This window comes from Miscanthus floridulus, chromosome 7 (genome assembly GCF_019320115.1).
Source record: "Miscanthus floridulus cultivar M001 chromosome 7, ASM1932011v1, whole genome shotgun sequence".
NCBI lineage: Eukaryota > Viridiplantae > Streptophyta > Magnoliopsida > Poales > Poaceae > Miscanthus > Miscanthus floridulus.
The window spans coordinates 42449634-42521722 of NC_089586.1; the positions used below are offsets into that span (position 1 = coordinate 42449634).

At 43.5% G+C, this 72089-nt stretch overlaps 1 protein-coding gene and 2 pseudogenes across 1 annotated transcript; all 3 read left to right on the forward strand.

The window, feature by feature from the left end:
• Positions 1-16186: 16186 nt before the first annotated feature.
• LOC136466925 (uncharacterized) lies at positions 16187-20180 on the forward strand. Its single transcript, XM_066465447.1, has 7 exons — positions 16187-16383; positions 16469-16661; positions 16741-16781; positions 18211-18374; positions 18492-18594; positions 18668-18837; positions 19321-20180. Exons 2-7 carry the CDS (start codon positions 16495-16497, stop codon positions 19846-19848), a joined length of 1173 nt encoding a protein of 390 aa, XP_066321544.1. The 5' UTR covers positions 16187-16383; positions 16469-16494; the 3' UTR covers positions 19849-20180.
• Positions 20181-21772: 1592 nt separating this feature from the next.
• Positions 21773-34793, forward strand: LOC136465426 (separase-like; annotated as a pseudogene).
• Positions 34794-66485: 31692 nt separating this feature from the next.
• LOC136465427 (uncharacterized) lies at positions 66486-70337 on the forward strand (annotated as a pseudogene).
• The last annotated feature ends 1752 nt before the right edge of the window (positions 70338-72089 follow it).

Consider the following 72089-nt stretch of genomic DNA (forward strand, 5'->3'; position numbering starts at 1 on the left):
AATTGACAAGGAGAGAAAGTTCATTAGTAATTAAGGGTGGAACTTATCGGTGTTGCCAGACAGTCCCGAATGTACGGCCGTGAGAGCTGGTATGGAAGGAAATCGGCTAAATAGTCGATCCCAGTATATTCATGAGAATAAGTTAGTTAGAGCTCATGGGGTCGTGCGAAGAGAATCGGTTATCATTCAGGATAAATATCATTTAAACAAATATTAATCAATGGCAATAAGAATTCAATAATGATCGGTCCATACTGAGCCAATAATTACGAATAACTGAACTCCTTTTTATATAAAGAAACAATTCAACATCACCTAACCATTTCATAAAGATAAATCTAATGAACATGTTAGATCTCATCTATCGCCATGACCAGTGGGGCATGAGGTAGAATCATGCAGGCCGTAATACAATAACAAGATCATAGGGCTAACACATCTTTCAACTTATCTCTACTTCAATAATCTCGTGATGTGAACTATTCATGAAAGCATTCGATATCGGCTAAACAGCCAATTCAGGCATAGCACACAGTTAAGGTCATGTCTTCTCAGGAACGGGTCTACCAACCAACGATCCCCACTCCACGGTGCCAATAGTGGGGTGAGAGGCAGAATCCCATAGGCCGTGATGACGGGCCATGAAATGTTCTCACTAACCGATAGATCTACTCAAGATCGAACATGCCTTAACCGCACGCTATGCATGATTAAGATTGACGCAAAACAGCCGATAAAAACATAACTCATCGCTTAAGATGTGGATTAGATCAGTTTTAGATTAGCAAACGATGAGTTAAACAAGATATAAGGCCAATCCAGATCAATCTCAATTGGGCAGAGTGATATTGCTGTAATTAGATAAACAATAAAAGCAATAAGCAATATCGGTAACTTAATGAATCTACCAAAGACTGCCACTCTAAGATAGAGCCGATAACTTGACCTTGATCTAATTTAAGCAGTGGGGTGTGAGGTAGAATCACACAGACCATACTTGAATTAGACAAGAGTCGATAACTAGCTTATACCAGAGCCGCAGTGGGGGTTGACCGGATCGATGCAGCCATACGAATAGAGGTATAAACCATGATGGTACTTACAAGTAGTGGAGGTCGACCGAATCGATGCAGCTGTACTTGCCAAAGAACTCGCTGAGATCTACTCTACTCCTACTCCTAAGGGGTGGCCAGAGCTGAAAAAGTAATTGACTTGTATTTGATTGATTATTGTCTTTTACAATAGCCAGGGTTTGGTATTTATACCCGGAGCCTAAACATGAATCCTACTCGAGCACGATTTGTTACAACCTTTGGCATAAAATGAAAACATTCCTAATTTAAGATAACTTGGACTCTAATTTTTCCCTTTTTGTAGAGTCTAACATGTAATTTCCTAGTGCCAACCGTAGTTTATCATTGCTGTCTGCTGACGTCACCCTAATATATCCGATTACAGAGTTGTATTTGAATCGGCTGACATCGATCTTTCTTGACTGGCACAACCTTGAAGGCCTACGAGTTCCCATGTTCTTTCTCCCAAATTTTGGTGTAAACACATGCCCCCCCAATTTTGGGATAAAATGGTTTTATCCCAAAATTCTGACTCATCGGTTTACCGTGCCGCAACCGTCCTTATCCGAGAAATACGCATAACTCCTGACTTTTTGGCCTGAGCTTCACATAACATCAATAGTGCCTCTTTTGACGCACTCGGCCTTTTCATTTTCCCCTCTTTTCTAGAGCCAACTTCAATAGTCATCGCCGCCGTTATCGGGGACCCAAACCCTAGCAAATCCGCCGCTCTATCAAACCGTTTATTCGAGCTATCTTTGTTAGATCTGAACTTGCTCTGGCTGTGATGGCGACCCATGATCATGTTCCTAAGCTATGTTTCTAGTTTTTGTTCTCTAGGTGTCGGCCGTTACCCCGTATTTCTGCTCCTTTTGAATTTATTTTATCCAATTTCTAGGAAATGAAGAACAAGATCGTGATTCCATCGACTGTTGTCCCTAATGCTTATTTCCTTGGGCCGATGGGAGACCCTGATCCATCTGATTTTATCTACCAAGAAACCCACCAGATCCCTTTTAAAAGGTCCATAGTGGACTTGTCTTCTTGGAACAAAACTCCCTTCAGAAACTGGCCTAAAGCGCATAAGGGATGGAGAGACTGGTTTTGTAGGGTATCCGCTAAAAAGGGTGGAGATTGGGAGCTTTATGATCTAAACCAGTGTCTGACACTTTCATTGTCCGAAATGGAGAGGAACGATTCACTCTTGATCTCTGCTTCTTATTTTTGGTCCAATGCTCTAAATGCTTTCATTTTTGGCCATGGCCCGATGACCATTACCCTGGCTGATGTATACATGTTGACCGGCCTTAGAACTACTGGATCAATGCAACCTTATGAGTACTTGAGTGCTGGTTCCAAAAGACTGACCAAGATAGCAGACTATACCGGATGGGCGAGTTACATTCTAGATCATATTGAGGATGGATCATCTGTTAGTGAACGAGAGTACGTGGCCTTTCTGAATATATGGCTGGAGAAATTTATCTTTTGTGAGTCATCTTGTGGCCTGACTTATAATTACAAACTTATGGCAGAACACCTGGCATTAGGTAAGGATATCCCTTTTGGAAAATATCTGCTGGGAGCTGCTTATCATCTGATGTACCAAGTGGCTGCCCAACTGCTGAAGAATGAACTAGTATAGACTATCAGTGGCCCTTGGTGGCTGATACAATTATGGCTCAATCTGTACATGCATAAGTCGATAAGGCCTGATCTCAGAGATCTAAGTTTTCCCTCCTCCAATTTTGATGAGGAATACAGAGGTGAAGAATGAAGAACCCGACAGTGTATGAATTATGGTGAGGCTGCATCGGCCATAACCATTGACTTTGATGTTGGCCACTTCTTCAAAAAGCTTTACAGAGGGTTTGATGTAGCCGTCCTGACTTGGCTACCTTACAAGGAGGATGATGAACTGATCTTTCCATTCAAGTTCCGATTCGAGTCCGGCTGCTCGGACGAGATAGTGGCCACGACCTTTAATACCTTTATCAAGCCATGTGTTTTTTGGCCGAATTTCGTCATGGTCATGGAAAAATGGTCAAAGGCTCTTCCACCCCAAGCAATCCTCCGACCTACGAGTTCTACAATCCTTCTTTTATGGCCCGTCAGTTCGACCTCGACCAACTCCCCCCCGCCTGTTCTTTGAGAACATCTTGAAGCTGAGGGAAGATGTTAGCGACGTGCTGGAAGCTTCCAGAATCTTTCAATTGAGCTCAGACCTTCCTTCTTTTTCCTTGCACGACTGGGTCATAGCCAGTTTCTCTTCCAGCCTCTTCGACACCTGGTGGCAATAATGGCATTCCCATCTTTTCTGTGGGCCAGTCCATCCTCTGTGTATAGCTCTGGACGAGGAATTTGCTTCTGGTAGTAAGGTAATCTTTTATTTCCCTTTTCAGATAGACTACTTGGCAAATCCTTTTGCCAATAATTCTAATTGATCCTTTTAGGACGTCGAATTCGACCCTCCAAGCCTAGACAGGAGACGGCGTCCCATAGATTACCAACCCTCATGCCTAGTTTCAAGGATGGGATCAGCCGCACCTTCCTTGAAGAGGTTGATGAGGACCCCTGCTGCTCCCACAATTGTGATACGTCACTCCCCAAAGCACAAGGCGTCTCTAGGGGTAACTCAGAAGGCTACTACTAGGAAGAGACTACGTAGAATGATACCATCAGCTGCTTAGGTAATCAATTCACCTTTTCCTTGGATTGGTGTTTAACTTTCTAATCTCGTTCCTTCATAGTTATCGAGCATTGCGTCATAGTCTACTTTGGGCACCGGATTGCTATCCTAGGCATTTGATTTAGCCCCAACTAAACCTTCATCGGCTGATCCATGAATGGAGCCAATCTCGACTAAAATAACCGATACTCCCATAACGATAGAAAATGTAAGTTCCATCTTTGAAATTTACTAGAGCATCCTTCTTGATTTCTTGATTCATTGTTATCCCCACCACTTATTTGGCTATTCCAGACATCTTTTGATGAAATATTCATGCAAGAATAGGAATCTAGTAGTTGACCTATTGGTAATGATCCAATTAACATTGGGAATAATCCTGTGGTCGGTGTTCAGACTGCCGATCCCCAAATCCGGCACACACCTGATGGTAAGGAACTATACGTCTTTTCCATCGCGATGATCGTGAACTGAAAATTTCCTCTGTCATTGCAGGTGCCAACGCTGGAAGTTTAGAGCCAACTCAGTTGGATGTTATTGGAGCATCATCAGCTGCCCCTTCCCCTTCGACAGAGGCCGCTATAGAGAAGGCGCCATATCTTCTTTGTTGTTCACTTTGCGATAAATCGAGCCAAACCTTCTAATCATTTTTCTCTTGTACACAGGCATCCAATCTTCCAGCCTAGAGCCATTCTCTTAATTTTGAGGAATATTTTGATGAGGATGAAATCGGATCATCAGCTACTTCTCCTAGTGAAGCCCTGTCAGAAGAGACCAGAAAGCGGCTAAGACATATATTATCAATGCTCGAGAAGGACGTAGCCGATCTGATCCAAGACACCGACTCGATGCAGAGAGTCTTCTTGGCTATAAAGGGTGACCCATCTCCAACCCTCTCTAGAGTCTTGTTAAATTTGTCTTCTTTTGAAGATCAAGCTCTGAAGGCGAAAAAGATTTAGAGAAACATGTCTAACCACGAAGCTTTGATGGCCCAGGATAGCTCCAACAAGCAAGAGGCTAAAGAGTTGATGCGGCTAATTGATGATCTGAAAAATTCCTCCTCCAGGACCGATCCGGAGCTTTCCCAGCTAGAAATCAAACGTGCTGAACTTGAGAAGGAACTAGAAAGTGTGAAAACTGCTATTGACCGTTGCAAGTTTACTTTGCCCCAAATCCTCGATGCCGTCAAACAGAAGAAACAGGAATTGATGGCCAAAGTAAAAAGAAGCAGAGCCATTCGTAGCAGTCTTGAGAACACTCCTGAAACAGCCGAAGAGTATGAGCAAAAGATTGTAGAAGTCGACGTCATCCGGCTAGAACTATTGAAAATTATCCAGGATGTCTTGAACTTGTAATTCGTAAGTTAATGCATGTATGACCATACTTTCCTGTTGTCTCGTTGTATCTTTGTTTCGGCTAAAGAGTCGATTTAAAACAACCGATCTTAGACTTCTGATCTTAATCCAGTTGAGTCTGAAAACATGGCTTCTATTAAGAGAATCCTTTGATTTCCCTCCTTCAGCTGCTTGGTATCTTTGCGTATGACTACTTTTTCTTTTGTCTTTGTTCTATAGGCGATACATATCGTATCGGCTTTTATTGCCTTTGAAGATTTTTATTTTTGAACTAGAGGTGATACCCTTACGGTACCGGCTATTAGAGCCGAGAATGAATCGGCTATCAAATGTTGCCCGGGTGTCAGGATAACGTACCATAGAAACTTTCACCTCAAAAGTCGAACAAGCAATCAACCCAGGTCAAACATCCTGTTAAGTGAAACATGACTTCTTCAAATCCATTAACTTCGAATTCGCCACCTTATGTAGCATTCATACATCGGCCTAAACCTCATAACTACCACTTGTTTTCCTTTATTCCAATGGTCGACATGAAGTCATAACCTTTTCTACTAAAATAAACTCCCAGAGCCGATCGCTTGCATCGGCTGTTGGCTTTCATTGCTGATCTTAATGAAGCCTCCTTCCCATGACTTGCTAGAAAAACACTTGAAATCTCCTAGTTCCCAAAAGACTGGATCGGCTGTTGCGATGCTTATGGACTCATCAGCACGAACCAGTTCGACATCATCTCCATGCCATTGAATCAAACACTGATGCATGGTCGACGGTATGCAGCAATTTGCATGAATCCAATCATGATCGAGGAGTAAACTATATGATCCTTTCCCATCAATGACAAAGAACGTGGTGAGCAGAGTTTTACTCCTAATTGTTAGTTCGATATTTATTGCCCCCCGGGTCTTGGATGTATTTCCTCCAAAGTCTCTAAGCATCATGTCGGTCTCAAGCAAATCTCCTGGTCCCTTGCCAAGCTTACGAAAAGTGGTGTATGGCATAAGATTGATAGAAGCACCTCCGTCCACCAACATCTTGTTCATCGGCTTTCCATCAACAAAACATTTCATGTATAAAGCCTTTAAGTGCCGATGCTTGATTGGCTTATCAAATATTGCTTGCTGCACAATAGTTAACTTGGCAACCATCTATTTATACTCTGACTCATCAAAGTTTGAATAAACTTCCTGATCTGCCGGAGCTCTGAATTCTGATGGTAATAGAAAAGCCATTTGGATATTAGCCGATGGTTGCCTCTTATCAGCTATCTGCTTGGTACGCCATACTTGAGTTTTACCGAGTGCATGAGCCTGTTCCATCTCTCTGTTCCTTAGGCGCTGCACCCTCCTCTTTTGGCTTCTCGTCAAATCTCCTAGGCACCACTAGCCCTCCTACCATGTGTATATTCTTTCAGTACCTTCCTCTTCATGATCAGCCTAGTTCTGTCCAATGACTCTTTTTCCCAACCGATCATGAACACTTTTGTTTTTTAAGCGCTGATCTATGTTGTTATAATGATATGCATCTTGAGCATGGATAGACTGGCGATTGGTTCGAAATTGCCTATACTCCCGATATTGATTGCTACATTCTAGACAGTCATGTCTGGTAGGTAACTTCAAACCTTCATTCTAGCAATGTCTAAAGAAGGGACAATTCCAATGTAATCCAACTTGTTCCCTTTCATACTTCTCTTATTCTAATTGATGTTGGTATGCTTGATCTTTTAACCAATGCTGATAATCCTTTTCCTTCTGCTGCTGCCATTTATTCAATAGAATCCGAGATGTGACCCACGGCTTTAACGTCTCTGCTTTTGACGTCTTCCCCTGCTCATATCGGCTCTTTTGTTTGGCATAACGTCTTCTAATCTCTCTATACTCATCAGCCAATATTTGCATTTTGAGATCGACTGTTCCAGCTTCTCTTGATTTGGTCGATGTTAGGACCTTGGTTTTTCCTTTGAACAGCCCAGCATTAACCATGTTCTGATCTCCTAGGAAAGGATTATCATCAACTTTCATCTTCCGAGGTGTATCAAATTTGAGCCTCCCTTGCTGAATAGCTCTCTGTATATGCTACCTAAAGATTCTGCATTCATTAGTGGAATGAGAAGTAGCGTTATAGAATTTGCAGAACTTCTTGTTCTTCAATTGATCAGGGGACAACAAGACATGACCATCGGACAACTTGATCTGCCCTTTCTCAAGCAAGAAATCAAAGAGCTTGTCCGATTTGGTAACATCAAAGTCATAACTCTCCTCAACTCCTCTTCCCTAAGGATTTGACACCATCACTGTCTTCTTGCCCTAATTTTATTCAGCTGCAGCAACCTCTTCTTCTTCATCTTCATAGCCGTCATCGACTGAATATGGTTCGTAAGCTTCGGCCACTAAGGTACTCTTTTGGAATTGGGTGTCTCTAAATATGCTCTACAATTGGCTATTAAGTGCTGGCACTCATTGAGCCAATTGACCCAAGTTGTCAAATTCCTATCCCAGTAGTTTCTCTTTCCACATCGATAGCATTCCTTGGATGACTAAAGCAGCTAACTGATCATTAGCCAAGCTCAATGAGAAACACAATTTCTTAGTCTCTCAAAATCTCTGAAGAAACTCAGTGCCTGATTCATTAGTCCTCAGTCTTATGGTTATCAAATCGGTTATTTTCTTCTCTCCAGTCCTAGTGTAAAAATATGTATGAAACTTCTTCTCCAGGTCAGCCCAATTAGCAATGGAGTTGACTGATAGTGATAAGAACCAAGTGAAGGCTGGCCCTAACAGGGACAAGGAGAAGAAATAAACTTGATGGGCATCCTCAACTGATGCTTCACCTAGTTGTGTAAGATACCGACTCACATGTTCTATTATGCTTGTACCGTCTTGACTAGTGAACTTGGTGAATTCTAGGAGCCTGTAATTTGTAGGGAGGACGACCAAATCATACCATTCTAGATATGGGCGTTTATATAAAAAAGTCATTCCTTTTGGCTTTAGACCGAACTGATTCTTCATCATCTCGGTCACCTTGAGCAACAACTCGTCAGCTTGCAGATTCGGATTTCTCGGTACTTGCTGACCTATCTGTGGATTGAAATCCCACGTGCCTTGATATCTTGGATTTGGTATCATATGGAGGGTGTTATAATCTGTGCTATAATGATAGCCTTGTGGAATCTCAATCTATTGGGTCCTTTGCTGGCTTGCTGCTTGAAGTCTCTGATTATAGACATAAGGATCTATATCTCTACGGATCCTCTGAACAGAAGGTGCTATCTTCTGAGCTGACAATGGTATGTAGCCTGATGTGCCAAAATTGATCATCTGGTTTTGACTTTGCCCCACCAGCTGCTGTACACGTTGTACTGACGGTCTAGGATTGTACTGTATCTGATTTATAGCAGTACCCGGAGTTTGCTCAGATGAACCTTGTAGTGTCTGGATGTCACCATTACTAGTTGGTGCTACTTCTTGATGGCTGGTACCAACTTGATTAGTCCCTTGGGTCGATGGATCTGGAATATTATAATAAGTCAATCCAACTTGACCAACTGGAATTCCATGAATCGCCTCTTTCATGGCGTTGTGAAATATGTCAACGAAAGCTTTATTGCGGCTTGGTAGAGCATCACGAACAGACTTGTCTATGGCTTCCATAAAGAAATGCCTTTCTTCAACTTCGACTGTATCTGTCTGTCCGTGTAGTAGAACTTTTGGTAGTGGAAATTTTTGAATAATTGTGCTGTCACGCGTTTTGGTGTAGGACAGCAAATACTTCTTCTGAAATTCTTCTGTAGCTTTGTTGATGGTATCTTTATCTTCATCAGGTAGGTCTTCATGATGTACCATAAGGATGCTGTCGTTGTTGTCAACCGCCATGATGATTGTGGTGTCCCACCAGGCGTGCCAGAAACGTATGTCGACACAGAATTTTGTCCCATGCCAAGGACACACGTAGCAAGACTGAAGGGTCCGCTTGATGGAGCAGATCCGCCTAGCTTTAGCGTAGGGGTGGTCGATCCTACGCAATCCTCCCGAGGCATGCCAGTTAATTTGACCCTGCAATTGATAAGGAGAGAAAGTTCATCAGTAATTAAGGGCGGAACTTGCCGGTGTTGCCAGATAGTCCCGAATGTACGACCGTGAGAGCCGATATGGAAGGAAATAGGCTAAATAGCCAATCCCAGTATATTCATGAGAATAAGTCAGTTAGAGCTCATAGGGTCATGTGAAGAGAATCGGTTATCATTTAGGATAAATATCATTTAAATAAATATTAATCAATGGTAATAAGATATCAATGATGATCGATCCATACTGAGCCAATGATTACGAATAACCGAACTCCTTTTTATATAAAAAACAATTCAACATCATTTAACCATTTAATAAAGATAAATCTAATGAACATGTTAGATCTCATCTATCGCCATGACCAGTGGGGCATAAGGCAAAATCATGCAGGCCGTAGAAACAACAATAGACTCGATGACCCTAACTCGTTACTAATATTAGTGGGGCATGAGGCAGAATCATGCAGGTCATAATACAATAACAAAATCATGGGGCTAACATATCTTTCAACTTATCTCTACTTCAACGATCTCGTGATGTGAACTATTCGTGAAAGCATTCGATATCGACTAAACAGTCGATTTAGGCATAGCGCACAGTTAAGGTCATGTCTTCTCAGAAACAGGTCTACCAACCAATGATCCCCACTCCACGGTGCCAACAGTGGGGTGAGAGACAGAATCCCATAGGCCGTGATGATAGACCATGAAACAGTTCTCACTAACCGATAGATCTACTTAAGATCGAACATGCCTTAACCGCACGCTATGCATGATTAAGATTGACGCAAAACAGCCGATAAAAACATAACTCATTGCTTAAGATGTGGATTAGATCAGTTTTAGATTAGCAAACGATGAGTTAAACAAGATATAAGGCCGATCTAGATCAATCTCAACCGGACAGAGTGATATTGTTGATAAACAATGAAAGCAATAAGCAATATCGATAACTTAATGAATCTATCAAAGACTATCACTCTAAGATAGAGCCGATAACTTGACCTTAATCTAATTCAAGCAGTGGGGTGTGAGGCAGAATCACACAGGCTATACTTAAATTAGGCAAGAGTCGATAACTAGCTTATACTAGAGCCGCAGTGGGGGTCGACCGGATCAATGCAGCCATACGAACAGAGGTATAAACCATGACGGTACTTACAATAAGCAGTGGAGGTTGACCGGATTGATGCAGCCGTACTTGCCGAAGAACTCGTCGAGATCTACTATACTCCTACTCCTAAGGGGTGGTCAGAGCCAAAAAAGTAATTGACATGTATTTGATTGATTGTTGTCTTTTACAATAGCGGGGTTTGGTATTTATACCCGGAGCCTAAACATGAATCTTACTCGAGCACGATTTGTTACAACCTTTGGCATAAAATGAAAACATTCCTAATTTAAGATAACTTGGACTCTAATTTTTTCCTTTTTGTAGAGTCCGACATGTAATTTTCCGGTGGCAACCGTAGTTCATCATTGTTGTCTGCTGACGTCACCCTAATATATTCGATTCCAGAGTTGTATTTGAATCGACTGACATCGATCTTTCTTGACTGGCACAACCTTGAAGGCCTGCAAGTTCCCGCGTTCTTTCTCCCAAATTTTGGTGTAAACAAGTATATATATTACTTAAAATTGTAGTTTATTAGTTTTTAAAACTCCACTCTAAATCTTTTCTAAACCATAGTTTTACACATCTTTTGCTTTTTTAAACTAATAAAGTTTCTTGAAAGCACGGCATCCAAACACAAGTGATTTGTAGAAATTTGTCCTAGGTCAGGACTTCTAGTCAACTTCGTCCAGAACCCAAACCCTCTCCGTGTCTCTAACCCACACTGTCACGCATGGCTCATATAGGTCGTGTTTGGTTGCCCGCATAAGGGCAAACCAGGCTCTCGGGATATAGCCTGCTCATGTTTGGTTCCCTGGCCACCCTCCCAAGCCAGGCTCCGCTCGTGCAAACCCCCCCTCCTGGCCTGGCTCGTGAGGAACGCCCAAATCGGCTATTTTTCTTCAGCCTGGCTCGCTCCGTGCTCCCGCGAGCTCGCGCGCCTAGTGATTTCGTGCGTGGGGAGATGGCGCGAAGATCCTAGGGTTACCTCCACCGTTCCCGCCATTCACCGCCTATATATCTTCCCTCCCACCGCCTCACTCTCTTCTTCTTCTTGTCGCTCCCTGTCTGCGCCGTCGGTAAGCTCCACCTCCTCTTCCTCCTTCCCCCGGTGTTCTTGATGGATTCGTGGCCTCCTAATTCCTACCCTCTCTCTTGATTTGTTGCAGGTGCCATGGATTTGCATCCTCTCGAAGCAAGTGAGTTTTTCCCCTTCTCTTTCTCCATTTTTTCTATGCGATTTGAAACCCTAGGTCACCATTGTTTGTTGATCTCGCTACAGGCACACCAGATCTGATTTCTTGGCTGTTATTGCGGTATGGATCCTTGTTCTTAGGTCTCAATTTTTTTCTTGTTTTTTTCAAGTAAAAATCCTATTTTGTGTATGCTAATCCTCTTTTCTTTGCTTGTGTGCTTGCAGATCTGAGCTCCCTCACCTGGTGGGTTGGGCTTTTACTGGTGCTGCTGCTTGTTGACGTGGGTATTTTGTATATCTACTCCCCCTCTCGCCTCCCCCTAATCTGTACCGTGCGATAGTGAGTCCTGCGTTCTTGGATTCGGATGCATGTCCTACTTTATGAGATTATGAGCAAGTATATGAAGTTGCCATTTTGTCTGAGCTATTGTCTAAGTCTGTGATGATTCCTTTTGTCCTGAGCTATTGCCTTAGTCTATGATGATGCCTTTTTCTGAGCTATTGCCCTAGTCTGTGATGATGAAAGTCTTATTTTTAGCATGTTCTAGTATATGATGAATCCTTGATCTGAGCTTTTGTCCAAGTCCATGATGATGACATTGTCATTCTGAGCATTTGTCCTTAAATTCCATTCATTTTTTCTAGATGGACTTGGAAGAGAAGAGACGCATTCTTTTTTACTCATGCTGCTGCTCTTATCACTGCTATGTATGCCCTGCTGTTTGCTAGACTTAGAATGCTTCAGAGTCAGTGACCTCAGATCAGTTATGGTCCAATGAGCATTAGGGATGAGGAGCGCCAAAGGAACTTGAACTTAATTTACAATTACAATGATATAGAGTGTGTGAACATGTTTAGAATAAGAAGGGCACCCTTTTTTAATTTGTGCAACTTGCTTAGGGACAAGAAGCTACTTGCTGACAACATAAATTCTTGTGTTGAAGAGCAAGTTGCAATGTTTCTCCATATTGTTGGTCATAACCAACGATTTAGAGTTGTAAAGTAAAACTGGAGAATGTCTATAGAGATAGTCCACCGCCATTTTAAAGATGTATTGTATGCTATTGGTGAACTTAGACAAGAGATGATTAGACCTCCAAGCAATAAGACACCAGTAAAGATTAGCAACAGCCATAGATGGTATCCTTACTTTAAGGTAAAAAAACCTATCATATAGCTGCTAGGATATTATTGCATTAGCTCATGTCAATTTACTATGCAATTTTGGATGCCATATAGGACTGCATTGGGGCCATTGATGGGACTCATGTATTTGCCAAAGTTCCAACCAAGATGCAAGCTGTATTTAGGGGTAGAAAGAATGCCCCACACAAAATGTGCTAGCAGCAGTTAGCTTTGACTTGAAATTTACCTATGTGCTGGCTGGTTGGGAGGGATCAGCTCATGATGCCACAATTCTTGCTGATACATTATAGAGAGAGGATGGGTTGAGGGTTCCACTAGGTAATTAAATCAACTATGATAATAAGAAGCAAATGTAACTGCAAAATGATGAATCTAATTGAACTCCACATTTGTTTTAGGCAAATTCTTCTTAGTAGATGCTGGATATGCTTGTTGGCCTAGATTTCTTCCTCCTTATCGAGGTTGTAGGTACCATCTTAAAGAATATAGGAATATGAACTACCCAACCAACCCAAAAGAGTTGTATAATTTGAGGCACTCTAGTTTGAGAGTAACTGTAGAAAGGGTATTTGGGGCTCTGAAGAACCATTTTCGCATCATTGACACCAACAAACCATTCCATCGCTTGAGGACACAAATCAAGCTTGTGCTTGCATGTTGTATAATACATAACTGTATCCTTAGTTTTTGGGTTGATGAGGTTATTCTAGAAGAGTTCTCTTGGGTACCAAATGACACAAATAGTCAGCCCCATCCTGCTCATATGGATGATAATGCTGCCTGGGCACTTCAAAGGGATGAATGGGCTAATCACATGTGGGCTAATAGGGGTCTTTCTAGAATCTAGAGTTCTATTATGTATTATTAAGTTGCCTGTAATTCATTTTATTCATGGACAAATATTGTTTTTTCTATGATTCTACACTTGATTTGAGACTTTGGGCAATAGCAATGATATTTTTTTCTGTGATACTACACTTGATCTGAGACTTTGGGCAATAGCAATGATGTTTTTTTTCTGTGATGCTACACTTGATCTGAGACTTTGGGCAATAGCAATGATATTTTTTTTCTGTGATACTACACTTGATCTGAGACTTTGGGCAATAGCAATGATGTTTTTTTCTGTGATACTATACTTGATCTGAGGCTTTGGGCATGTGCAATGATGATAAATTTTCTATGATACTACACTTATGCTGAGGCTTTGGGCATGTGTAATGATGTTTTTTTCTTGACATAATACACCTGTGTTGAGGCTCTGGGCATGTGCAATGATGTTTTTTTCTTGACATAATACATCTGTGCTGAGGCTCTGGGCATGTACAATGATGAATTAGGCTATGGCTAAGGAGATGATGCCTGCTGATGAGCTTGTGTTCCCTGGACTGGATGGTGGTCTTTTGGCTGGTGACAATGCGGTTGCTGGGGATGATGTGACTGGTTTCATACTAGCATCATAGGAACCTGCTTAGCAGAGGACCTCTCTGAGGTGGACTGAGCCCATGTCTGCCTTTGTGCTGAAGCAGATGTGCCAGCTCATTACCACTAGAGTGAGAACTGATAAGGGCTTCAAAGAAGTGCACCTAAACAAGGTGGCAAAGGCCCTGCAAGAGTTCTGTGGTCATAAAGTTAGTGGTACCTAGGTGTACAACCACCTGAGGAAGTGGAGGTAGAGGTGGGTGAAACTGTCCAAGCTAAGGGACCTTAGTGGAGCTCAGTGAGATGATGACAACTGCATGATTGTTCTTAAGAAGGAACACTACAATGGTCATACCAAGGTGAGCAAGAACCTGTGATACTACAACTTGATTTGTTATATGACTCTTTGAAACATTTTGTCATTATGACTAACAAGGGACAATTCATTATGCAGGACCACCCCAATGATGCTCCACTGCTCAACAAGCCCATACAACACTATAAGCAGATGATGGTCATCTTTGGCAATGGCCAAACAACAGGTAAGTGGGCTATGGGCTCCAATGAGACACTTGATACACCATCTGACTGTGCTGAGAGCTCACTGAAAACTGAGATCCTGAATAGTGGCAAGACTATGACTCCTGAGGATACCAAGAGTGAGGAAGGAGTTGGTAACAAGAGGAAGAGATCCATGCTGGCAGAAGAGGATGTTGTTCTGTTCACTGGCATAACAAAGGCAGTGAAGGATGTTGCTGATGCTATTAGGTCGACCAAGGTTGAGGATTCCCACCCTGAGCTGTATGGTGTTGTTATGTTTGTGCCAGGCTTTACTGAAGAAGCACTGATGTGTGCTTATGGCCATCTGCTGGACAACAAGGCCTTGGGTTCAGCTTTTGTCAAGATGTCTGACTTTCACCGTGAGCTGTGGCTAAGGACATACTTGGCCAAGCACTACTACATGTGAAGGCTTCACAGCTTGGGATTGATCCTTTTGTGCAGTGCCTGCATTATCATGGTGGTCTTCTGATGCAGTGCCTGTCCCTGTGTAGTGGTGGCCTCTTTTGTGCATACCTAACTACAGCTGGTGGATGTGTAGTGGGTTGATCTTCTCTTTTGTGCAGTTGATCTGATCTTGCATAGCTTACTTACTAACACTAACATATAATTAGTGTCTTAGATAACCCTGCACCTACAACCTAGATCAACCTAGTGCTGGCAATCTGACCATGAGTCCATTGTCAATGATGTGAACCTTGTGGTTCTGAACTTCATATGGGCACCAGCTTGTGCCTGTGATTTGCATAATTTCATTCTGAGCACTTGCCTTATTGTCTGTGATGTTTGTTTTCTTATATCTGAGCACATGTCTATTGCTTGTGATGCTTTATGACTGAACTGAGCACTTGTCCATTGCCTGTGATGTTTTTGATTGATCTGAGCACATATTCATTGCCTGTGATGTTTTTTGATTGATCTGAGCACATGCCCATTGTCTGTGATGTTATTCTGATTAATCTGAGCACATGTCCATTGCCTGTGATGTTTTTTGATTGATCTGAGAACATGTTCAGCTATGGCTTGGTATGTTGTTCATGTTGGGAAGGAGCCTAGGGTCTACTCTAGCTGGGGCGAAGCACATGCTCAAGTAGATGGTTTCAAGAGAAACTGCTATAAAAAATACAAAACAAGAAATGAAGCTTTGCTAGTTTTCTATGGTGATCAACCGGAAAATCCACCTCTCCTCCAACATATCAGTGCACCTCTACTAGAAAATGATGAAAATGACAACTTTCGTTTGTGCCACAGTTCATTTACACTTGTAATAGCAGTAGTTATTGCCTTGCTAGTAGGTTTTTTCATTTGGAAATTAATGTAATATCTGATGTCAACTAGTGGGTGGTAATGTTACCACTATATGCAAGAGGTGACTAGAACTTATTGTATGCAGCCAACCAAACAATGATACATGCATGAGCTTTTTAAATCTATAAATACATACATATAACCAAACACTATCTCAGTCTAGCCTAGTTCCACAGATACGTACAACCAAACAATCCTGTTATATACATTTGGTCTGAGCAAATACAGGCCAGCCTGGTTGGGCTGGGAAGGGTACCAAACACGCCCATAAATGACCGGAGCCGCCTGCGCGTTGGACTCAAACCGCACCTCGCCGCCGCCGCCTCCTCCGTCTCTCTCTCGTCTCCTTCCTCCTGCAATCCCACCTCGCCCTCTAAACCCGCACCCGCAGCAGCGCCGCTAGGGTTTGCTCAGGCCCCGAACCCCACCTTCTGATTACTGGGAATCCGAGGTAATCCGCCTTCCCCCGCGCCCTCTTCCAAGGCTCGAGCTAGGGTTTCTGCGTGCTTGCTCAGATTCCGTTGTTTCGATCTCAGGCGGCGGTTGCGCGGAAGTTTGCGGCATGGCGGGGTACCCGGAGGACAACCAGCACGCGTTGAACGGGTACGACGAGGAGGAGGTCGACGAGGAGGAGGGGCACCCCGGGAGGCGGGGAGGCCGGGATGGGGCCTCTGGGTACGGCGATGCTGGCGGAGAGGATGGGCGGGGGGCGGGCGGCGACTCGTCGGGGTGAGCGATCTGGGCCCTAGGGCTTCTGAATATTAAGGATGTGAGCCAGGAGGAGAGCTAATACTTTTGCCTTTTGCAGGAAGATTTTTGTCGGAGGCGTCGCTTGGGAGACAACTGAAGGTAAAATTTATATGTTATTTACTGGATTGGGTGCGCCTGGAATTTGATTTGTCTAGTTCGGTTCTTTAGATGTTTTGAATGCTAAAATAAAGGTGCTCCCCGAGTGCGATTTGTCTAGTTTGGTTCTATAGATGTTTTGAATGCTAAAATAAAAATGTGGAAACACGAACTATCTGCGCAGCAGGTTGTCATAAAGGGTTGATATGGCTTTTGTTGTTGCGGAAAGTAGTGTTTCTGTTATCATGTTTCCGTTACATGTCCGACGGGTTACTACGCTGAGGCTGTTTTCCCTGTTTGCCTGTGTTTTTTTTGCTATAATGGCTTAATGTTATTCATGTGAAAATGTGGAAACACGAACTATCTGCGCAGCAGGTTGTCATAAAGGGTTGATATGGCTTTTGTTGTTGTGGAAAGTAGTGTTTCTGTTAGCATGCTTCTGTTACATGTCCGACAGGTTACTACGCTGAGGCTGTTTTCCTTGTTTGCCTGTGTTTTTTTTTGCTATAATGGCTTAATGTTATTCATGTGTTTTCTTGCATATTTTTCTTGCCCGTGGCATTATTTGTTATTTGATTGGTTGACTTGCTGCCGTTATTGTCTCATGGATTCAACTATGTTCCCATGTTTTTAATCAAGTTTGTGAATTTTTGTAACTTCTAACTGGAATAGGACATATGAATGATATACCTGGGTGACTAGTCATAAAAAAATGTGCATGATTGATGATGCACTTTATAGATACATGTTTCTTTGCATGTTCTGTGCTGCTGAGCATATTTTTGGTGCTTAGCCTTTAAACATTTTTTCAATATATAAGTGGGATACAGTAAAAATTGTGAATTCCTGCATCATGCCCATATTTGCTTTTACTCACTGTACTGCATTTGTAGTTTGTATTGATTTATAACACACTTGATATTTGAGTAAAGGATACACCAGTAAGGAAAGCTGTTACATCTTTTCCAACGCCTGTTACTCGGTTTTTGTTCTATTAATGAGTCGTTTGTCCCACAGTGCATAGTAAATTGTAAAATTAATATTTCTGTTATGTATGTAGTTAAGTGCATAATGCTTAGATATGTTGCCTGAATTAACTAATCTAAGATACAAGTACTGACAAGTAATGAGATAGCTTGCACATAATCATGAGCTCCTTTCAAATTCATATGTTCTCTTGCCCCAATACATACAACAGTATGGGTTATGCAAGAAATTCCATAGGTTTCTGCTTAATAAAAGGGCACGTTATCTGTGATGTAGTTTACCTTTCGATTTGCATTTGTTGATTGGTTTCTCGAATGATGTTTCTAGGTTTGCTCTTATGTGAAATGTTTTTTTCGTCCATCTCCAATCTTGGTTTGCTACTTTTTGTGATTCTGTTCTTTTTTCCAAATTGACAAATCTGTATGGTTTATTTGTTTGTATGTAGAATCATTCTCCAAGCATTTTGAGAAGTATGGGGCAATAACTGATTCTGTAATTATGAAGGACAAGCATACTAAGATGCCTCGTGGATTTGGATTTGTTACATTTTCTGATCCATCTGTTATAGACAAGGTTTTGGAGGATGATCACGTTATAGATGGCAGAACGGTAGGACATCTAATTTAGATCGGCCGTAACAGGGACCTCAGTTTGCAGCTCTGCAAACCTCTGCAATTTAGTTGACATTTAGCTTCTCTCGACCCCTATCAACTTTGGTTTATGCAGGTTGAAGTCAAGAGGACAGTCCCGAGGGAAGAGATGACCACCAAAGACGGCCCTAAGACAAGAAAGATCTTCATCGGTGGGCTACCACCATCTCTTACTGAAGGTAGGTGTTTGCTATCAACAAAGAAATCTTGAACTCAATTTGTTTATGATACTGAGAAGGTACAAAATTTCAGATGAGTTGAAGGATCACTTTTCATCGTATGGTAAGGTGGCTGAACATCAGATAATGCTAGATCATAGCACTGGGCGTTCTAGAGGGTTTGGTTTTGTCACTTTTGAAAGTGAAGATTCTGTTGAAAGGGTCATATCAGAGGGGAGAATGCGTGATCTTGGTGGGAAGCAGGTTAGATTTTTAAATTCATTTTGTTGTAAACTTATGTTTCACTCAATAGTGAAGTAGAACAAAAAAACTAAATAGACTTAGAAATGTTCATAATTTCATATGCGGGTATTGAAATTATAGACTAGAATACGACTTAGGTCCTGATATGTGACCACTATTTTGGCTAATAGGTGCTTCGACATCCCGAATAGAACCCTATAGCTCTTCTATAGGGAAAAGGCATTGTTTTTCTTTCCCTTCTAAATTCACATTTATTGGTATTGCTCACACCTTGTGATCTTAACCTCCTTATTTTTGGTTATTTAATGTATGGTATTGCTCATTTTCTTGACGATTCATAGAGAATTGGAATTTGATCTAAGATGATTGTGCTGATTAACAGAGAAGAGTGTTTGCTGTTGTTTAATTTGAAATGGTTTTCCTGTTGTTTCAGTTAAATGTCTTAGTCATGTCAGTTAACTTTTTTATGGTTTCTGTTTGCAGGTTGAAATAAAGAAGGCTGAACCAAAGAAACATGGATCTGATCACAGCAGTAATGGGAGATCAAGCCACGGAGGTGGAGGTTACCGCAATTCTTACCGTAGTGGTGGTGGAGCTGGTAATGCCAGCAGTGGCAGCAGTGGGGGTGGCGGCGGTTATGGGTATGGTGGTGCTTATCGATCTGCTGCAGCGGGTTATGGATATGATAGTGGCGCAGGAGTAGGATATGGCTATGGTAGAGGGTATGGCTATGGAGGCAATGCTGGCTTTGGGTCTGGTTTTGGCGGTGGTTATGGTGGATCCATGTATGGAGGTGCATATGGCGCATATGGTGCCTACGGTGGTGGTGCCTATGGAGGGGGTGCCTATGGAGGCGGTGCATATGGAGGTGGCGCCTATGGTGGCGCCCCAGGTGGTTATGGCACTGGCGGGTATGGCAGTTATGGCGGAGCAGGTGGAGCTGCTGGTGGTACTGGTAGTGGGAGTACAGGTGCTCGGGGTTCTAGCAGGTATCATCCATATGGAAAATAAGCGACAAGTTTAATCAATTTTTCTGGGTCTCAGGAGTTCCTCTGGTCTCCTAGAAGTTCAGTTTTCATGCCTTGTCCACCTAAACAGCGGCATTGGAACATAGTTTGGTTGAACTCAAGTCACCGTCAGAACAACTGTGTAATTGCAGCTGCTGAGCCTGCCTTTGTTTGCTGTACAAGCTACACATGAAACCTGTGTTGTATTCTTTAGTTTGCTATGCAGAGAACAAGCATTTTATGGTAGGAACATACTTGGTGCAGTAGAACTATATTCTGTGCTGTAACATTGCCGTTGCAAGATTTAACTGTTGCCGCATGTGGTGATTATAACTAGGAACCCATTAAAGGATTTAGTTACATCTTATGAGTTATAACTGTTGATTTACTTTCTGCAAATGGGAATGAAAGAAAACTCAGGGATGCGACATGGACTGTGACGTATAAGTGTTGAAATGGCTGCATTCGTACTTCAGTTTTGTGCATGAGAATTCGTATTCTGTTGCAACTTGCAACAATTATTTGTTATGTTCTCTTTTTTTTTTATCACCTGACTATTATTCTTAGTTTCTTTTTTTGTCATCAGAAAATGTTATACTTATGTCTGGCTCACGTGTCGGTTCTCAATTGCTGTTTAGTGTCCATGGTTTAGCTCTTAGCAGCCATGTTCCCGTCCTCGTTTCCGGAACAGGAATGAAAACTTGGGGTATCATTTCCCGGAACAGGAACGAAAACTTGGGTTATCATTTTATAACATGGGAACGCGAACGTTCGTGTTTCTGGAACGTAGATGTTTTCGGAACATGGAAACGGGAATGTGGGTCATGACCTGGCGATTGAGACTGCCACACAACATATTTGAGTGCCGGTTTACCTTGTCGACTCTTGGCATTGCCATATATAGTTTTTCGAAAGGACGATAAAAGCTTTGGTGTGATTTTATATTAGAAAAAAAGATTGTTCCAATTTTTTTATAGGAAAAAATGAGACAAAAACTTGCCACACCGAGGATGACTAAACACAAGCTACTGCCTAATGGCCATTGGCACTACCATGTCATTTAGTCCACGGCCTTTGTAACAGCAACTATAAGAGACTCTCTAATTCCTTCCTAATTACTAGGATAAAGATTTTGATAAAAATATTCTCCAACAGACCCTTTAATTAGTTATTCAAATATAGTCATCTTCTATTTCAGATTTTTTCGCTAGCCAAATATATAAAAATGAGAATGGCTCTCTAGAGTGCAAACAAGATATAGAAAAACAGTTGGAGAGTGAAAAGATATACTTTTCAAATGATGATTTAGGGGACGAGCTTTAGAAAAACTCTTGGGGATGCTCTAACACCCCCTTGCCCAGATCAAATTCCAAGCGATTATTTCAACAACCTACTAGTGATGTGTTATTGACAACTATGGAAGTGACTTGCAATCTTGTATTAGGGGTTGCTGTTGTAGTTGGAGAACGAAAATATAGGACTCAGAAATGTAAAGAGAGCCCTAAATCCAAACTAGGGGTCTGATTTTAGGTAGGGTTTAAGTCTATCTAGCGAATAAATATGAGGTAGGGTTTGGTTAGGGGCAATAGAGTCATCGTCCCATAAGTAAATAATTGATCCCGTCGATTTATAGATACACAAATATATTAAAGGTTAGACTTTACAATCTTGACCATTAGTTTAATCAATAATTTTTAATTATTTTAGTACAAACTTAATATTATTGTTAAATTCATATAAGTTATTTAATAATAATAAATTTATAATATAAATAAATAAATAATATAAGATAAAATAAATGAATCGTCATAAGTTAATTTAACAATAAACTCTATCATATTAGACTATGGTTATATAAACTAGATCGGAGGGAGTATTGCCCTTCAAATTTAAGATAAACTCGTCCCAAAAATCAGAGGAACACCGACATGGCCTCGTCCCTTGTCGACGACGTTCTTTTTCGTGTCCACGTGCGAGGGGTGATCGTGTCAGGTGGAGCTAGTGGGTGCTTGGTGCTTGCCTCGATGGGCGGCAGCCCGAGGCCATAGGAAACTGGAATGGACCAATCACAATTTTTCTCCATCCAAACCTAAAATATTTCAACCATTAGTTTTTTTTTGAGTCGCATTAGAAAAAGCAAACCTATAAGCTTGATCTCAAATAATGCAAAAGCCCACTAAATCCTCAAAAAAGCCCAGCTAGAAAGCCCAATTCTCAATCTTGCTAGGCACGCCTCGTCGCCTCCTACTTCAATCGAGAGCCTTTTCCCTGTGTACCAATATGAAAGATGTTTCAGGCGTACATGCCACTAAAAAGTTCAAACACACCCTAGTACCATGACACTTTACTTTTTTTTTCTTCCCAAGCCATTCCGTCCATTTTTCCATCTAACGGTCTCAATCTGCGTTGGAAAAAGTCCCAAATGCCCTCACCTCGCTTCTTCACCGTGCCCTTCTTCGTTTTCTCCGCCGGTCGTCTTCCTCCCGTCCTTGTGCTCGAAGTCCATGGAGACAGCAGACAAGGGGAGAGGCATAGGATGGGGGAGCCGTCGCCTGGGGCTGGGAGCCTAGGATTCATCTCGTGCCAACACTATTGCGAACAATCAGTTGGCCATTGCATACTGCTTGTATGCACATTGCGCTTGGGAAGACAAACTTGATGGGGAGGTAACTGCTTCAAATCCTAGCCATTTTAGTGTTCATATAAGAAATACCAGCACTCTCATGTCTATGTTTAGTGTAACATGGTTATGCTTTATCTAATTATGTTTAGTGTCATTATTGTTATTTTGCATAGGTAATATTTGATACTGTTGAGAAAGCACTTAACTTATGGTTGGAGATGGAGACTTTTGATCATTCTTCTTCTGATATGGTCCTGCAACAGCCATAAAAAACTATTGTACCACTTATTTGTTTCCTGGTTGATTTGTTATCTATGAAGGTAGGGCCATGATATTTCTTTAGTTTATTAAGTTGAATTAGAAATTGCTTTCCTTTAGCAACATAGTTTTGAGCTTCAGTTTAAGTTGTGCAAGGTTATGATAATGATATGGAAGCAAGAAAAATTACACCTTGAAAAGCTCTTGTCCTTGCTGTTCACCAGTGGGCGCCTTAGTCATGCATGCTGTTATCTTCCACTGGATGAGCGATTTCTTTCTATTGCCACAGAGCATCTTGGTGTACGTTGCCACGATATTAAATTTTGGATAAACTGTTTCAAAGGAGACCATCCTTCTCTCTGTATGTTTCTTCAGAGGATGCTGCCAAGTGCCTTATTTATTCCTCAATCATGTAAGCATCCCTTTGGAAGGCAGTTCAGTTTTGAAACGAGTGTCGATGAAGTCAGCAAAGTTGCCTCATCTCTGGTATCTGAAGTAAGTTCTGTTGGTTGCATTACATCAAATTTGTTAACCATGATCTCTTATTCTCTCTCAATTATTGTATTCTATTTTGCAGGTTACATCAAATGACCAATCAACCTTTCTAGCTGGCTGTTTATACTATGACTTGTCAGAAAGAGTTTTTTCACGTGGACAACTTTTCCAGTTAACTGCTCTCTTGCTTTCAACAATTTAACTTTGTTGTTTAATTTCTGCAAAACATTGGTGCAAAATCTTCAGTGGACATGAACTATCTCTAGATTTGTAGTTTTTTATGTAACTAAACACATCTAATGTTTGTTCTTACAGGCCTTTTCATATGGAAAAGAAGCCCTCCATTTGAGCAAAAAGCTCCTAAAAAGAAGTTCAAACTCAATTCGGGCATATCTGGATATATGGAAAGACAACACTGTGGGCAGGACATTTCTCTTGAAGTGTGTGGCCCAACAGTAGTTGAGATTTGGCCAAATTCCATCAGATCAATCGACATGAGGGATTCTTTCCTTACTCCATGGAATGTCCTTAGGTGCTATCTTGAGAGCACTTTACAGGTATTGTGATAGTGTAGCATAACACAAACAAAGATTATAGAAGTATATGCTACTGGAACCAATTGAATGGGGGCTGGAGTTGTATATTACATTATTACCACAGCCACGGGCAGTAGTGATTTCCTTATTCATGAATTCTCACTACATTATGTTGGCAGGTTGCTATGATGCACGAATTGATTGGCAATGGTGCTGAAGCAGAAGCTCTCTTACGGACAGGAAAAGAGATATCAAATTTCCATGGTTTATCAGTTTTCTGTATTGTCTTTACATCATCTCTATGTATATATAATTCTATTTCCATGGTTTATCAGTTTTTTTGTATTGTTTTTCATCATTGCTAGGTATACATAATTCTTTAATTGTGTTTCTGTTCTATTGACGTGCCTGAACCCGACTAGGGGCTCATGTTAGGATTCAACTCTAGCCTACCCCAACTTACTTGTCTGTCCCTTCTGTCTCACATTCCTTTTTTCTCGAACGTACCTCAGGCACGGATTTCATTAAGCAGAAGCAGAGTTTTTTTGTTACAAAGGACTGGCCGGTAATCCTAGAATTACCAGCGTAATCCCACAAGCACAAACGATACAACAAGAAAGCACGGGAGAGGGGGCCCTCCACCACCAAACCCTTACAGACTGAGCCTATTACATGAAGAGAAAAACACATTGGTAGTCTAAGGTGTAGTGTAGCCGCGATAGCCAGCATCCACCAAGGAAGCCAAGGGAGCGGGCACGCAGCGGCAAAGCATCCGCACGAGAAACGACCACAACGGCCAAGCATCCGCCGAAAAAGGACCATTACGGCAAAGCATCCGTAATGAGGGCCATCACACGCTTTGCATCAATGAGCGTGGAGACCGAAGCGACGAGGTGGCCAAGCATCCACCCAAACAGCAACAGCGGCAAAGCATCCGCCAAAGAACCGAACGATAGCGGCATCAACAAACACCGAAGGACAAACCAATGCGAAGATAGAGTTGAAGCACAGATAGGCACAACAGGGCAGGCAGCAACACCGACGATCGACGTGCGTGGAAGGGAGTTGTGGCAGCTGGAGTGCCCCAAACGAAGCCTTCAAGAAGGGGATGACATCCACGGATGCCAACAACGTTCGGAGAAGCACAGGCAGGATTTTCATCGATAGGATGAACGGTGACGCGTGCTGCACCAATGCCGCCGGCCAGCAACACCCTAGCAGCAGAGCTGATGGCACCCGCCTGATGACACCCAAGCATAGTAGTCAACACCGTGGGTCGGGGATGGGAGGCGCCACCGTGCCAAGTTGCTTCTAGGCCGGTGAGCAGCGAACTCCGGCCGGCAGCCAGGGCGCCGAAGTCGTCCCGCTCAATCTGCACCACGCCGACGCCGTGCGGAAGCGGGCACCCAGATAGACCGCCCAAGGGAGCGCCCCGCGCTTGCAGCGGCAACAGCACGACCGGCACCAGCCCGACGGCCAAGGTGGAGCCGTCACGACTGGGCCAACCGCCAACCGCACCCTAGCAGGCTCAAGGCCCCGCCCCGCCGCCGGAGAGAAGAGAGTGGGCCCCGCCTCACCGGCCGCTCCGAAGCCGCCAACGCCACGAGTCGCGACCCTGGGGAGCGGCGCCGTTCGCCGTCGCGGCGGGCAGGGCGAAGCCGGCCACCGCCCGACCGCTAAGGTGCGCCACGAGGGACCGGCCGCTGGCCGGCCAGAGCCAGCAAACGGCGTCCGCCTAGGTCCCGGTCGCCTAGCGCACGCCAGGAGGCCACGCGAGGTCTGCCGCAGCCGCCCGAGGCATCACCTCTCCAGGCCGTAGATCCGGTGATGGGGATGACAGATCTGGCCCCTAGGAGCCGGATCTGGCTTGTCGGCCGTCAAGCTCGCCGGAGCAGTCAAAGGAATAGGCATGGTGGTGGAAGGGTGGGAGGGAGGGGATGGGGAAGAAAGGGGATACGACAGACACCTTTTTTCGGGCTGCCGCTGGCCGCCGCCGCCGCACGCCGGTGGGCGGCGACGGCAGCCGGAGGGGAAGCAGGGAGGGGGAAGTCCTGGGGCGCCGACGAGGTTCCCCCGAGTCGCCCCCGGGAGCGCTCGGGGGAGGGGTACCTTTTCGAATACGATAAATAAATGTTTTTGTCTCACATTCCTTGGTTTTTGTTCATTTCAACTATACTGTAAGCGGCAGCTATAGGATGAAGGGGAGAGTGAGCTTAATTATGCCCGAGATCTTGTGGAAAATGATGCAACAATTTCATGTAAGCTCTGCAGTCTGACTTTGGGGATATCAGTTGACATGGAAGTTGGTGATCTGTCTTGGAGTCTATTTGGAAAAAAAAATCCAGAAACAGATGACAGTTGATTTGTCTAATGCTTTAGGCATGTACCAATCTGCAATAGACAAATTGAATAGCACTGACTTGGAATATTGTAACGGGTCCTTTGATAGACATAAAACCGGTTATCTTGTGTGCAGCAAAGACTGTATACCGAGCAAGTATGAAGCTTGTAATTTGGGGGAAGAACCCCTAACTTCAAAGGATGGATCGTTATCTCCATGTAGTGTTTGCACGGTAATACAAGTTCAAAGGAAAAACTCAGGGAATGCTGAAGCTGGGCCACGTCCACCGTTAGATGCTAAAGCTAGGAGGCCATCCAGAAATTCATCACGTTTAGCTAAGGGACAGAATGTAGAGACTCTTGCACAGACTAGAACTCGCTCTAGTAAGCGAAATGCACTTATGAGAAGTGAAAAGGTTTTACCTGAGCTAAATAGTAAAAATAACATATCTTGGACTGATGAATTGGCTGCAGATGCTTTAGTTTGCGGTGAAGCAGTGCGTTTTCCTGGTGGCATTGATCACAGCAAAGATGTCCTATGTAATATGTTTGGTTGCTGGAGCTGCCTTTTCATTAAATCCCTCAATTCGGGGTGCATTCAGAATATTTTGCAGCTGAGATTGGACTGTGTTCACCGGCACTACCTTGTGTCACTTCTATTAAAAAAAGGTACTTTCTTCTTAGTTTATCTTTCTGTGTGCTTGAAGACGAGACAAGCAATCATTGGCTTGACATTAGTTATAAATGATAAATGTTTGCATAATAATTGTCATATTTAATGATTAGGTGTACCTTGAGACATTATTGTTGTTGTTGTTATGTCGGATACTTGCATGTGATGCTGGTTAAGAAGTTTGATCAAATTCCTGTAATCGAGCTATCTGTTGGTTCAGCTACGTTTTTATCTTTTTTGCAGCTAGAGCCTTGGGATCTCATAGCAATGGGGATCATGAAGTTCATAGTGTCTATTGGAAGTGCATATCACTGCTGTTCTTCAGGTCCCTTCCACAGGATTGCTATAGGACTTATGGGCCTTATTTAATTGGACTAATCATGGATAGGAGCATTGGTGTTTTTCTTCCTTTAGAGTGCGCAGAAATTCTATGCAGTATGAGCTTCTTCTTGCTAAAAAGCCCCCTTTATGAACAGCCAAGGTTTGTTTCATCAAGTTCCTGTTATGCAATGCAACATATGCATATATGATATTCTGGTTGTAGCAATTCATGATACTTGCTTAATTTTATTTTGTTTCATCGTACTTTTCTGCAGGGACATCTGCTGTATCTTCTCTAGTGTAAAAATGGTTGATGTTGTTCACTGGTTGCTCAAAGCTTTTGTTCTATCCACAGAGAGCCCCTCACTTGTTCAGGAGGTTTGTTATGTCATGTTATCTTGTGCAATTGTACTGTGGACTACTTATAATGCTTAGTGGATATTACTTAGTCTATTTTTTATAACAGTAAGGCTACCGTTTTCTTTAATCATTAGATATATTCTTGCTATACTGCTTGTGGCTTCTGTCTTAAAATCCGAATTGCCCATTGCAGGTTTGCCAGTTACTTGTGTGCATATTCTTACTATCAACTACAGATTCCTCAATTCAACTGCCTTTGGGTTCTCATAAAGATTCTCTTTCTTTGAATCACTGGGCCACATATTTCCATCAAGTTTCTGTGGGAACTTATCTCAATTGTCATTACTTTTCTAGCTTACAAGCATTGTCCGAGGAAAAGGTTCCGGAGGTTTGTATCTTAGCAAGTTAAGAGCTGGGTTAGAACAGTTCCGTATTCTGTATCTTTTATTCATATCTCCTCACATTTTCAGGGCACCTATGAAGATTTCAGAAATGAGACGGATGACGATGTTTTGAAATTTCTCAGGTTTAGAATTTTATGTAGCAACTGAACTTGTGATCATATTGCATCTGCGAATGTGTAGTAAAATCTATATTTCTTTATCAGGTTGTCATCAAGGGACATAGAACATATTGAGAAACATATGACAGAATTCTTCCAAAAACTTCCTGACCTACCAATTCTGTGCATTAGTATGCTTGGAGGTGATTATGTTAATGCCCTTTTGAAATTCCTTTGCCATCCTCCGTTTTTTCCTGCTTGGATGTTGCTTTCAAGGTTTGATTCAACAAATGAACCTACTACGTTGCTTCTTCCAGTGGATGTTATTTCAGGTGTGTGGATTACATATTGTGATTGCATGCAGCCATAACTAAATCTAATCTTGGATCTTTTTTTAAACTTATTATTGGTTAACAGAAATGCAGTTTGAAGATTCCTGCATCAAAGATTTGGGCAATCCAACGAGAGTTTTAGATAAGAAGTGGCAGTGCCCTTGGGGCTATGGAATTACAGACTATGTGGCTCCAGTTTTCAGAAATATACTTGAGGAGAATTTTATGTCCCTCTCCAGTGCAACCCTTACTATTAATGATGTAAATGCAGATCATGTCAGGTGGTGGTCGCATAGAATGAGGCCCAACAATTACCTTGCTAACACACTGAGGTAAGATTACTGATTACCTATGCATATCAAAGTTTAAATTGGTTCAGTTGTTGGAATTTGGTGGTGTCAACACAAGATAATGTTTCTTTTCCTGATATCATTTTCATTCTTTCGAACAGAAACATTGAAGATTCTTGGTTTGGACCCTGGAAATGCCTTCTGTTGGGCCATCGATTATCTGATGAACACATTGTGTCTGCCTCATCAAGTATTATCACTGATCTGGATAAAAAATTCAAATTTGAAGTCAATCCAGTGCTCATCAAGGCTATCCTTGGTGGTTCTGTGTCAGTGGATGAAGTACAAGAATGTTTTCTCCAACTCATTTTGTATAAAGGTTACTTTGGAAGGGGAGGGTGCTGTGGGAAAGATAGACTTAGAGCTTTCTCTTCCTGCCAAATGGATGACAGAGCTATGGAGACACTCAAACGTTTAATTCCACATGCAGTATATGAGTTGCCTCAGCCAGCTGATAGAGATCCAGTTATTTTAGTTCTTGATGTCAATGTTCAGGTGAGCAACAAAATAGTTTGTTAGTTATTTCCTATGTGATTTAATAATTTTACATGTTCTTGATACTTTTCATCTGCATTATAAGTCTAGAAATCTGGATGGAATTGTTATTTGACAGCATATTTTGCTGGTAAAGTGGTAAGGGTGAATATCATGAATGCTGTTATATATTATTTGTCGCTAGCCTCACTTTGTCCATTTCAGTTTCCTCTGGTGCTATCCGGTAGATAACTAGACAGTAGACGCTGTGAGGTGGTCTATTTGGATGTCTACATTTTGCACTGTAAATGTCCCAGTCAAATTGGCACCTTAGATTTCCCAGTCAAATTAGAACCTAGTGCTGCTAGGCAATTGCTAACTTATTGCTTTGCACTCTGGGATTTACTGCGCTGTTTATTTAGCACTGTTATGTCAGTAACATCCTTGAATGAAGCATAGTATAGCCTTACTACATCTCCAGTGACCTCACCTGCTTCAACTATTAACTGCAGATGCTTCCTTGGGAGAACCTGCCTGTACTAAGGAATCAAGAAATTTATCGCATGCCATCAATGGGTAGCATCTTTTTAGCATTATCTCGAATCAATAATGATTACAAAGATGGCAGTTCTGAAGTTCCTCCTTTTCCTGTCATCGATCCTTTCTTTTTTTTTGAAACAAAGGCAGGAGCTCTGCCGCTCAATTAAGACGACAGAATATTATGTACAAGAAGGTTAGCCAAACGAGATGCCAAAAAGCACCCGAGGGACTAACCACCCCACGCGATGCGGTTGAGCACAAACACGACACACCGCCATGGGTCATCGTTGTCGAGCATGGAAGCCAAGCTCCCAGCAGCTCCGACTTCCCATGGCAGTCCACCCACTAGTCACTCCCCGACGGGTCCGAAGCTAACGATCACCACCGGTCATCGTTGCCAAGCTCGAACGAAGAGCAGCTCCGACTTCCAAGCGCGAACCGTCAACTCGCATCGAAAACACGACGATAATCCAAATGCGACGCCTTCAGGAAGGGAGCAACGCCGATGACGCCACCATCGCACGTCCATAGTGGATCGGGTTTTCACCCTTGGAAGATATACTAGAGGGTTAAACACGACGCCCCCAACAGGGAAACGACGCCCAACGGCGTCGCCGTCGCCAAGGCTTTCGCCCATGAACCCTCTAGCACAAACGCCGAGTCACGAAGCCAAACCCCCTGCCAGCCTACACCGCTAACGCCGCTGTCCCGCCGCCCCACGGAAGCCCCTTCAGAGGGGCATCGACGCGCCGACTGCACACTGCAGCCGCACAGCTGCGTCGACGGCCACCCCCTCTGACCGGGCCACATAGAGCCGGACCTGACTCTGCCGCTCGCGTCACACCGTCGCACGCCGAGACCGCCATTGACCATCGTCGTCGTCGGCTCAGGCACCCGCCAATGTCGCTGCCGACAAAGCCGCCAACAGCCACAGGGCTTGTGCTGCCACCATCACGGGCGCCGCCCCCTGCCCTGAGGTCACCAGGTCCGGACGCCAGGCCCCAAACCGGGCGACCCCTGCCGCCTCCAAACTGACCACAACCGCGGCACCGCCAAGAGCCAGTCTGTCGCCGTTGCCGTCACCGTCGCCTAGGCCGCTAGACCGTCCGTGGGCAGGCAGGCCGGCAGGATGCCGCCCCGGCCACAACCAGCCCTAGAAGAGGCTCGGTCGCCGCCGTAGCAGCCCCGGCTGGTCGCCGCAGCAGCAGCCAAGGTAGTGCGGGGAGAGGCAGGTAGAGAAGAGAGCGCCGCCCCAAGCTCCTGCACGAGCCCCTACAACCGCCGCCGCCGTCCCATCCGCCGCCGGCCGCCACATCACCTGCCACTGGCCGCCAAGGCAGATCCGGCCGCCTAGGGTCTGGATCCGGCCATCCGGGCACCGGATCCGGCTGCCCAGGCACCAGACATGCGGCCCCAGCCGGCGCCGCCGCCGTCGTCTTGAAGGAGGAGGGGATGAGCGAAGGAGAAAGGAAGGCTCCGCCACCATCCCCTGCGCCTGCGCAGGCACGAGCCGACGCCGCCACAGCCGCGGCAACCATCCCCACCGAAGCTCCACGCAGCTCACGGGGTGATGGACTGCCGGCCAACTGCGGCGCGTGCCGCCCACACGAGGGAGGGAGAGCCCCGCCGCCACCTTCCTGGCCGGCCGGACGGCCATGCCGGCGGCCAGCTCTGGTGGCGGCGCGGCGGGAGAGGAGGAGAGGGGTGGGAGAGCGGCGGCGGCTCAGGGGTCCGCCCGTGTCGCCCTGCGTGGGGGAGCGACGCGGGGGAGAGGAGTTTTTTTGTTTTTTATTACATATTATCCTTTCAATACATATTATCTGTTGAATCCTAGCGGTGACCTGAGCAGCAGACAAGAAGAATTTGTTCAGTTATTCAGAAACTACGAGTGGAAGGTAAACACATGGCTTGTCAAAACTTAATTGGTAATCATATTAGAAAATTGGCTTCGTTCTCCAAACTAATTATCTCTCTTGTCAAAATTTCCTTTACTGGATGCTTAGATGAGAGTTTGAAATGCAGAAGTTTTGTTCAAAATAAAAGTTTGAAATGTAATATAAGTTTCTTATAAAGTAAATATGTGTATGGTGTATAGAAGTGGTTAGTAGTACATCTCGAAAAAGAAGAAGTGGTTAGTAGTAACTTTTGTTAAGAATATGTTTACTCATAGTTTTAGGTGTATTTTCCACGTCACTGTATCATCAGTTCAACATCAATCAGAAGTGAATTTAATCATAGGAACTGTATCAGTGTATCCTACGAAATTTATTGCATGTCATTGTTAAGCTAATTATAGCCTTAATTGGAGGAATGATTCTGCACTCTACGTACAGAAAGTACATATTTGTATACTGATTCTTTCCATAGCTGTATATGCTGCCTGTACCTATATGTACCACTAGATCAATGAACAATGCATTGGGTTTTCTCTCCAATCCTTTTGCCTTAAAGTGAGGTCATGAGGATAGTGATCCAAATCATTGCATGGGGATAAGTAATTTTTGGTGCCATTGGAAGCCACCCACGCTAGTAAAATGCCAATTAAAAGATGTAAAAGGAAAATACCGATTACCAATGGCAACATAGTAATAAGCTTTAATGTGTTTTCATTGTCCTTGTCAAGGATCCATTTTCCTTTTCATTTGCATGTTAGAAGGTAAATTTACATTATGCTATCATAACTACAAACAATGTAATGATGTTGTGCAGGGATTGGTTGGAAATTCTCCAAAGGCTGACGAGCTGGTCTTGGCCTTGAAAAATCATGACCTTTTCCTGTACTTTGGGCATGGAAGTGGTATGTTTAAATTTTGTTGGGCATTTGCCTTGGTAATTGTTCCTAGTTGTTTGAAGTTTCATTCCCTTATTAGTTGTAAGTGTAGCTGATGGTTTATCTTAGTTGTTTAGAATTGATGTATAACCCTCCCTTTTGGCAGTTTGATGCATCACAACTAACTTTTTTAACTGTGTGATAGTGTAGGCTACATCACTAATCTACTAGCACCAGCATAGCCCTAGGTGAAGTTCTTTTAGGTTAAATTCCCTGAGCCCAGCTTTTTTTTTTAAAAAAAAATCTTCCATCATCATGGACTAAACTTGATAAGGATTGAGATTGACTTAGGTAGATGGGATAGCAAGAAGAAACTGCTAGGTGCCATCCCTCTGGAGGTTCTGATTGCTTTTAGGTTTCTTCTTCCTTAATCCTAGAGCTTGCCATATGCCTTTCTTTTATAGGCTGGCTCGTAAAAACATAGCTAACAGATTCAACTATATGACCTTATCTGACCAATCAATACTAATCTAATCTTCACATGTTTCCTTGCCTGGCACATCTAATCTGTCGCATTGATGTGCGGCTGTTGCTTTGCCTTGAGCTGCTGAACCCATGGCCCCAGGCCCAGTCCATAACAAAACTAGACTGTTTAGATTGAGGCTTTGGGTTATATGACATGCTGGCTGCAACTAGCATACTGGCAGACATAACTGGGAACAATCTGCTATTCTGCTTGTGCTAGAGTCAAGAACTTCTTTTTAAGTGTCTAATGTCATTGAGGACCAGTCTTTTATGCAACTATTGATGAATATGGACCAGAACAAGTGATTCCTATGGCCTTGTTTGGCCTTGCTTGGGTTGGATTGAGGTGGAAAATTAACTAATTTCCACCACAATTCACTACAACACACATGGATTGAGATGGATACGAGTGCATCCAAACAAGCCCTAAGTGTGTATTGTTCATATACTCCTTATGCAAGCAATGCACGATGACAACAATGGCTGGTTGAATCAACATAACGACTCTGTGATCTAACTAACCTGTAAATTGATGCAGGAACTCAGTATATTTCTAGTAAGGAAATCGAGAAGATAGATAACTGTGCAGCTGCTCTTCTTATGGGATGTAGCAGTGGAACACTTCAATGCAAAGGGAGTTATGCTCCTCGAGGGGCTCCGTTATCATATTTATTTGCTGGTTCCCCTGCTATCGTTGCGAATCTCTGGGATGTTTCAGATAAGGATATTGATCGGTTTAGTAAAGCTTTGCTCAATTCGTGGTTGCATGGCAATTCTCTAGATGGCAACAATTGTTCAAAATGTTGCCAGCGAACAAAGGAATTTGAGTCCATGAAGGCACACAAGGAAAGAAGCAACAACAAATAAATGATAGTATCAGGTGCTGCAGCTGCAGGCAGAGGCGAATAGCTTCATATCTAAGTGACGCTAGGCGGGCTTGCAGGCTTCGACTTCTGATAGGTGCATCTCCTGTGTGTTATGGTGTGCCTACAATCATTAGGAAGAAAGTAATGACGGATTCTGCCATGAGATGAGAGATGACCTAAAGTGTGCCAGCAGGGAATAAGTGGATAAGAATTGCTGGAGAGAAATCTAATGATGAAGGGCCATCCCCAAAGAAGCCAAAACTGGGTGAAAATCCTCAAACAAATGATGCTGAAGCAGGACCAAGTAACTATGGTAACAACAGCAATGGGAAGAAAGTCAGTGAAGCTGTGCAAGGAGTCAGAAATGATAATATGAAGGAAACAGTGCAAGAGAATATAAATGACACTGAAGATAGTGAAGATGAAGGCCTAAACATAGGGGATCTGTGTATGCCTGGGGCAGAAAGTCTGTCTTTTGGAAGTTTGGACTCTGTTGAGATCAGGAAGTTGACATGCATGGCTTTCACTGAAGGGAAATCATTTGCAATCAATGAATATGGAACAAATATGTATGGGGGAACATTTGATTCTTTGGCTGCAATTGAAGCCAAAAGAGCTATCCAAAATCATGATTTTTGCCCAACTGGAACAGGGTTCAAATGTTGCGAATTGGGGCAATCTAGTAGCATAAAGGAGCTGTTGCCTGTGATTGAAGCTAATGAGAAAGAAATAGAGACAGAAAGAGCAGTCTCTCTGAGTCCAGCAACTGGTACTCAGGAACCACCAATTGCAGTTTCAAACCAAGAAGAAGTTGAGGGTAAAAGCACCAATGAAGAAGGGAATACTCAAATCAACTGGGATGAATTAACTCATGAAGAAGAAGCTATTGGGACTCAGAAGATTCAACATGAAGATGAGAATATTGAGCCTATTCGCTGGTTGGTTTCTGGGCTGATAGGCCCGGCTGGTGCTAGTTTGTTGTGAGAGGAAAACACTATTGACTGGCTGATAAGCCCTGACTGAAACCAACAAGCGAACAAGCTGATTGATAACATGATGGTTCACATGGTGCAGAACCAAAAAGGTCCAGGGGATAACAACAAACAGGAGAAGCTTGCTGTTAAGGAGTGGCAAAAGGTCAGACAGAGCAAAAGAGGAAGGGACCAGGAGCAGAAAAGCTGCAACAAGGAGGGGGAAGCGGTGGAGGAGATTGGAAAAGACAAAGATGAAGGTATTATCTCTCTTTCTAAGAACTCCTTTGCAGTTCTAGCTGATAGTAATTTGATTGATATTGCTGTACAAATGGGCATAGACCAGGCTGAGCTATCTTTTGATAACATTGATATGCTAAGAGACTTAGAAATAGCAAGAGCAGCTTTAACCAACCCTGTGGATTCTACTGTTACTGAAGTTAATGTTGAATTGGAGGAGGTTCCTCCCTTTTCTGAAAACAATATTGATGGCTGTCAGACCGAGGAATCTGAGTCTGAAGTCTGCCCTATAGCCAGCTCAATAAAGAAAAAAGGAAGGGGAAGTTTATTAAGAGGAAGAACAATTTGCAACAAAGTAGGGGTAAGGAGAACCAACCTGGGAATGGTGCCTCCACCTCTACTGTGTTATAAACGATAGGCAATATAAACAACGAAGAACAGTAGATCAAGCACAGGGGATATGAAATTTTAACGTGGAAAACCCTCCCAAGGTGGAAGGAAAAAAACCACGGGCACCAGCCAACAAATCTTCACTATATCGGGTGAGGTTACAAACGTTGGGGATTTACAACTTTTCTTATTCCAAGACGACGGCTTACATGAAGTATATATAGATAGAAAAACCCCACACCCTCGTCTATTAGCAATACGGAACTAATAGATGGTGTAGTCCCTTTTAACGCTAATAGGCCGCTTCGCTTTGGCCCAAGCTTAAATTTGGATCATAGCTCAACAAACTCCACCTTGAGACAAATTCCTTCTTATAGCATAAAATGAACCTTCATCCTGAAACAACAAAGAAATACTTCCGGTGCCAAATAACCTCTTGGGCTAAACAGTTATACCAACTAAGCTTGAGCAAAGCTCAAACTTAGCAACAGGAACTGGCTTTGTCAACATATCAGCAGGATTATCATGTGTGCTTATCTTGCATACCTTCAACTTACCTTGTGCGACCACATCGCGAACATAATGGTATTTGACATCAATGTGCTTCGTTCTCTCATAGAACATCTGATCTTTAGTGAGACATATATCACTTTGACTGTCACAAAATAAATTAATGCAAGAATCATCTCCACAAAGCTCAGCAAACAAACCTTTCAACCAAACTGATTCTTTACATGCTTCAGCAATAGCCATGTATTCTGCTTCAGTGGTAGACAAGGCAACAACGGGCTACAATGTTGCCCTCCAACTCACAGCACAACCACCAATAGTGAACACATAACCTGAGAGATCTCCTCTTATCCAAATCAGCAGCAAAATCTGAATCCACGTAGCCAGTGAGTCCCTTATCAGTCCTGCCAAACTTCAAACAAGCATTTGTTGTAGCACGAAGGTACCTGAAAATCCACTAAACAGTCTTCCAATGTTCTTTACCAGGATTAGCCATGTATCTACTAACCAAACTCATAGCATATGATAAATCAGGACGAGAGCAAACCATGGCATACATCAAAGAACCAACAGCACTAGAATATGGAACTCTTGACATGTACTCAAAATCCTCATCCGTACTAGCACATTGTAAAGCTGATAATTTGAAATGAGAAGCAATAGGAGTACTAGAAGACTTTGCATCATGCATGTTGAAACGATGAAGAACTTTCTTAATATAACTTTGTTGACTAAGAAATAACAAACCATAATTTCTGTTTCTTGTAATTTCTATACCTAGAATCTTCTTAGCAGCACCAAGATCCTTCATCTCAAACTCACTACTCAACAGTTTCTTCAACGTAGTGATTTCTTTCTTGCTCTTGACAGCAATCAATATATCATCAACATATAACAACAAATATATAGGTGATCCATCAATAAATTTAATGTACACACAGCTATCAAATTCAGACCTCTTAAAACCATGTGACATCATAAAAGAATCAAACCTTTTATACCATTGACGAGGAGACTGTTTCAAACCATATAAGGACATCTTTAATTTGCAAGCATGATCCTCCTTACCAGGAACTATGAACTTTTCTGGCTGGTCCATGTATATCTCCTCCTCGAGCTCTTCATGTAGAAACGTAGTCTTTACATCTAACTGCTCAAACTCAAGATCTCGCATAGCAACAATACCGAAAAATATACGAATTGAACTATGCTTTACAACTGGAGAGAACACATCATTATAATCAATGTCAGGAATCTGACTGAAACCTTTTGCTACTAACCTTGCCTTAAATCTTGAAGGCTCACTAGGAGACAAACCCTCCTTTCTTTTGAAGATCCATTTGCAATGAACGGTCTTCTTGTGTTTAGGCAAGCGCACAACATCTCATGTGCCATTTTTCTCAAGTGACTGCATCTCTTCTTGCATAGCGGAAATCCACTTTTCGCGGTCACCAGAAACAACAGCTTCAGTGTATGTAGCCGGCTCATGAATGTTCTCAACCTGTTTAGCACAACTAAAGGCATAATGAACAATATCACATTCCTCAATTAAACGTGGACGAGGTCCACAACTCCTCTTTGTTCTGCGATCTACAATAGACTGATTTTGAGGCTGCAAAACAGGAGGTGAGTGCTGAACAATATCATGAATATTGTTATCAACAATTTTAGTTTCCTGATCATCTACGTGCTCCACATGCACGCTAACATGTTCCTGCTCCTCATCAGAACCAACTGGTGAAACATTTGTGCACAAGCTGTCATTAAACATAACATATTCATTGAAAACAACGTTCCTGCTCATGAAAGTCTTTTTAGTTTTAGAATTCCATAACTTATATCCTTTAACTCCAGAACCATAACAAAGAAATAGACACTTAATGGCTCTAGGTTCTAGCTTTCCATTATCAACATGAGCATAAGCTGTGCAACCGAAAACTCTCAACTGTGAATAATCAGCAGGCATACCAGACCATACCTCAATGGAAGTTTTCTTATTAAGTGGGATAGAAGGTGACCGGTTGATCAAGTAATAGGCGGTGTTAGCAGCCTCAGCCCAAAAATGTCTGTTCGTACAATCATTGGATAGCATGCAACGAGCCCTCGAGATGATGGTTCGGTTCATGCGCTCAGCCACACCATTCTGCTGAGGAGTGTACGGGATGGTGTGGTGCCTGACAATGCTTTCTTCCCTATAGTAATCATTAAAAGCATCCGAACAGAATTCACCACCATTGTCAGTACAAAGTAATTTTACCTTCTTTTTAGTTTGCCTTTCTATCATAACTTTCCACTCTTTAAAAACAGCAAAAGTATCATCTTTATTTTTTAGAAAGTAAGGCCACACTTTTCTAGAGTAATCATCAATAATGGTAAGCATGTAACGAGCACCACCATAAGAGGGCTTACGAGACGGCCCCCACAAATCAGCATGTACATAATCAAGTGTACCTTTGGTGGTATGAATAGATGCATTGAATTTTACCCTTTTGTGCTTACCAAAAACATAGTGCTCACAGAACTTTATCTTACCCATAGTGCAGCCATCCAGTAGGTCTCTCTTGATCAATTCTGCCATACCAAGTTCACTCATATGCCCAAGATGCATATGCCAGAGATTAGTTTTACTTGGTTCATCATTAGTGAAGGGACCGTAACGCCTAAGAGGGGGGGTGAATTAGGCAACTTAAAAAATTTAACTCTAAAACTATGGCCTCTTTTTCTAACCCTAGCAAAACCTATGCAATAGATAAACTATCTAGATGTGCAACTATGGTTTTGCTAGTGTGTTGCTATCTCTACCGCAAAACAAGTAATATAAACAATGTAAATGCGGAAGCTAAAGAGAAAGGTAGAGATATGCAAACTCCCATCGATGACTCTGGTATTTTTACCGAGGTATCGAGAAGCGTGCAAGCTTTCCCTAGTCCTCGTTGGAGCCCCTCGCAAGGAATCCCTCGCAACAGCCAAGCTCCCGGTCAGGTAACTCCATGGATAGCCTCGGGCCTTCCCCACGTGCAAGTAGGTCTCCGACGTGCCTTCCGGCAAGCCTCTCCCGGATGCTCCCCGCCGTCTTCACTATCAAGCTTCCGGCTGAAATGCTACGGGCCTTGTTCCCTCCGGTACACGGTGGTGGCCACACCACAAACACGGTTGGTGTAATCTCACAAGACTTCAAGCCCCTCCGATGTACAATAATGGTGCTCGCAAGCATCGAGTGGTAAGAGGTATGCAAACCTCACTAAACACTAAGCCTAAACCTAGAGCAAGCGCATAAGCGGTGGTCTAATCAACCTAAGCACTTCGCAAAGCACCTACGCTAATCACCTGATGAAACACTAAGCACTTTGCAAGCGGAGATCACTAAAATGGTGTATCAACACGCTTGGTATGTTTCCTCAGCTCCACACCTCTCAAATGGCCGGTTGGGGGGTCTATTTATAAGCCCCACTGAGAAAATAGCCGTTGGGGACGAAATCCTGCTTTTCTGCTACTAACCGGACTCTGACCAGCGTCCGGTCAGCACTGACCGGACGCATCCGGTCACGAAAACGGCTCTCTGGAACCTTACTGATGTTGACCGGACTCTGGCACTCAGCGTCCTGTGCAGCGTCCGGTCGCTGCTGTTGACTCTGCTGTTGCTTGATCAGAGCGTCCTATGCAGCGTCCTATGTAGCGTCCGGTGCAGCGTCCTGTGCATCGGAGCGTCCTGTGCATCGTCCTGTGCCTTCTGTGAGCTCGTTTCTTCGCGATCTTGCGTCCGACTTGGTTTCTATCTTCGTGCTTGGACTTTGCTTGATATCTTGTGTCTTTTCTTGTGCTCCTAAGGTCTTACTTATGGTGTTGATCATCGGATCATCACATCGCCTTCGTCCAAGTCACAGCTTGCACCCTATTGAACTACAAAACAAACACTTGCAAATTCATTAATCCAATTTGGTTGTGTTAGTCATCAAACACCAAAATTCAAAGTAAATGGGCCTATGGTCCATTTTCCTTACAATCTTCCCCTTTTTGGTGATTGATGCCAACACGACCAAAGCAAGCAAATAATAAGAATTTGGAAGTTAAAAACTACCTACTTGCTAGGATGCAATGCAAAGGGCAAGTTTATTTGATACTTAAAGATACCAATTGAAATCATATATGATATTAAGGGATACTAATTGAAATCAATTGTAATATACCAATTAAAACTAAAAGAAAGGTTATCTTGCCCTTGCAAAAATCCCCATGTGGCATTATGGATTCCTACAAATTTTACCATTACTTAGACTAATCCATAATCCACTTTTCTCCTTTTCTCGGACCATTACCACTTGTAGACATCAACTTGATGCTTGCCTTTTGTCCTTCAAATTCTTCCCCTTTGGCATCAAACACCGAAAAGGAAGACATTAGTAGCACAATGGAGGGTCAAATTTCGTGATCCTTTGTGTATAGAGTGAAATGGATCACAAAATTTGACTCTCACATTATATAGACTAAGCTCCCCCTAAATGTATGCATACATATGGTAGAAAGCAAAGCATATGTATAATTAGCAATTTATTGCATAAGAGAGTTTAATCTATATAATGCATGGAGAAAGTATATGAATATGAAATGAAATCAACATGATGATGCCAATTGAAGAATGATGCTTAACTCCGGGGGCTCCAATTTCCTTACAATGAGACTACTACACATGTGATAGGTTTAAAAAATTGATACCATTTGAAAAAGTGTTAGTCTCAAAGCATCTAAGTTGTAGAATTACTCCCCCTAAATATGTGCACACAAATGTAGAATACTTTGTAGAAATCATGCACATTGATTTTAGAATAAAAAATACCACTTGAAAGATGACATCTCATGAATGTGAGAATCATTTTCAAAATAGATATTCGAGATAGATTATCTACAATTTTGACTTTGGCACATATTAGATGAACAATAGTAAGACAAGCTATGTGCCATGCTCCTAAACAATTTTGAACCATATAGGTTTGCTCCAAGGGTTAAAAAAGAGACCGAGCAAGCCTACCATAAGATATACCTAGTGTATGCATGACAAAAGATATAAGCATGCAAATGCAAACCTAGGCATGAAGAGTAACTAGATGCTTAAGATATCAATTTGTAAGAAATACCAATTGAAAGATGTACCAATTAAAAAGCAATAACATCTAGTTACCTAACATGGAAAGAGGAATTTGGGTCCATAGTATTCACTAACCCACTTGGCAATGATTTTGTCCATCATGATGCACCCCATGAAATGCACCCAAACTTTGCCAAGTCTCCAAATTCCCCGTAGTCTGACGGACTTTTCACTTCCCTTTCAGGATCCAAACCTTCTTGGTGCTCTTCATTTTTGAAATAATTTCCTTTGGCACCCAAAAGCGTTTGACCCCATTGTTGGCTTGCTTGTTCACCTTGATGGCCACCACCTTGTCATTTTTCTTCTTCTTCAAGAGATAAGGTGTGGAGGCCTTCTTGTCCGCCTTGTTGGTGTAGGTGTTGGAGAGCTTGCTTGTTTGCTTTTTCTCCTTCTTCTTTGCTCCTCCCCCATTCTTCACCTTGCACTCATAGGACTTGTGACCTTCCTTGTGGCACACGTAACAAACCACGGTTTGTCCTTCATCAAGCTTCTTCACTCCCTTGATGGTGTTATCTTGATAAAGTTGGGTTTGCTTTGCCTTGCCTTTCACTTGAGTCAAGTCCTTGGTGAGGCGAGCTACTTCTTGCTTGAGTAGCTCATTCTCCTATGCAACCTCTTGTGTGCATGTATCTACAACAACTTTCTCAATACAAACTTGGTTGCACAAAGGTGAGTCTAAACATAAATTATTACAAGAAGTAGAGGCATCCTTTTTAGACAAGTTAAAGATAGAACTTTTCTTTTTAGATGCCTTGGTGGGGGTTGTGCTAATGGCTTCAAGATTGGCAACTTTATGAGTTAGCTCATCACAATGTTTGCACATAGTTTCCATTTTAGCAAGCAAACTATTATATGCTTCTTGTGAGCTAGCTAACTTTTCTTTTAATTTTTCATTTTTCTTGACAAGTTGCTCATCATTGATTGTGCATGTATTTGTTGTTGCACTAGCCTCAAGTTTCTCAATTTTAGTAGATAGTTCAACATTGAGATTAGCAAAGTTCTCATATTATTTAAGCAAGGTTTTGTATGCTTTTTGTGAACTATCTAGCTTTTCTTTTAAACTTTTGAGCTTCTTTTGTTGACTAATGCAAGCTTTAGTATAATTAAGATTTTCTTGCACAATTTTATGATAAGAAGGCATATCATCATCACTATCACTCTCACTAGAAGAAGAGCTTTCGTTACCTCGTGCCATAAGGCACACACGAGAAGAGCTTGATGATGAGTGCTTGCGACCTCGTCTCTTGTGATGGGGTTCTTCACTTGAAGAATCATCCCATGACCTTATTGAAGTGAGAGCTTGATTCTTCCACGCCTTCTTCTTTGTCTTGGGTGTGGGCTTGTTTGGATAAACTTCCACAAAGTGCCCCAACTTGCCGCATCTATAGCATCCTCTCTTTCTTTGCTCATTTCTTTGATTTGTGAAAATGAAATCTTGGATTTGGATGGGCACACCCTTGACATTTAGCCTTTGAATCATCTTCTCCACCTTGTTCATAAGTTTGATTGATTCTTCATCAAGGTTGGAGGTGGAGCAGGAAGATTGATCATCATCACTTGAATCTTCATCATCATCATCATCGTCATCTTCTTCTTTATCTTCACTTGAGGAGCTTGAGCTTGAGCTTGTCTCAACTTACTTGCCCTTCATCTTCTTTTTCTCGCTACATGCGAGAGCCTTGCCTTTGCTTGATGAAGAGGCTTCTTCTTGACCCATCTTACGAGACATTTCAAATGCCACTAACTTGCCAATGACTATGCCCGGGGTCATGTTGCTTAAGTCCTCCATGTTGTGAAGGATGGTGATGATGCTTGCATATTTCTTTTGTGGTAGTATAGAGATGATCTTCCTCACGATGTCCGCATCATCTAGCTTTAATAATCCTATAGAATGGAGCTCATTGATAATTAGATTCAAACGAGAATACATATCACGAACAAGCTCATCATCATTCATAGTAAAGGAATCATAGTTTTGCTTTGCTAGACAATGTTTTTGCTCACGGACATTGCTTGTGCCGTCATGGAGCTCTTGGAGTTTTAACCAAATTTCATGTGCCGTATTTAAAGTGAATATTTGGTTAAAAACATCCATACTAAGTGATTCAAACAAGCAATTTTTAGCTCTAGCATTGAAGTGCATTTCTTTTTCATCACTCTTTGTGGGTTTTTTGGGATTCTTGATGGGTTTCATCCTGTCACGAGTGACTCTCCATACACCCAAATCAATCGCCTCAAGGTGGCAAGCCATTCTAGCTTTATAGTAAGGAAAGTTAGTGCCATCAAAGTGCGGAGGCCTAGTGGTATCCATCCCAACCACTCTAAATAGCATCGGCTCAACGGCGGTTAAGCCAAAGGTCCAAATTGAGCCAACCGTCTCTGATACCAATTGAAGGGACCGTGACGCCTAAGAGGGAGGGGTGAATTAGGCAACTTAAAAACTTTAACTCTAAAACTATGGCCTCTTTTTCTAACCCTAGCAAAACCTATGCAATAGATAAACTATCTAGATGTGCAACTATGGTTTTGCTAGTGTGTTGCTATCTCTACCGCAAAACAAGTAATGTAAACAATGTAAATGCGGAAGCTAAAGAGAAAGGTAGAGATATGCAAACTCCCGTCGATGACTCTGGTATTTTTACCGAGGTATCAAGAAGCGTGCAAGCTTCCCCCTAGTCCTCGTTGGAGCCCCTCGCAAGGAATCCCTCGCAAGGGCCAAGCTCCCGGTCGGGTAACTCCACGGATAGCCTCAGGTCTTCCCCACGCGTAAGTAGGTCTCCGACATGCCTTCCGGCAAGCCTCTCCTGGATGCTCCCCGCCGTCTTCACTATCAAGCTTTCGGCCAAAACGCCGCGGGCCTTGTTCCCTCTGGTACACGGTGGCGGCCACACCACAAATGCGGTTGGTGTGATCTCGCAAGACTTCAAGCCCCTCCGATGTATAACAATGGTGCTCGCAAGCACCGAGTGGTAAGAGGTATGCAAACCTCACTAAACACTAGGCCTAAACTTAGAGCAAGCGCATAAGCGGTGGTCTAATCAACCTAAGCACTTCATAAAGCACCTACGCTAATCACCTGATGAAACACTAAGCACTTTGCAAGTGGAGATCACTAAAATGGTGTATCAACACCTTTGGTATGTTTCCTTAGCTCCACACCCCTCAAATGGCCGGTTGGGGGGTCTATTTATAAGCCCCACTGAGAAAATAGCCGTTGGGGACAAAATCCCGCTTTTCTGCTACTGACCGGACTCTAACTAGCGTCCGGTCAGCACTGACCGGACGTGTCCGGTCATAAAAATGGCTCTCTAGAACCTTACTGATGTTGACCGGACTCTGGCACTCAGCGTCCTGTGCAGCGTCCGGTGCAGCGTCCTGTGCAGCGTCCGGTCGCTGCTGTCGACTCTGCTGTTGCTTGATCGGAGCGTCCTGTGCAGCGTCCTGTGCATCGAAGCGTCCTGTGCAGCGTCCTGTGAAGCGTCATGTGCCTTCTGTGAGCTTGTTTCTTCGCGATCTTGCATCCGGCTTGGTTCCTATCTTCGTGCTTGGACTTTGCTTGATATCTTGTGTCTTTTCTTGTGCTCCTAAGGTCTTGCTTCTGGTGTTGATCATCGGATCATGACATCACCTTCGTCCAAGTCACGTCTTGCACCCTATTGAACTATAAAACAAACACTTGCAAATTCATTAGTTCAATTTGGTTGTGTTAGTCATCAAACACCAAAATCCAAAGTAAATGGGCCTAGGGTCCATTTTTCTTACAATTAGAAACAGTAGCAGCAGTGACAGAACCATGTAAAGTACTTCCTCTAAGAACATATAACTTTGCAGAATTCATATCACATATCATATGAATGAGAGAGCCTTTTGATACCTTACACACTCCACCTGAACCGGAGTGTCTGTACCCCTCGGCATAAAGTGTGCCGAGGGAGATGAGATTTCTAGCCATCCCTGGTATGTGTCTCACATCTTTCAGTGTGCGTATCATGCCATCATGCATCTTGATCTGAACGGAGCCAATGCCCACGATCTCACGTGGGTTGTTATCTCCCATACGCACGACATCTCCACTTTGCACAGACTTGTAAGAACTGAACCAATCTCTGTTAGAGCATATATGAAACGAGCATGTAGAATCAAGTATCCATTCATCACGACTAGCAACACAACCAGAAAAAACAACCAGAACATCTCTTGAATCAGAATTATCAACAGCGGAGACAACAGAGGCCTTACCATCACCATCGGATTTTTTTTGGTTTATACGTACCGTTTTTTTTCTCCTTATTCTGTAGCTTCCAACAATCCTCAATGACATGAGTATCTTTCTTACAATATCTGCATAACTTATTCCTACCTCTGGACTTCGAACGACCTTTACCGTTCTTGCTCTTGTCTCGATTATTGTTGTTGTTGTAGGTTTTCTGCTCGGGCCTGCCTCTAACATGCAACACTTCACCCTTCGAGGACAACACATCAGACTGAACCATACCTTTCATCTTCTTCCTCGTCTAGAGGGCCTCATATACTTCTGCAAGGGTTAGTTCATCACGGCTTAATAGTATGGTATCTCAGAAATTTGCAAACGAAGTAGGCAGTGAGCATAGCAGTAGAAGAGCTAAATCTTCATCATCATATTTTACCTCTATCGACACTAGGTCGGCAACGATCTCCTTAAAGATCGATAAGTGGTTCATCACCGAACCACCTTCTTGCAGCTTGTGCGTGAATAGCTTCATCTTCACGTGCATCTTACTAGTAAGATCCTTGGACATGCAGATCGATTCGAGCTTGAGCTAAAGTTCTGCGGCAGTTTTCTCCTGCAGCACTTCTTGCAAAATATCATTATGTAGATGAAGTTGAATCAGAAATAGAGCCTTACGATCCTTCCGCTTCTCTTCAGCGGTCCATGACTTCTGCCCTTTTCCTTCAAAACCGTCCAGCGCCTCATCAAGATCCGAAGATTGTGCCAGAATTGCCCACATCTTGACTTGCCACAGTGCAAATCTCGTCTTGTAATCCAGCAGTGGTAGATCAAACTTCATCGATGCCATCGCGAAACCCTAAGGTCAAACCAAGCTCTGGTACCACTTGTTATAAACGATAGGCAATATAAACGACGAAGAATAGTAGATCAAGCACAAGGGACACGAGATTTTAATGTGGAAAACCCTCCCAAGGTGGAAGGAAAAAAACCACGGGCACCAGCCAGCAAATCTTCACTATATCGGGTGAGGTTACAAATGTCGGGGATTTACAACTTTTCTTATCCCAAGACGATGGCTTACATGAAGTATATATAGATGGAAAAAACCCCACACCCTCGTCTATTAGCAATACGGAACTGATAGATGGTGTAGTCCCTCTTAACGCTAATGGGCTGCTTCACTTCAGCCCAAGCTTGAATTTGGATCATAGCTCAACATACTGGAGATAAATCTATGACTAGCCCTAGATTTAATCTCAGAGACAGAAATAAAATTAAAAAAGTTGTCAAATGATAGGCCTCATTTGGAATTGTAGAGGGGTCTATAAGAAAGGATTGAGCACCTTGCTTAAAGACCTAATTGGGGAACATAGAGTGGATTTTGTATGTATCCAGGAGACTATGAGAAAAAATTATACTGAGAAATTTTTTAGATCTCTGGATGTCCAGAAGAACTTTAAATGGTTCTGGACTCCCTCAAGAGGTAAATCTGGTGGAATGCTTAGTGGTATCAAAATTGAGAGATTTGATTTGGAAAATTTTGAGAATGGTGAGTTTTCCATAGTTGCTAATGTTCACGACAAAATGCTTAATAAGCACTTGTCCTTGGTGAATGTCTATGGCCTTGGTCAAGATGAACTTAAAGACCAATTTTTATGTGAATTGGCAAATATGTGCCTAAAATGCAAGTATCCTGTGTTGATTGGAGGGGACTTTAACATTTTGAGGTTTAGTGAAGATAAGAACAAAAACTTTGTTCAAAACAGATTCTCTGATACTTTTAATAGAATCATCAATTCATATGAGCTTAGGGACTTAGCTCTGCAAGGAGGAAAGTTTACTTGGAGTATTATATGCCTGACTTTTTCAATAAAGTGGGTGAAATTTGGAATAAAGAGGTCAATGCAAAAAGTAACATGGACAAATGGTGCATTAAAGTGAATAAAGTTAAAAAATTCCTGAGAGGATGGGGTCAAAGTATTAAAGGACATAATAGAAAATATAAGAAGATTTTACAGGAGGAGTTGAAGAAACTGGAGATTCTTGAGGAACAGTCTAGTCTGCCCACTAATCTTCTGGAGAGGAAAATTTTCATTCAGAAGGAACTTGTCAAATTTTTGGAGGAGGAGGAAAGTTATTGGCTTAGAAGGTCCAATTACAATTGGTTGTTGAAGGGGGACAATAACACTGCCTACTTCCATAGGATAGCTAATGGAAAGAAGAGGAAAAATACTATTTTCTGTCTGCAAAGTGAAAATGGTAGTATAGAAGGGGATGAGTTAATTTCTGATCATGCCACCCAATATTATAAGAACCTGTTTGGTCCATCTATTAACACAGATATGTATCTGGACTCAAACTGTTGGGAGCCTGGGGAGAAGGTCTCTGAAGAAGAAAATAGAGAGTTGACTAAAAATTTTACAATGGAGGAAATCAAACTTTCTGTTTTTTCAATGGAAAAAAACACTGCTCCTGGGCCTGATCACTTGCCCATTGAATTTTATCAAAGTTGTTGGGATATAATTAAATATGATCTGTTAAACATGTTCCATGATTTTTATCAAAATGACCTGAACATTGGAAGGTTTAATTATGGGGTGATTACATTACTGCCAAAGGTTAATGGTGCTAATAAAATACAGCAGTACAGACCCATTTGTTTGCTTAATGTGGTGTTCAAGATTTTTACTAAAACCCTCATGCTGAGACTTGAAAAAGTTATGGGCAAGATTATTAACAGATGCCAATCTGGCTTTATCAAAAATAGAAATATTATGGATGGGGTGATGGCACTTCATGAGATCTTACATGATACTAGAGTTAAAAAGAAGGATGGCCCTGTGCTTAAACTAGACTTTGAAAAAGCGTACGACAAAATCAACTGGAAATTTCTTTTTAAATGTTTAGAGTAGAGGGGCTTTGATAGCCAATGGTGCAAGTGGATTAGTGATATTGTATCTTCTGGTGCGTTAAGTGTGAAAATTAATAACACTCAAGGCCCCTATTTCTCCACTGGGAAAGGTGTGAGACAAGGGGACCCTCTATCCCCATTTCTTTTTAATATTGCTGCTGATACTTTGGCCAAGATGCTTACTAATGCACAAAAGAACAAACTTATTACTGGGCTGGTGCCTGAGTATGTGGAAAATGGAATAGCAATTTTGCAATATGCTGATGATACAATCCTGTGTATCCAGGATAACAAAGAACAGGCTACTAATCTGAAGTTTCTGTTATACTTGTGGAACCATTCCCAGATTATTAGTGAGCTGGTGCCTCAAGATAAATTTTAGCAAAAGTGAGGCTATGATGGTTAGTCAAGATATGATCAAGGCTGTGGAGTGTGCTGAGACTTTCAACTGTGCTACTGGTAAGTGGCCGATAAAATATTTGGGAGTTGCTGTTTCTGGCTCCAGATTACATATCGCTGATTGGTTACCTTTGAATGAAAAAATCATGAAGAGATTAGATGGATGGCAAGGTAGCTCTTTATCCATTGGGGGGAGATGTATCTTGCTTAATTCATGCCTAAGTAGTATGCCAACTTTTGCTATGTCTATGTACCAGCTCCCTATTACTGTTGTTGAGAAAATTGATAAGGTTAGGAAGAGATTTTTCTGGCAAGGGGGAGGGACTAAAAGAAAGTACCATTTGGTAAAATGGAAGATTATCACAAAACCTAAGCAAAAAGGGGGGTTGGGTATCAAAGACTTAAGGAAAATGAACACAAGTCTACTTTGTAAGTGGTGGTGGAAACTAGAAAATGAAGAAGGAATCTGGCAAGATATTGTTAGACACAAATACATGAAAAATAAATGGGTTGCTCAGCTCACTTACAAACCTTTGAATTCCCCTGTGTGGAATGATCTGATCAAAGTCAAACATGTGTATGTTAAAGGGAGAATAATGAGGCTGGGAAATGGGAGAAACATTGATTTTTGGAATGACATTTGGTGTGGACCTCTATCCCTGAAGGATAGATTCTCCAATCTGTTTGAAATTTGTTTTGACCAAAACTGTTCTGTCTCTAAAATTTGTGGTAGAGGTTGGAGACTTCATCTTAAAAGATGGCTCTCTGAGGATTTGCAGAACCAATTGCGAGATTTACACAATATGCTTTTCAGATATAAGTGTAATGAGCAAGCTGATAGAGCACTTTGGAAATGGGAACAATCAGGAAAGTTTTCTGTCAAATCAATGTACAAGCATCTATTTGGAAATTGTGATGATGATTACAAACAGCTTTGAAAAGCTAAGCTGACTCTTAAAATCAAGATTTTCATGTGGTTGACATTACAGGATGCTATACTTACTAAAGACAACTTAATCAAAAGAACATGGAAGGGTAGTACTGCATGTGTGCTCTGTCAAGAGTCTAAATCAGTGAATCACTTGATGTTTGAGTGCCCTGTGGTCAAATATGTTTGGAGTATGTTGGCCTTCAGTTTTGGGGCGACGGTTAGACCAAACTCCATTACACAATTCTGGTTATGGATTCATCGATTCTTACCTGGTGGTAAACAGGTGTATTTTGTTGGCTTGGCTGCTGTTTGCTGGTCCATTTGGAAGACTAGAAACAGCGTGTGCTTCGAAGGAAAAAGAGTGAAGACTCCAATCGAGATTATTGGCCTAATGTGTTCAACACTGACTTATTGGGCAGGTCTGCAGAAGGGCTCAGTTGCGGAGCAAATGGAGCACAGCACAGAAACTATCAAGAGGGCGGCGCTGCAGTTTCATCGTCATGAACGCATGGATGGGAGTGACAACCGTATGGCAATCTTCTGTGTTAGCCCTCAGGATCACCGGCTGAGGTGAGTCAACCACTCACCAGTCTTGCCGACCACGGCCGAACACGACAGACGTTGTCCAACCACACACTATGGTCAGAGGTAGAGAGAGAACAGAGCATACACACACAGTACAAGCACCAGCGTTGGCCTGAGCCCTGTATAGGAGATAGCAAATCTGAACTCTCTTTACTGAGTTGTAGTGGCAAACTATTTATACAACTCTATCTATCTAGTCCTAGTATAGCTGCCATGCTGCTACAGTGACTAGATAACACAGCAGGACTGACTTCTGTGCCTGTCTCTGCTGTGGCTACAGTGAGGCAGGTGAGCCATTCGGTGCCTGCCTTTTACAGCGGCTACGGTACCACAGCAGGGAGCCTTTACGGCGCCGCCTTCACTTGCTGTGTGTTCACATAAGGAAACAGTAAATTATCTAACAATTCTTCCCCTAATTCTAATGCTATCCCTTGTACTCCCTTCATGCCGATCATCTCCTTCAGCTCCATGAGTCGAAGACGTCTGAGTGGCTTGGTGAGGACATCCGTGAGTTGCCGACCAGTTTCGACGAACTCGATGACGATCTGCCCTTCATCGACACAGTCCCTGAGGAAGTGGAACTTCATGTCGATGTGCTTGCTCCGGTCATGGAGAACTGGATTCTTTGTGAGGGCGATGACGGGTTGGTTGTCCACCATCAGTGCTGGTGGGTGAGCTTCTGCACCGGCCAGCTCGCCCAGTAGCCAGCGCAGCCACATAACTTGGCACGCCGCTGTGGCCACCGCTATGTACTCTGCCTCGCACATAGACAGTGCCACCACCTTCTATTTCAGCGATAGCCATGAAATTGGAGCCAGCCCGAGGAAGACGAGCAGGCCAGAGGTGCTCCATCATCCATCAATGTCCCCCGCCATGTCTGCATCGCTGAACACAGTGAGCTGCAGCCTACTCCCACTGGTTTTGGGGAAGATGATCCCCTGATCCACCATCCCTTTAACGTAGTGCAGTAGCCGCTTCACTGCAGCCTAGTGATCCTCTTTGGGATCCTACATGAAGCGATTGACGTAGCCCACGGCGAACGCAATATCCAACCTCGTGTGAACTAGGTAGCGCAGACCGCCAATGATGCTCCGGTAGAGTGTTGCATCCACCTTCGCCATGGTGCTGGCCTTCGTCAGCTTCAGCCGCTCCTCTATCGGAGTCACGCATGGCTTGCACTTAGCCATGCCGCTCCGCTCCAACAGCTTCGAGGCATATGCGCTCTGATCGAGCGTGAGTTCCTCCTTCCCCTGTCTCACCTCGATGCCAAGGTAGTAGGAGAGTGCGCCGAGATCGCTCATTCGAAAATGAGCCGCCATCTTGTGCTTGAAGCTGTCGATGTCCTCCATACGCGCGCCGGTGACGATCAAGTCGTCCACATACACGCCGACATCGAGCTCCTCCTTCCCCCGTCGCCGCGTGTAGAGCACGTGCTCGGTTGCGCACCGCTGGAACCCAAGCTCGCCCAGTGTGGCATCAAGCTTGGCGTTCCACGCTCGTGGGGCCTGCCGTAGCCCATAGAGCGCCTTGTGCAGTCGGAGCACCCTGTGCTCTGCTCCCTTGATGGTGAAACCCGGAGGTTGCTTGACGAAGACCGTCTCCGCCAGCTCATCATTGAGGAAGGCCGATTTAACGTCCAAGTGATGGACGTGCCAATCCTTTGCTACTGCCAAGGCTAGTAACAAACGGACAGACTCCATGCGCGCTACTAGCGCAAAGACTTTCTCGATGTCGATGCCCTTGCACTGAACAAAGCCTCAGGCGATGAGGAGCGCCTTGTGCTTGACAATGGCACCGAGCTCATCCCGCTTGACCTTGTATACCCACTTTAGGCTGATCGAACAGCATCCTAGAGGTGGATCGATGAGCTCCCATGTCTCGTTTTCCTCGATCGCCTTCATCTCCTCTAGCATTGCCTGTAGCCAGTTTCCATCGTGCTCTACCAGCGCGAACGTGGGTGATTCCTCTACACTAATGAGCAGCAGCTCTTGGTCATTGAGCAGCCGACTAGCCAGGCCTGAGGGCCCTATGCCATCGATGATATCATCCAGCTTGCGGAACTGCACCCTCTCACCTTCGTGGAAGGCATCCACGAACTCAGTGATGTCACTTGAAGGTGAGGTAAACTCGATCGGCGTCAATGGAGTTCCTTGTTCTACCGGAGTGCTCGGCACAGCACCTAGAGTGCTCGGCACTCCGGTTGCAGTGCTCGGCACTACTCTTAGACAGCTCGTCATAACTCCTACAGTGCTCGGCATCACTATAGGAGTGCTGAGCCTCATGAAAGCATCTAGGCCCCTAGTTGGGTTTCGGTGATTAATGACAATACAAGATTACTATGACCAACGTGTGTTTTGTAGAGGCAATTAAGTTAGGTCATGGTAATGGAGATCAATTGGGCAATCAAGGTTGTCATGCCCCTACGATGGAAATCATTTCGGTTTTCAAAGGATGGACGACAAGGTTAAGGATGACTAGTTCTCAGTGTCAATTGGAGTTGGAGTGACACTTAGAGTAGTTTAGGACTTTGTTTTTCCTTTGGCCATACTATTAAGGGGGGTATAGATGGGTAGCTTGACCTAGGTGAGTCTAGTGAGTTAGGTGTGGTGTACACTTGTTAAAACTAGCACTAGGTAGCTCTACAACAGCCCTATGATCCTATGGAGCAAACTTCATTCACATATGTTTGAGAGTTGGAAGTGAATGGAGGGTCAAATGCTGACTGGACGCTGGCTCTGATGCGACCGGACGCTGGCCGCAGGGTCCGGTCAGTTCATTTGATCAAGAGATTGCGTTCAGTGCCACCGGACGCTGGAGTGGTCAAGTGATCGGACACTGAGAGGCAGCGTCCAGTTGACTCCAGTAAGGTTCTAGAGAAGGAAATCTATGTCCGGACGTGTTTGGTTAGTACTGACTGGACCCTGAGGATCCAGCATCCGGTTGAGTACAATAAGCATCTAGTGAGGGTTTAATGTGACCGGACGCGTCCGGTCAGTGGTGATCGGACCCTGCCAGCGTCCGGTCAACACTTAAACACTAGAATGCAGGTTGAACTGACCAGAGCGTCCGATCAACATGACCAGAGTGTCCGGTCAGCCCACAGAAGCTCATAACGGTTTGTTTTTCAGGCTGCCTTATAAATAGAAGCTCCACTCATGTGTGGAGTTACTTTTGCTCATTCCAATAGCTAAGAAACATGTTTGTGAGTGCCAAGAAGAGCAAGGTCCTAGTGAGGTGATTGAGATTCGTGAATCCAAGAGAGTAGCCTCATTAGTGAATCAAGAGTAGCAAAGTGTGCATCCATCTTCTCATTAGGCTTCGCGTGGTCAAGTGAGAGTTCGTGCTTATTACTCTTGGTGATCGCTATCACCTAGACGGCTTGGTGGTGATTGGGAGCTTGGTGATCACCCGACGGAGCTTGTGGGTGACCCAACTCAAGTTGTGAGCAGCTTTGGGTGATTCGCTGCGACGGAGTGTCGAAGAATCAACCCGTAGAGAGCACTTGATCCTTGCACGGATCAAGGGGGAGCTACACCCTTGTGTGGGTGCTCCAACAAGGACTAGTGGAGAGTGGCGACTCTCCGATACCTCAGCAAAACATCGCCGCATTCCTCTCTCTCCATTTACTTTGAGCATTTACTTTGAGCAATTCAATACTTGTTCTTACATTTATAGAATTGCCATACTAGAGTAAGTTTGGAACATAGGTTGTAAGTCTGTTGTGCGTTAGATTAATAGAAACACTATTTCTAGGCACAAGGGGTTAATTGGGCTAACCGTAGGATTTGATTATTGCAAGAAAATTTAGAATTAGCCTAATTGACCCCCCCTCTTGGGCATCTTGATCCTTTCAATTGGTATCAGAGCATCGTGCTCACATTTTTAAGCTTAACCGCTTAGAGCAAGATGTCTCACGGGGATTGACCTCCTCCTATCTTTGAGGGAGATGACTTTCCATATTGGAAAATCCGCATGGAGACATACTTAGAAGCTCTAGACGTTGGTATTCTTAGAGCCGCCTCACAAGACTTCCCAAAACCTTGGGATGCTACTAACCTACAAGGCGATAAGGTTAATTATGAAAAATGGAATGCAAAGGCTTGCAACACCATCTTTAGAGGCCTTTGCAAAGATGTGTTCAACCGTGTAAGGAACCACAAAGACACCCATGCACTATGGTTGGACATTTGTGTGCTCCATGAGGGAACCAAGAGTGAGCGTGAGAAACGCTATCATCTTGTGATTAAAAAGCTAAATTCATTTGAGATGCTTCCCAAAGAATGTGCTAATGAGATGTATTCACGTTTGAATGTTCTTGTAGAGGAAGTCAATGAGCTTGGACTTACTAAAATATCACCATCTGATGTTGTGAGAAAGATCTTGAGTGTCCTCCCCATTGATAAATATAGGCATATTGTGACCGTGCTACACCAAGGTGATCTTTCCACCGCTACACCGACACAAATCTTAGGAAAGATCAATGCTCATGAGATGTACATTCACATCACGCCACAAGATGGCTCATCCTCTACCAAGAAGAAAGAGAAGGACTTAGCATTCAAATCTAGCCAAGACAAGGGCAAAGCAAGACTTGAGTATGAGAGCTCAAGTGATGAAGAAGATGAAAATCTTGCTTTCATGGTGAAGAAAGCCGCCAAGATGCTAAAGAAGCTAAACAAGAGTGGCATCAAGTTCGACGGCAAGAAGAAGAAGTTCTTCACAAGCTCTAGAAGAAAGCCAATCTCTGAAATGGTTTGCTTCAATTGTGGTGAACTTGATCATCTAGCACATCAATGCCCCAAGCCCAAGAAAGATAAGTTCAAGAACAAGAACAAGGGCAAGAAAGATGACTCAAGTAATGAAGATGAAGATGAGAAGAAGAAGAACAAGCCATACAAGAAGAGAGATGGCAAAAAGAGGGACTTCCACAAGAAGAAGAAGAGTGGAAAGGCCTACATCATCGGTGATTGGCTCACGAACATTGATTCATCTAGTGGATCATCCGATGATGATAGTGACAATGAGAAGGTGGCCGCCATTGCTATTGATCTTCCATCTTCACCGCCACCATCGTCATCATCCTCTACACACCTATGCCTTATGGCCAAGGGTGAACGCAAGGTAACTAATGATGATGATAGTAGTAATGATGAGCAAGCTAGCGATGATGATAGTGATAGCGATGATGATGATTCACCTTCATATGATGATCTTGTCAAAATACTAAGAAAATACACTAAGATCATTAGAAAGAGTAGAGCCAAAAATGAAAAGCTTGATGCTAAAAATGATTCACTCTTAGCAAAGTGCGATACATTGGAAAAGGCTAATGATGAGCTTAGAGAAACTAATGATGCTATATCATCCAAACTCAAGGAGCTCAAATCTTCTAAGAAAGAGCTTAAAGATAAATATGATAAACTTGAGTGGGTGCACAATGAGCTCATCACTAGTCACAACAAGCTAAAAGATGAGTATACAACTCTTAAGATCAATCATGATACTCTTATTATTGCTTAAGAATTTTTACCAAATGAGCCACATGATGCTACTAACCATGTTGTTAAGATTGATATAGCTACATCATGTGATGATTTGATTGATGAGAGCATTGAGCAAGGATCTAGTGGCAAAGGCAAGCAAGTGGTTGAGTGCAATGACTATGATGAATATGTCAAGCTCAAGAACACAAATGAAAAGCTCATGAAAGATCTTGAAGAAATGAAAAGCCACAACACCATTGTGCTAGAAACTCTTGATCATGACAAACAGTTGATTCTTGAGAATGAGAAGCTCAAAGAAGAAAACAAGAAGCTCAAGGAAGAGAAGAAAGATGATGCTCTAAAGGAAGAAAATAAGAAGCTCAAGTTGGAGAAAGAGCATCTCAAGATTGGGTTGAGCAAGTTTGCTAGAGGCAAGCACCTTCAAAGTGAGCTACTCATGAACACCATCATGAAGATGGATAGAAGTGGCATTGAATATGTGGCAAGTGTAGAGAAGAAGAAGGCTCAAGTTCAACAACAACAATCAAAGCCAAAGCCAAAGCCAAAGAGATGTTTTGAGTGTGGACAAGAAGGCCACTTTGCTCATGAGTGCCAAACTCCACCGCCACAACCCTTGCCTAAGCATGCTAGACCCTTTGCCTTCAATGCTCACTACATGCTTAGAAAGGACTCTAGTGGGAAGATGAAAGTCATGTTCTTAGGTTCCCCTAACAAGAATAGGCCTAAGAAGATTTAGGTGGCTAAGTCACTTGTTGACAAGGTGAAGGGCCCTCAACAAGTTTGGATTCCTAAAGCTTGAATCTCTTGTGTGTAGGTGAACTACAAGACCGATGGAAGTCATTGGGTTATTGATAGTGGTTGCACTCAACATATGACTGATGATCCTCGTATGTTCACCTCACTAGATGAAGAGGTAGATGGATAAGAGAAAATAACATTTGGAGATAATTCAAAGGGCAAGGTTAAAGGATTGGGCAAAGTAGCAATATCAAATGATCATTCCATCTCCAATGTGCTATATGTTGCCTCATTGAGCTTCAACTTGCTATCCATTGGACAATTGTGTGATCTTGGCTTCCAATGCTTGTTCACCGAGAAGGAGATTGTTGTATCCAAGGTAGATGATAATCAAGTGATATTCAATGGATTTAGATACAACAACTTATATCTAGTGGACTTCACCTCTGAAAATGCAAATTTGAAGACTTACCTATTCACCAAAACAACACTTGGGTGGCTATGGCATAGAAGACTTGCTCATGTTGGGATGAGCTCACTCAAGAAGCTTATGAAGAATGATTTGGTGAGAGGGTTGAAGGATGTGAAGTTTGAAAAGGACAAGCTTTGTAGTGCATGTCAAGCCGGCAAGCAAGTTGCAAATACTCATCCAACCAAAGCTTTCTTGTCAACCACAAGAGTGCTAGAACTCCTTCACATGGATTTATTTGGACCAACAACATACAAGAGTTTAGGAGGAAATCTTTATTGCCTTGTGATTATTGATGACTATTCAAGGTATATATGGGTATTCTTTCTTCATGACAAATCCAAAGTTGCATCTTGCTTCAAGAAGTTTGCCAAGAGAGCTCAAAATGAATTTGAAGTGAAGCTCAAGAAGATAAGAAGTGACAATGAAAAAGAATTTGACAACACAAACATAGAAGCTTATTGTGATGAAGTTGGGATCAAGCATGAAGTCTCTACAACTTATACTCCTCAACAAAATGGTGTAGTTGAGAGAAAGAACCGGACTTTGATCACTCTTGCAAGGACAATGCTAGATGAGTACAACACCCCCGAAGCTCTATGGGCGGAAGCAATCAACACCGCATGCTATGCATCAAACCGTCTATTCCTTCAAAAGTTCCTTGGCAAGACACCTTATGAGTTGCTCAATGAGAAGAAGCCGGACGTCTCCTTCTTTGGGGTGTTTGGTTGCAAATGCTACATCTACAAGAAGCAGCAACACCTAGGGAAGTTCCAAAGACGTTGTGATATTGGTTTTCTTGTTGGTTACTCATCAAAGTCCAAAGCATATAGAGTATTTAATCATGCCACTGGCTTAGTTGAAGAAACATATGATGTGGAATTTGATGAATCTAACGGCTCCCAAGGAGCACATGAGAATCTTGATGATGTAGGTGATGAACCATTGAGGGAGGCTATGAAGAATATTTTGGTGGGAGACATCAAGCCAAAAGATGATGAAGATGATGTACAAGTCATTGATCAACCTTCTTCATCAAGTGTGCCACAAGATGGTGAAAAAGATGGGAGAGTAGAAAATAAAGATGCTCATATCTCCCATGAGCAAATGGTGGTACAAGCACAAGATGTTGATGCTCCACAACCTCCTCCTCAAGTGGTCAATAGAAGAAATACACCTCTCCTACAAGATCATCCACAAGATCTCATCATAGGGAGTCCATCAAATGGTGTAATGACTCGATCTCAAAAACTTACTTCATTTATTGCTCATCACTCTTTTGTCTCTTGCTATGAGCCTACCAAGGTAGAAGAAGCTCTTAAAGATCTAGATTGGATCAATGCCATGCATGAAGAGTTGAATAACTTCACTCGCAATAAAGTTTGGACTCTTGAAGAGCGACCAAAAGGTGCAAGAGTCATTGGAACCAAGTGGGTGTTCCGCAACAAGCAAGATGATCAAGGTGTTGTTGTGAGGAACAAGGCAAGACTAGTTGCAAAGGGGTTCTCTCAAGTTGAAGGTTTGGATTTTGGAGAGACCTTTGCACCAGTTGCAAGATTAGAAGCCATCCATATCCTTCTTGCATATGCATCACATCATGAAATGAAACTATATCAAATGGATGTGAAAAGTGCATTTTTAAATAGCTTTATTAATGAACTAGTCTATGTTGATCAACCTCCCGGGTTTGAAGACCCTAGATATCCTAATCATATTTATAGGTTGTCCAAGGCATTATATGGGCTTAAGCAAGCCCCAAGAGCTTGGTATGAGCGCCTTCGGGACTTCCTCATTGAGAAGGGCTTCACCATTGGGAAGGTCAACACTATACTATTCATCAAGAAGCTTGATGGGCATATCTTCATTTGTCAAGTATATGTTGATGATATCATCTTTGGATCATCAAATGAAGACTCATGCAAAGAATTTGGTGAATTGATGTCGAAGGAGTTCGAGATGTCCATGATTGGTGAGCTTACATTCTTTTTTGGTTTTCAAGTCAAGCAAATGAAAGAAGGCATTTTTATCTCTCAAGAGAATTACACAAAAGATCTTCTCAAGAGATTCAAGATGGATGAATGTAAGCCAATCAAGACACCAATGCCTACCAATGGACATCTCGACCTAGATGAGGGAGGTAACCCGGTTGATCAAACTCTTTACCGTTCTATGATTGGTAGCTTGTTATATTTAACCGCATCTAGGCCCAACATCATGTTTAGTGTGTGTATGTGTGCTAGATTTCAAGCTAATCCTAAGGAAACACATTTAATTGCCGTAAAAAGAATCTTTAAGTATCTTAAGCACACACCAAGCATTGGCCTTTGGTATCCCAAAGGAGCTATATTTGAATTAGTTGGCTATTCTGATTTGGATTACACCGGATGCAAAGTTGATAGAAAGAGCACATCCAGAGGGTGCCATTTGCTTGGTAGATCACTTGTGTCTTGGTCCTCCAAGAAACAAAATAGTGTGGCTTTGTCCACCACTGAAGCAAAATACATTGCCATGGGTGCTTGTTGTGCATAAATTTTATACATGAAACAAACTTTGCTAGACTATGGTGTAGTTCTAGAAAAGGTACCTCTTTTGTGCGACAATGAAAGTGTGGTAAAACTTGCAAATAATCCGGTTCAACACTCTCGCACCAAGCACATAGATATCTGCCATCACTTTCTAAGAGATCATGTTGCTAAAAATAATATATCACTAGAAGATGTAAGAACCAAAGATCAATTAACGGATATCTTCACTAAAGCGCTAGATGAGGCTACATTTTGTAGATTGCGGAATGAGCTCAATGTACTTGATTTTAGTAACTTCACTAAAAATTGAGCTTGTGTTGTCCCTTGCATTCATTGTAATATACAACATGTTGAATTTTTGGCAATGCATATAGGGCTTGTCTAACATGGTTAAGATAACCGCCGAAAAGCGTGTGAAGAAGCTTAACCTTGGATCAAACTTGACAAGCAACTAGATTTACTTACAAAGTATTGCATGTGCATGGATGTTGTTTTGTCGTTTTGTTCCATTTACCCTCTTATTGCCTATTTTCTTAAAAAGAATTATAGCCTAAGGCAAAATATTTTGAAAAATATGAGGGTTTGAGAGAGGTCACTCACATCAGTCCCAATTGGTGTTTATTTGGATCTTATTCATGTTAGGACTTGATTGGGAACAGGTAGCGCGGAGGAACATTAAAGATTTGCTAGAAAAGAGTGACCGGACGCTGCACTGTACTCTGTAGTCCAGCGTCCGGTCAGTTCACAGGAGGTGAACAGAAGCTGAAGGAGTGACCAGACTCTGCATTTGTGCGTCCAGTTAGGAAGGGTTCTAGTGTCCGGTCGATCTACATGGAGTTCAAGGCAACTGACCGAACCCTGCCTATGTCCGGTCATGGACCACCGGATGCGTCCGGTCGTGATTCCAGAGGATTTGGACCTCTCTAGAATCAACCGGACGCTGGGTGGTAGCGTTCGGTCGCTACCATCGGAGCGTCCGATTAGTAGAGAACGTGCAGAATCAGATCTCTTTCCCTGTTTCCTTCTCTGTTACACATGGGGTCCTCATTTAACCGCAGCCGTTGCGAGCGTTCTTGACCTAACCCCGTACGCCACCTTCACCGAGCCTCCCGTACGCCGTGCAATAGCCGCCACAGCTCTCCTATGCCTGAGAGCCACACCACCACAGCCGTCATCTCTAGCCGCCCACGCTCGCCACCGTCCACCCTGCTCTTGCCCATGCCAAGCACCTCACCACGACGTCTTCTGCTGCCCGCGCGCCCCGCCATCTGCTCCCAAGCACCGAGCGCCACCAAGTCCTCCACCGCCGTCCACTTCTTGCTCTGCCTTCACCTTCCCCAGAGCCACCACTGTTACTCTCCGGTAAGGCCATAGCATCCTCTTTGCTTGATCTTGATCCTTTCAATTTTCAATGCATTGACCTAAATCATCTAGGGCCACTGATTTATCGAAGTGCTTCGCAAACCCTAACCCTAGCCGATTCTGAGGTTCCCCGCGTGATGTCTCTTCTTTTCTCAGATCACGGATCATCAGGTAGCATGCCCATCGCTTCAATTTCATACCTACATTACTTGCTTCCTAGGGTTTTTGCATCTATTAGATATATCGTATTTACTCGTATATCCATCTATTCCATCGTGCAGCGAGTTGGTGTCGTTGAGGTGTCAGTGGCAGTTGACAGTCAACTCGGAGCCAAGCTCACGAGTATGGATCGAGACCAAGCCTCGAGAGTGTCAGTGGATAGTTGGTCTTGTCAGTGGTAGTTTTTCTCTTGTCAGATCAGATGGCTCGCACCAAGAACGTTGGTGGTGGTCTAGGAGATGATGATCGGAGGCCCCTGCCTCACTTGCCCATAGAAACCAAAGGCAAGGCGATGAAGCAGGTTACATCTAAGAAGCGCAAGTACCTTGACACAAAGACAGCGAGAGCAGCAATAGTCGCTGAGGCCGCAGAGCGTGCTGAGAGAGGCGGTGCTCGTAGTGGTGTTGTCATTGTAGATCAACAGCTTACAACAGCATAGAGATCAGCAGTTGAGGAGGTTGAGCGTCATCATGGTGGTCCACCTAGGACTATCATGATGGCAGGATGTCGTCTGGCTATTGGGGAGCCTTAGCCTCAGGGGGAGTCCTAGTAGGAGCCACAGCAGCAGCCCCCACCAGTAGAGCTTTAGCCAGCTCAGGAGACTCAGGAGGGCTAGCAGGCCGAGGAGACCGAGCAAGCACCCCAGCTATGCCACTCTAGTCATACCAGTGTTCTAGTCTCACCGAGGCTGCCAACACAGCGGAGGGGATCGCGTCCACCGCCTAGACCACAGGGTCCGCCTCTAGTGGTACATCTTGACTTGAGGGCCGCCATAGCCAGGCAAGTTCGGCAGCTATGATTTGTAGAGTTTGAGGTGTGGTTTCCTCCGAGGAGGGATGAGAGAGCAGCAGAGGGTTTCTACACGCCGCTGCAGGAGGATTTCTACAATGCTTATCTCAACAGTGGGGCAATGTTCAGATCTCAGTGGGTATGCAGTATAGAGTCTATTGTGGCAGCAGCCGGAGAGCATATCCGCCCCTACTTGTCATATTTGTTGGGGTTGACAGATCTGATTGGCCGGATAGAATTGTATGTACCATCTTGGGTTTGGCAGTTCTATGCTTCGCTCTATGTTGACCCACAGCATAACTTCATACACTTTGCATTCAGAGGCAGAGACTACAGGGTGATGAGTTTTAGGGCAAGGGAGATACTGAGGCTACAGGAGCAGTCCATCAGGTTACATGAGGTATGCTATGGGCAGCAGGAGCCTCCTAGGCATCCACATGGTGGTTTGGTGCCCCCTACTGATCTTGTGCAACATTGCTTCAAGGAGCCCTTTGGTGAGGGGTCTAGGAGGAACCCTAGTGACCTTACTCCTATAGCTCGTGTACTAGAGGCTATCATCAGGAGGACACTACTTCCTAGGTTGGGATACAGAGAGGGTCTGACTTGCCTCCAGCTTTGGCTCCTCAATGCCCTAATGTAGCAGACCATGTTCGATATTTGGGACCTCCTTCTATCAGAGATGGAGAATACTATAGCTAAGGGCTTCAAGGGTCATAGGCAGCTTCCTTATGCACACTGAATCACATTTCTTATGCTTAAGGCTGTGCAAGTTAGGACCCCTAAGATGGTTGCAGAGTACAAAGGTGCCACCACTGAGTTTCCAGCTTATAACATGGCACAGAGGATCAAGCACAACACACCATAGGCACCCACTCAGCCTAGCCATCATCTAGATGTTCCAGAGTCAACAGCTCAGCAGGACGAGATTATTAGAGGCATAGCTGCTACTAAGGAGGAGCAGCTTGAGGCACAGCAGGATGTGACAGAGTCTAGTGACAGTTCGGACGACGACTATCTACCGATTCCTCATGCCTCCACGCAGACATGATGCAGAGGCCGACAGTTCTAGCTTAGCTCCATCTGCACCACAGACGGACCCCACTTTGATTGCTATTCTTGAGCGGATGCAGCAGGATCAGGCACGACAGGCTCAGGAGACCGCTACCAACTTTGCACAGTTTTAGGCTCGTCAGGACGAGTTCCAGCGGCAGCAGCAGCTCCTTCAGCAGCAGCAGCAACAGATGCATCAGCAGTTACTCATGCAGCAACAGCTTATGGAATTTATGCAGCATGTAGTAACAGCACTTGGGGCCCCACAGCCATAGCTCTCACCCTAGATTGCTCAGCCTGCCACCACTTCGACGACTCCAGCAGTATAGCCTAGTGGGCTTCAGAGTCAGGGACAGCCTCCAGCTCTATTTGCTTCACCCACAGTTTAGGTGTCTCAGTGGTTGTCCTCACCAGTGGTAGCCCTACAGTTCACACCATATCATACGGGCTTCTCACCGGATCAGTCTTCCTCGCTATTTGTGCCTGACACGTCAGTCTCCAAGAGTCTTGGAGCATCCTTCAGTGAGTTGACAGGCATGCCTACACCGCCTCATATGCATACCGCCGGTCCTTCTATAGCAGCCCCTGTCGCCATGACTACTTAGAGGCTCCCATCGTCTGTCGCCTCTTCAGATCCTATGACAGACGTACCAGCAGCATCACAGGCAGCACCTGCCCTAGCTTAGACCTAGACTGCTTTAGCGACACTTCCTGCCACAGAGGGTCAGTCAGTACAGAGCTCAGGGTCAGATGATGATGGCACTCAGTTCTAGCTTGTCCCTCGTACCTCAGCGCCCGGCTCGTCCGCTGTAGCTCCGCCAACCGACCCTTAGGTTTTGGTGTTTGACACCAAAGGGGGAGAGGGTTCGAGTATGTAGACTCAAGGGGAGCGACATTTAGGGGGAGCTAGTTATCTATTATTAGCTTATTATATACATTTGGAGTTTCTATGTGTGTGATACATTATGCATCCGTGTTTACTATTATATCTATGTGATAGTGATATCTACGTGATTGTGATACATGACATGCGTGCTCTCTACTTTGAATTCTTTTACATGTCATATCATTTGTGAAATGCTCATTTGTTTTGCTTTTGTGTTTATACTCCGATGCAAATGAGCTCTATTACTTGTACTCATGCTTATTTCATATCTTTTGAGTACATCATATTGGCTTGGGTCATATAAGCTTGCCTAACTCTTTTGTTCTTATTGACAAAAGCTTATATGAACCAAGCCCGTCAAAAACCTCACTCTTTCACATACTCGAGGTGGTATTGTCATCAATCACCAAAAAAGGAGAGATTGAAAGCATCTAGGCCCCTAGTTGGGTTTTGGTGATTAATGACAATACAAGATTACTATGACTAACGTGTGTTTTGCAGAGACAATTAAGTTAGGTCATGGTAATAGAGATCAATTGGGCAATCAAGGTTGTCATGCCCCTACGATGGAAATCGTTTTGGTTTTCAAAGGATGGACGACAAGGTTAAGGATGACTAGTTCTAAGTGTCGATTGGAGTTGGAGTGACACTTAGAGTAGTTTAGGACTTTGTTTTTCCTTTGGCCGTACTATTAAGGGGGGTATGGATGGGTAGCTTGACCTAGGTGAGTCTAGTGAGTTAGGTGTGGTGCACACTTGTTAAAACTAGCACTAGGTAGCTCCACAATAGCCCTATGATCCTATGGAGCAAACTTCATTCACATATGTTTGAGAGTTGGAAGTGAATGGAGGGTCAAATGCTTACCGGACGCTGGCCGCAGGGTCCGGTCAGTTCATTTGATCAAGAGATTGCATTCGGTGCGACCGGACGCTGGAGTGGTCAAGTGACCGGATGCTGAGAGGTAGCGTCCGGTCGACTCCAGTAAGGTTCCAGAGAAGGAAATCTGCGACCGGACGCATTCGGTCAGTACTGACCGGATCCTGAGGATCCAGCGTCTGGTCGAGTACAGTAAGCATCCAGTGAGGGTTTAATGTGACCGGACGCGTCCGGTCAGTGGTGATCAGACCCTACCAGCGTCTGGTCAACACTTAAACACTGGAATGTGGGTTGAACTAACCGGAGCGTCCGGTCAACATGACCGGAGCGTCCGGTCACCCCGTAGAAGCTCATAACGGTTTGTTTTTCAGGCTGCCTTATAAATAGAAGCTCCACTCGTATGTGGAGTCACTTTTGCTCATTCCAACAGCTAAGAAACATGTTTGTGAGTGCTAAGAAGAGTAAGGTCCTAGTGAGGTGATTGAGATTCGTGAATCCAAGAGAGTAGCCTCATTAGTGAATCAAGAGTAGCAAAGTGTGCATCCATCTTCTCATTAGGCTTCGCGTGGTCAAGTGAGAGTTCGTGCTTGTTACTCTTGGTGATCGCCATCACCTAGACGGCTTGGTGGTGATTGGGAGCTTGATGATCACCCGGCGGAGCTTGTGGGTGACCCAACTCAAGTTGTGAGCGGCTTTGGGTGATTCGCCGCGACGGAGTGTCGAAGAATCAACCCGTAGAGAGCACTTGATCCTCATTGTCGGTGCCCTTGTCAACAGCATTCCAGAGCCGTCGAGCTCTGAGCTTGACCTTGATGGTCACCGACCACTCTCCATAGTTGTGCGAGTTAGCGTCGGCCAACTGGTGCCGCTGACCTCCCGCACCATGCGAAGAACGACCTCCTATCGTGGCTGGGCAGCCACAGCAGTGCTACTGCTATCGCCCATCTCCGAACCGTCCATCATCGCCAGCGGTTAGTCCGGCAACGGCGCATGTACGACTCCGATACCACTTGTTAGCCCTCAGGATCACCGGCTGAGGTGAGTCAACCACTCACCAGTCTTGCCGACCACACACTATTGTCAGAGGTAGAAGAAGAGAGGGAGAACAGAACATACACACACAATACAAGCACCAGCGTTGGCCGGAGCCCTGTATAGGAGATGACAAATCTGAACTCTCTTTACTGAGTTGCAGTGTCAAACTATTTATACAACTCTATCCATCTAGTCCTGGTACAGCTGTCATATTGCTACAGTGACTAGATAACACAGCAAGACTGACTTCTGCGCCTGTCCCTGCTGTGGCTACAGTGAGGCAGGTGAGCCGTTCGACGCCTGCCTTCTACAGCGGCTCCAGTACCACAACAGGGAGCCTTTACGGTGCCGTCTTCCCTTGTTGTATGTTCACACAAGGAAACAGTAGATTATCTAACAGTCTGAAGCTCGCAATCTAAACTTTTTCAGTTTTTGCTAGGATACTGGGTGCAGCCGGAGTGCTGTTAAAAATGTCTGCCGCTTGTGGCATGTAATAATCTCTAGTGTACTGAATGTTGAACTAGGCGTGCTGAGTGAACATCAGCTAATGTTCGCGCTGTGATTTTGGCTACGTAGGTCTGCTCTGCACTTTGGCTGAACCCTGTGTGTTCATACCAAAGGTGCACGTTTCGTTTGATAGCTCTTTAAGTGTTTCGTAGTACACAAACTCTTGTAATTTCGTTGCTTTCGAGTAATGAAATTTGGCTCTTTTGCCGTTGTGGAAAAAAAAGAAAAAAAATGACCTAAAGTGTGGTAGTATCGGCATGGTATTGGCCACTATTGATAGTGTGATCTATGGTGTTGATGGAGGTGGCACGAAAGCGTTACATGGTATTACCCTCGCTTTCCTTTGAAGCTTAGCACTGATTTTTCTTTCTGTTTTCTCTGTACGTCAGCTGCTTACATGGGTTTATATATGTGGTAGGTTACAACATGGGACAGACAGAAGGCATGCAACTGGTTTCGTCAAGGACTGAAGGGCATATGTCATCACAAGATGTGGAAAGTAGGGGTGCTGAAAAGAAGGCTATGCCAGAGCAAGAACTATCTGTTACTTCATCAGATAAAAAGAGGTGCTTTGCTTGTCATGATACATCGCACAATTTGGAGCAGTGCACAATAAAATACAAACTGGTTCCTGTGGCACGTCAGTGTAGCTATGCTACAAAATATCCATTTACCATGATTCAGGCTTCAGAGGAGACGGTTGAGAATGAGAAATTCTACCATCATTGTGTTTTGATCACATCCAATCTCAGTAACTTGGACCAGGGGGATATTGAAATCTGAACTGCGGAAGTTTTGGAAGCTGTCCGGTGACTGGGAGCTAATTAAGGAGAGAATGCAAGAAGAGATTCCTGGCCTCTTTCAGCTCTGAGGATGACGTAATAAGTTAATTAAAGCATCCTAAGATAGAAACACTACTGGATGATAAGGAGGTAAACTTAACTGTAACAAGGTTGAACGAAAGCGATGAGGAAAGTCTTGACTTGATTGAAGAGTGTGTTTTAGTGCGTGGGGTTCGAAGAAATATACAGAAACTGGAAGGAGTTATATCAAGTTGCTTCTGCATTTGGAGTGTTGATTGACGTGGATGAGGAAAGTTTGGAAGCTGGAATAAGGAGCCTATTAGGCTCAAGATTGCACTAAGAAGCCTTGATGGTGCTCCCTTCTCTTGCTACTTTGCTCTTGGTCAGTCTTCCAGACTGGTCATGCTCACAGTCGTACAAGACAAAGCAGAAGGTATACAACAGCAAAATAAGGAATCAGACAAGGAGCATAGTAAGGCCAAAGCCTCCTATCAAACATGTGTTCAAAAGAAGAGGTAAGAAGCAGTAAGTTACTGAAACTGAAGACATCCATATATATGGCAGTTTCAGTGATATGGGTCTTCATGAAACCCTACTCAAGGGAATATATCAATATGGTAAGTCATATGTTATATTTGTTTTCTTGAGATGCCAATTCCTAAGAATTATTTCTGTACTGGGAACATTTCATAGACCCGATTTTGTGCTTATCCAACGTTCCTGTGCAATTTTGTTTAAGGTTTGGAGAAGCCTACCCTTGTCCATCAAATAGGAATTGTCCCATTTTGCAGTGGCCAGAGTGTTATCCATGAGTCTTTGGGTCTGGAACAACTGTAACTCTTTGCACTGGAGTTCTTCAGCGACTTGATTATGGATCTGCAAAATGCCAGGCTTTGATCATTGTACCAACGCGAGACTTAATGTATGAGACTGAGAAAGTTATTGAAGTACTTGGTCAGTTCCATGGTGTTAAAGCTTATACTTATACTGGAGGAACGAGTTTCCGCGTGAACCAGCAAACTATGTCAAGTAGAGTTCAGGTTGTCATTGGAACTCCTGGATGCATTCTTGACTTGCTGGCAAGGGATGCATTGTGTAAAGACCACATTAGAATGCTTGTTCTGGATGAAGCATATGAACTACTGACAGGAGGTTTCAAGGACCAGGTTAGTTTTAATTCATTTACCTACCAGCTCTGTTGTGGTAATCACGATGAAATGGCCGCTATAAAAAAACCCATACTAACATAGAACACATCGTCCATATATGCTCTTGCTATGCTCATGCTACAATATGATGGCCCATATACTTCATTAACTTACTTATGACTACCATCTTTTCTGCAGACATGTAACATTATCCACTATCTCCCAGCCAAAATCCTGATCGGGCTCTTCTCTGCTGCCTTTTCCAGTGAAGCTCTAGAAATTAGCTACTGGTTCATGGATAAGCATGTGACGATTAAAGTGCCGAGAGATGAAGAGCTGAAGGATATCGGAATCAAGCAGTTCTATCACAAAGTTGAGAAGGAAGAGAAGCTAGGAAAGCTGTATGCGCTTTTCAACACTCTAACTCTAGAGTCCGCATGAATCGTCAACTTTGTGAACACAAAGCAGGGTGTCAAGTCGCTCATACAAGATGTCAGAGACAAGGACTACACTGTCTCGGCAAGCCATGGCGGTATGAGCCAGCTTGGCAGGGACACTGCCATCCAGGAGTTCTGGACTGGATCATCCTGTATTCTCATCGCCACTGACCTTTGAGGTACCAATCTGGGGCAGGTTCCCATTGTCATCAATTATGATCTCCCAACACAACTGATGCAGTATATCAGTCATGTTCAGCAGCAAAGGAGAATGCTTCGGGGCTTGCCTTTCAGAAAAGAAGTAGGGCAATGGTCAGGACACTCCGGAAGCTCTTTAGGATTCTGCTCCACGCCTTTGGGAGCTGCGGCTTGAGGATTCTCCTGCTGGTCCCCTTCCTCTGCTTCTTCGAATTCCAGCAACGTTATTTCTTCCTCCGATCCTAGATGCATGAATATGGCATAAGTATTATGAATGCATATATGTTAACAAGTGCATCATGTTTATTGAGTAGGTGCATATCTCTTCTCGATTATTTAATTAACTACTTCCACAATGCATCCACTATATCACAAAACAGCAGCTACTTGTTTCACTCATAATTGGAGTTCTACTAATCCAAATGCAGTGATCTTAGACTTTCTGGAAAGCTTATCAAATTCTCTACAACTTTGTTATTAACCATTTTTACAGCAAACATCATCCCCATCATGTAACTTGTCAAACTACAGAATCTGTCCGGAATCCTTTTAAATTTGCATTTTAAAGCAACAATACTTCTACTTCATGTAATCACTCAAAATTTGACAACATAAAGCCTACCAACAGTTTAAGCATGCCAAATACATTCAAGACAATATAATGGTGAAGCCCAAACTATTTATTTAAATGCCTTTATTATTTTATTTAGATATTTAGGTTAAATAATAAACCTATATCAGATGTGCATCAAAAATTCTTAAAAATTTACAGTGCCTTACTAATGCTATCAAAGTACTACTGTAAAAGTTTCATGCCATTTCATTCAATAAAACATTCTATACAAAAATGACAAGACAGAAAGGCTTAAAGTAGCATAAATAGAAAACCCTAGTGAAAAGTGTCGAGCAACAGATTTCCTATTTTTCTTAGCATCCTTATGGTACTAGGATTAGCCCCAACAAATTTCATGAATTTTGGATTCATAACTAATTTATAAAAATTCATACAAGGATTTACTATTTATTAAAGAAAAATCTATAACTACAAATCTACACATGCACTGATCCTCAAATTTTTACCAGAGTTCATATATGTTAAGACTAGATTATCACAAAAATTTCATAATTTTTAGAGCACAGGAACTCTAGATATAAAATAAACAAATTTGCATGCATTCAAAAACACCTTTCAAATCTCTATTTAAATCTCCCAAAATTTCTACTGTAAATGTCAGGAATATATTTTTCCTAAATACTACACTTCCTAAGGAACACTACACAATTTATTTCCCAATTTTTGAAGCTACCAAACTGAAGATATAAAAATCACAAAAGAATTAAAAAACTAGAATCAAATGAGCTAGCTTTCAAATACGGAGTCGCTGACCGGTGGGACCCGCTGGTCAGGGGACCCCACATGTCATCGAGACGAAAACAGGGCCGGCGGCGCTACTCTACTGGCGCGGCCAGAACTCGCCAATGGCGAACCTGCCGGCGGTGACATCATCACCTGATGTTCTACTCGACTTCGCGCACACAATGCTCTACTTGGTGGGACTGCTCGTCGGTGCTAGCAACGGCGGCGGCGGCCATGGCGGGGCGGAGGTGCGGGACGACGGCGAGACATCGGTGGAAGCTACGATGGCTCAAACAAATGCTACGCCGAGCATCACAGAGCTACGGCGGACCTAGCTAGCGCCCTATCGTGGCCTGGGGTGGACGGTGGCGACGTGGCCACGGTGACGGGGCTAGCGGCGGAGCTCCGGCGAGGCGCTGCACGGCGTGGTGGCTTACCAAGCTCAAACAGCGGGCACTGGGGGACACAGGGAGTTGCTGGGAAGACGGTGATGCTGTTGCGGTGGTGAATGGGCGGCTCAGCGCTAGCTAGAGCTGGCTATGGTGACAGCGGAGGTGGGGCGAGCTCGGCTGTCGCTGCGGCGAGGAAGGAGGCGAAATGGGGAAATGAGGGCGCGGCTGAGTGTGAGCAGACACTGGGGAGTTGAAGGCGCTCTCTGGCCTAGCTTTGCCGCGCGGGGCAGGGCACCGGCAACGCGTGGCCCGCCGCGACGTCCACGCGGCGCGCGGACTCTGTTCCAGTCAGCCACTGAATCAACCGATTCAGTCGATTCGGTCGCGCAAGGAGCAGCCTGACAGCGAGTTTTCCCGGCCTTTTCACCGCTAATCCATGGCTCCAAAGCATAAACCGTCTAAACAAAAATCATAGCCCTATGTACCAGCTTCAACTTTGGTTAAGGGAGTATGCTCTAATTCGCAACCAATAACGAGTAATGTCATCACCAAGATGGGTTTGTCAGGCTGTCAGTCGAACAAAGACTTAGAAATTTTCTAAGTGTTGAAATGTTGATTTTGCTGATTTTTGTGATCTCAATTCAAGCATGTTAGGAGCTAAATCAGTCAATGACCCAAAAATAAAAGTTGTTCCTTATGTCAAATACTACAACTTTGCTTTAGTGATCTCCTCCATGCAAGGTCTCTAACACCTAGTTCAAACTTGGTCAAACATGTCACATTTAAATGATGATACACATCAAAGCATGGCTTAATGACCTATTTACCACTAACCATGAATATCAAAGTTATTCATAATGATACTCTAAACATGTTTAAGCAATTTGCAAGGTCATTCAATCATTTCATGTAGTAGTCACTCATAGGGCTAGTTAGTGTAATCACATGAAGCATAAGTGTTGGTTCATGAAATGTGACCATGAACAAAGTCCTATTTCTAACCTAGGTGTTGCTACATGTTGGTGTGACTCACATCCACCAAGTACATGTGTCCACTCATGATCATATGCATAGACACATAGAGACATGAAATAACAAGAAAAGTTGCATATGTTTAAGAAACATGCGATAACAAGCAAACGTTGCAGATGTTTCAATCCAACGTTTCAATTGTAAATGCTTGTTTATGAATGCTTGATGATTATGCTCATGTTATGCAAGTTAAGTTATGCAAGGCTAACACCCAAGGTGTTACAGGTTTCCTCCTCAGTCATCCTTTGTTGTTGGGCCAAATATATGGTCGGTGAGGGTACCCTCGGCCCATATCTCTAACAGTAGCCCTCATGGGATTTAATGACGAGCTCGTAGAGCTGTAGTATCCTTTGAGTGCTTTAAGTCCCTGCAACGCTCGAGTTCCGTTGGTCCCGGTGAGCATTTCTCAGGTGCCGAGACGCTTGAATATAATCTGAAGGTCCCGAGTATCAGGACGACTATGCATTTTGCACTTGCTGGTAGTAATGCCTTCCCGAGTCTCAGGATTCCTTCAGGTGGAAGTCTTCTGCCCATTTAAACGCATTGCATGCGCATCATTAAATCTAGTAAAAGAAAAGGATAGTGGTGCCTAGGAACTCAAACTGTTCTATTTCCCATGCTTTTACTCTGTGGAGCCCTCTCGATGCCTGGGTGTGTTTTAAA

Coding starts and splice junctions, on each gene's coding strand:
- LOC136466925 (XM_066465447.1), top strand. CDS start 16,495: ATGGCGGGGTACCCGGAGGACAACCAGCACGCGTTGAACGGGTACGAC. Junction 16,782..18,210: donor CGCTTGGGAGACAACTGAAG/GTAAAATTTATA, acceptor GTTTGTATGTAG/AATCATTCTCCAAGCATTTT. Junction 18,375..18,491: donor ACGTTATAGATGGCAGAACG/GTAGGACATCTA, acceptor TGGTTTATGCAG/GTTGAAGTCAAGAGGACAGT.